We start from the raw sequence: 72089 nt of genomic DNA, 5'->3' as shown, positions 1-72089 counted from the left end.
TTCTGGATTTGTATTTTTCTTGGGACACTCTTTGAATTTTCCAGTTATCCATGGCAATTCTAACAACACACATGGCTGGCCATGTTCTACTGTGGCAGAAGTCGTTCCAGTTGCAAATCTGTGTTGAGCCTCTTACATACAGCAGGAAGGTCATGGATTGAAATCCACTTGCACGAAAGACTTGAAACTGAACACCAAGAAAGAAAACTGAAGCCCTTGCCTAATACCCATTTCATTTTCTCCAGCTACTTAGATCAGCCATGTCGGGAAACCATCAATAGGATTAAACTCTACAGCGAGTCTTTGGCAAGGTACGGCAAAAGCCCATACCTGTACCCACTCTACGGTCTTGGAGAACTGCCACAAGGATTTGCAAGGTAAGAGCCCGCGCCCAGCCTCCCAGTTGGAGGTAAGCCAGCGCCTCCCAGTCCTGAGCCTCCTCCAACACAGACTGTGTCTGAGGCAGAGTGTGGACAATGAGAGATGGCTGTCAGGAACGAGATGCTTTTTGTTTTCATTGAAGTAAAATTTGCCTGCAATGATATGCAGGTGTCTTCAGTTAAAAAATTCCGTCTGATAAATGTATAGACCTGTGAAACTAAAAACCCCAATCAAGACATAAAACATTTCCTCAGCCCAGTACGTTCCCTTGTATTGCCTCGTCATCAACGCTGCCCCCCATCTGTTATTTTGGGGTGAGGGGGCTGGGAATCTCACTCTGTTGTCCAGACTGGAATGCAGTGGCATGATCACGGCTCACCACAGCCTTGGCCTCTGGGCTTGGGTGATCCTTCTGCCTCAACCTCTGAGTGGCTGGGACTGCAGGCACACGACACCCCACCTGGCTAATTTTTTTGGAGAGATGAGGTAACGCTTATGTTGCCCAGGCTGGTCTCAAACTGCTGGGCTCCAGCAATGCTCCTGCCTTTGTCTCCCAAAGTACTGGGATTACGGGCATGAGCCACAACGCCTGGTCTACATCTGGGATGTCTATCACCATTCATTACTTTTGCTTGTTTATGAAGTTCATATAAAGGAATAATACAATGTGCTCATTTGTGCCTGGCTTTGTGTAAATATTTTTTACTAAGGCATATTGATGCGTATGCTGGTAGTTTAGTTGTAAGTCATGGAGTGGGACTGCATTATATGAGTTATATGAGTATCCCACATTCTCCTGTTGGTGGACAGCTAGACTGTTTTCCATTTTGGCCATTATGAGTGAAGCTACCATGAGATTGTCTATGTGTTTACTTAAAATTTACTATGAAATTACAAATCTTGCTGTGAAATCTTCGGGGTAAATATCAAAAGTGAAATTGCTGACCAGTATGGCAAGTATATGTTTAAATTCATAAGAAACTGCCACACAGTTTTCAGAATTGGTTGTCATTGTGCATGTTCGCAGCATTTATGGGAGTTCTAGTTATGCCATATTCCTGGTAACATTTATTATTGTCAGTCTTAAATTTCACCACCAAGTAAATCTCATTCTGGTTGTAATTTGCATTTCCTGAGGAGGAATGTTGATCACCTTTTCTTTTTTTTTTTTTTTTTTTTTGAGTCAAAGTCTTACTCTGTCACCCAAACTGGAGTGCAGTGGCCGCTCCCGGCCACCGTAACCTCGACCCGCTGGGCTCTGGCGATCCTTCCGCCTCAGCCTTCCAGTAGCTGGAACTACAAGCACGCGCTACCACGCCTGGCTGATTTTTGATTTATTGTAGAGATGAGGTCTCACCAAGTTGCCCAGGCGGGTCTCGAACCCACGGGCTCAGGCAATTCACTCACCTCAGCCTCCCAAAGCGCGGGATTACAGGCTGAGCCACCGAGCCCGGCGTTGATCACCTTTTCATGCGCTTATTGCCATTTGTATAGTTTTGTGCTGTGATTGTTCAAGTCTTTTGCACATTTTTTAAAGATTGGACTTTTCTTTTTGCTTCTGTCTTACAGGAGATCTTGGTGTATTCTGGCAGCAAGTTTTGTCAGATAACGTGTATTATGAATGTCTTCTTGAGTTTATGGCTTGTCATTTGATAAGCAGAAGTTTTACAATTTTGATGAAGTCCACATATCAAAAACTTAAAAAAATTTGGGACCTTTTGGGTCTTATTTAAGAAATCTTTACTTGCCCCTGTGGCACCAAGAGACTCTCCTCTGACTTTTTCTAGAAGCTTTGTAGTTTCACCTTTGCATTTGACTCTGACTCACCTTGAAATCGTGCTGATGTGTGGGATGAAGCAGGGCCAAGGTTCACTTGGGGCTCACAGTTTTCCACCCCAAGGTCTGGTTGTTGCAGTTCCATTTGTTGAAGAGACTTCCTTTTCAGGGGCTTGTGTGGGAAGTCAGCTGGCCATGTGGATGAGTCTGTGGATTTAGTTTGCTTCCATGACTTCTTTGTATCTCTCCATTGTCGATTGCTACGTTTTATAGTGCATCTTGAAGTCAGGTGATAGGAATCCAGCCACTTTGTTCTTCAGGGTTTGTCAGGGCCTTTAATTTCCATATACATTTAAAAATGAGCTTGTCTCTTTCCTGGAAAAAAAGCCTTGTTGGGATTGCATTAAATCTGTAGATCTGTTTGGAGAAAAGATTATCTTAATAATACTGAGTCTTCCAATCCATGAATGTGATGATATGCTCTCCATGTATTTAGGACGTCTCAGCTACGTTTTGTAGCTTTCATTGTTGAGATCTAGCACTTTTTTGTTCAAATCTTTTCATACTTTCATAGTATTTTACATTATTTTGATCCTGCTGATAATGAAACTTTTAATTTTATTTTAAAGATATTTGCTGCCAATACACAGAAAGAGAATAGTTTTTGTGTGCTGACCTTGTATCCTGTGATCTTGCACTTACTAGTTGGACTGTTTTTATAGATTTCTTAGACATTTCCTTCTACACAGACATGTCATCTGTGAACAGTGGTTAGACTCCTCCCTTATGACCTCTGTGTGTTTTTTCCCCTTACCTTTAATGCATAGGTGAGGACTTCCAAAAGGATGGAGAAGTGGTGAGAATGGGCTTCCTTGCCTCTTTCCCGGTTCTTGGGGGCGTGTAGTAAAATCCTGTCCTATTAAATGTCTTTGGTAGCTTTTCTGTAGATGGTTGTGTTGGATCATCTTCCACTCTAGCCGTAGTTTGATTTGAGAGTTTTTATTATGAATGGGAGATGACATTGAGTTGATCATACGGATTTTCTTCGTTATGCTATCAGTACAGAATTGCAGAGGCTGATCTTCCAATATTAAAGTAACCCTGCATTCCCAGGGTAAATGCTACTTATTCATAATGTATGTTCTTTTTATTCATTGTTGGGTTTAAGTTGCATGTGTGTGTATGTATGTATGTGTTTGTGTGTGTATATACAATGAACACAAATACACATATGGATGGATTTTTTTTCTTTGTGTTTATGATAGATACGGGTTTTACAGCTCCTGTAATGTCCTTGACTGGTTTTTGTATTAGGGTTTGGTAGACTCACATAGTTAGTTGGAAGAGTTTCTTCCTCCTCTGTTTTCTGAAAGATTTTTGTGAAGATTGGATTTCAGTTGACCAGTGAAGCCATCTGAGCATGGAGCTTTTTTGGGAGGGAAGGCTTTTTACTAGAAATAAGGCTTTTCAAATATACAACCATGCATAACTTAATATCAGGGACACATTCTGAGAGATGCGTCGTTGGGGGATCTCGTTGCTGAGTGAACATCACAGAATGCACTTACACAAGGCTAGGTGGCATAGGCTACTGCACACCAAGGCTGTGGCTCTCGGCCACCAACCTGTACAGCATGTTACTGTGTCACACAGTGGTGTTTGTGTATCTCAACATGCCTACGCATGGAAAACTGCAGTAAAAATTGGCCATTATAATCTTATACGTGGTCTGTCATTGGCTGAAATGTACTTGTGTGTTGCATGACTGTACTGTTTCTTCCCGTTGCAGTTTTCAGTTGTGTTTTGCAAGGAATTTGACTGTTTCAAACAAGTTCTTGAGTTTATTGACATAAAGTGCTTCATCTTCCTTTGTTATCCTTTTGGTGTGTACAGGGCATGTTAGTGATGGCCCTGTCTTCATTCCTGTATTTGGTAATTTATATTTTCTGTTTCCTTGCAAGGATTTTAAACATTTTGTTTTTTCAAGCATCCAACATTTTGCTTTGTTAGTTTCCTTTGTAGCTTGATGTTCTTTCTTTCTTGATTTCTTGCTTCCCCTTGGGTTCATTTGCTTTTCTCTTTGCTTAGCCTTTTACATCTCCATACTTCATAAGCTCCATAACTTATTTTCTAGACTCTGCAGTACAGTGTTACGATTCTCTGCATTAAGCAATCTGTTTAAAAAGAGAAGGGAAGGGTGGCCGTTTCTGCTTCTCCACACGGTGACCACCCGTGCTGCTCATTCTTGTGTGTAGAGATTGCTTCTACTGGTGTCGCTTTCTTCAGCTTTGCCCTGTTCCCGTATGGGTGTGCTGCTTTAGTTTATCTGAAATGCGGTTTCCCCTTCCTCTTCATAGGACTTTCCGCTGGCTCGCACTGTTCAAAGTGTTCAGCACTTTGAAGCAGCTGTTCCCTCAGTCCTCAGTTCCCTCAGTCCTGCGGCCTCCGCTTGGACTGAGAAGTTACTGGTTGGTCTCAGTCATTCATGTGTGGGATGTGTTTTCTCCCCTGGCTGCTTTCAGGCTGTTGAGAGTCTGGTCTTTGTCAGTCTGAGTAGGATTTTCGTGGGTGGGTTTGCTTTGAGGTTTGCTGAAGCGCTTGGATGTTTAACTTTCGACATCAAATTGGACTTCTTGAAATCATTATTTCTTCAGATGTTCTGTCCCATGACCGCTCTCCTCCTCTTCGGGGACACCAACTACTTGTATGTCAAATGCTGATACTATTCCTCGAGTCCCTGAGGCTCTGCTTGTTTGTTTTCTTTTTGTCTTTTTTTCTCTCTGTGCTTCATGTGGGATGATGCCTATTCATATGTCTTAACTTCACTCATTTTTTTCTGCTGTTTTCAACAGGCCGTTAATCCCATTACTTTATTTCTATTTTATTTTGTAGCATGGGGTCTTGCTATATTGCCCAGGTGGGTCTTGAACTCCTGGGCTCAAGTGACCATATTGCCTTGATCTGCCAAGTGCTGGGACTACAGGTGTGAGCCACTGTGCCTGCTGCATTGTTTATGGTGTACTTCCTACATCTAGAATGTTTTTAGGATAGTTTTTATTTTTGTGAGATTCTCTGTTTACTCGTTTGCCTCTCCGGAATGTGCAACAGCACATTCATCTTTGAACAAGTATCTTTTACTAGGAACATGTGCTTGAACAAGGGTGATGATGTTCTTGACCGTAATTGTGATGGTCGCCTTTGAACTCCTGCATGTTTTAACATCTGGGTAATCTGGGCATCTGTTTCTGTTGACTGCCTATGCTTACTTTGGATCGTGTTTTTCTGTTTCTCCATGTGTCTCATATTCTTGGATCGTATACTAGACATAGGGATTGATATTGTGTGGAGACCTTTTCTCTGAAGTGCTGGTTTTTGTTGGGGCAGACAGTGCGGTTATTGGCTGTGTTCCTCTAGAACTTGTGGAGGCTGGAATTTACATTTGGTCAGGGTGGGTCTCAGCTTCGCCTTTTGCTTTTGGAGGAATTCCTAGACACCAAGACGTGGTCCTCTGGGGTAGCCAAGCTCCTCCAGTGTGGCCATCTTCGACGTCAGACTCTTCTTTCCTTCTGCCCGGCAGCTGTGATCTCCGTGGCGCCTTTGGCCTTCCAGCTGCTGCTTTTTGATGGGTTCCTAAGGATTTGAAGAGACCTTATCGCAGTGTTCAAGGAGCCACATCTGTTGGTTTCTTCGTGGCTCCTTCTGTCGTGGGACTTCCCGCCCCTTTCTTCCTCCTTCGGCAGCCGCCAGCCTGTGGGCGTGCTGCTTCTGTTCTGCCTGCCTCCTGTTGCCAGGACTGGGAGGCGGATGCCTCGGGGGGAAAGCCTCCTACACCGCCAGCAGACACCATCCACATGGCGCCGTGCGGGAGTCCCTGGGTTCTGCCTGCCTTCGGCATCCTCCAGGGGCTTCTGGTGGTATTTCTCAAATTCACAATTTCGTTTACATGCGGGAGGAGTAGGCTTGAGTAACTCTCCCCCATTACTGGCTGGTGGTTTTTTTGACTTGATGTTCATGTCTGGCTGAAACGCGAATTCATGTTTCTGACTCTTATAATTCCTGCTTTCACAGATTTTAAGTTAACATCTTTCTAGAGGGAAATCCAGCAAATATATATTGCCTGTAACTCACTAAGATCTAAGGAAGGAGACTTTAGCAGTTGAAACAATTAACGTCATTAATTGAGATTTTAAACATTTTCTAGGCTAAGTGCTATTTATGGAGGTACCTACATGTTGAATAAACCAATTGAAGAAATCATTGTGCAGAATGGAAAAGTGGTTGGTGTAAAATCTGAAGGAGAGGTGAGTAGCTTCTACAGTTTAAAAAATAATCGTGTTGTGAAGAAATGAGGTCATCTAAAGTGCTTTTTTTGCCGTGGAGGTGGACGTGGGGTTCTCGGCTGCACGTGACTTATTTCCGCGAGGCGGAGTCCTTCATGAGCACAGACCCGCGCAAACAGACAGACCCTAGTGTTTCCTTGTGTCAGCTTGCTTTTCTCCAGACTGAGCTGTGCCTCCCAGCTGAGCTCTCGTGGCAGGTGTTCTCTGCCACGGAGTGTGGGTGGGTGCCCGTCTCCCACGTTTCCGCTCACATCCAGCTTTATTTGCCGCCATCCACGCAGGTGGAATTCCGAGCCACGTTTCTCAGGTGCGAATAGAGAAGTCACTGCTGGTCTGCTACAGGCGAGTTCTGAGTTAGGAGGTCTGGGCCGGTGCTGCATTTTCTCGAAAGCTCGCAAGTGAAGAGAGTGCTGCTGATCTGTGGGTCCACACGTCACAGAGAAAACTTGTCTTTCCTGTCACTGCACTGTTGGGTTTTCCTGCCACGTGACCCACGCTCAGCAGTTCCTGGAGCGGTGGGCTGGCTTGAATTCTGCCTTATCAGTCCCTGCGTTCCCAACGTGCAAGCCTTATGTTTCTAACGCTGAGCACGTGGCAGTGTGGAAACCCTCCGGAAGGGGTGTTTTCAGTTGCTTAGACCTCCCTGGAAGTGAAAACTGGAGATCAGACTTTGGTAGCCAGTGTAAGGGAGTGACGAGGAAGGGGGAAATGGAAATGCAGGCTGGCCTGGGGCAGAAGGACCTGGTGTGACACTGGAGCATGGCGGTCCCAAGAGGCCGTGTGGCACCTGCACTCACGGAAGGCGACGTCTGCAGGGCGCGCAGCGGGCCGAGTGGCCAGTGTGGTGCCGGAACCGAGCCCTCGGTTAGGCGCCGCAGCTGGCATCCCTGTGCCCGGGGACGTGAGAGCAGTGTGCTTTACTTTGACAGCGTCGCTCAGTTGGGTGTTCACACCTGATCAGAAACATCAGTGCCTTCTCTGTGAGCCCCTTCGTCGCGTCTACCCTAAATGAAATCACAGACGACTAAAGAATGAGGTTTTCATTCTCAGGTTTGTCACCCAAAGTGGTCAGTACCGTTTTCCCACTTGGGCCCAGAGGACTTCACCTCAGCCACCTTTTTAGTGCGTTCATATGTCGCTTCATGCCTGGGGTACCTTCTGAGAGATGTGTCGCTAGATGATCCTGTTGTCGTGTGAGTGTCAAAGAGTGCACTCACACAAGCCTAGATGGTCTAGCCTGCTCCACACCTAGACTGGAGGGCATAGCCTGTGACTCCTGGGCTACAGATTGGTATCACATGCTACTCTACCGAATCCTATAGGCAGCTGTAGCACAATGGCAAGTAATAATGTTTCTGAACATAGAAAAACTACAGCAAAATACAGTACATGGCGTGGTAGCTCATGCCTGCAATCCTAGCACTTTGGGAGGCAGAGGTCGGGCCTGGCAGAGCGTTTGAAGCCATGAATTTGAGACCAGGGCAACGTAGCAAGACCCGTGTCTCTGCAGAAGATACATTAGCTGTGATGGTATGTGCCTGTAGTCCTGCGACCTAGGAGGCTGAGGTAGAAGGATCACTGGAACCCAGGAGCTGTGTTGGTGCCACTGCACTTCAGCCTGGTGACCGAGTGAGGTCCCGTCTCAAAAATGACCATGCTGTAATAAGGTGAAAAGCAGTCCACCTATCTAGGGCACTTCCGTGAATGGAGCTTGCAGGCTGGAGCTTCCTTGGCTGAGTCAGTGAGTGAGTGGCGAGCAAGATGAAGGCCTGGGATGTCACCACTGCGTCCTACAACAGACTTTGGGACACACACACCTGCAGCCAAGTTTTCTTCAGTAATAAGCCTTGGCTTCCTGCGACTCACTGTGTTGCCCAGGCTGGTCTGGGCTCACGTGATCCTCCCGTCTCAGCCTCCTGAGCAGCTGAGACTACAGGGGTGCGCCACTGTGCCTGGCTATGTGCAAGTTTAATTTTGTGGAGTCCCGTTTGTTCACTTCTCTTGTTGCCTGTGTCTTGGGTGTTATGTCCGAGGGATCACCGCCAAATCCAGTGTCCTGAAGCTTGTTGCTTCTGAGAGTTTTATATTCCGGTCTGGGGCCCATTTTGAGTTCGTTTTTGTGTGTGGTGTGAGGTCTGGAAAGGTCCAGCTTCCTTCTTTTGCACGTGGATCTGATTTTCCTGGAACCAAATGTTGGAAGACTTTTCTTCCCCCCCGAATGGTGTTGGCCCTTGGTCAGAAATCACTCGACCGTGGAGGCGTGGGCTTCTAACTCTTGCCCTTTTCCGTTCCACTGGGGCGGGGGGTGTCTGCTTGAGCCAGCGCCACAAGGCCGTGCTTACTGCCGCTCCATAGCGAGTCCTCCAGCTTCCCTGTTCTTTTTCAAGGTTGTTCTGGCCATTCCTGACTTGTCACTTGAGATTCCCTGTGAGTTTTAGGATGGTTTCTGACCTCCTAACGACATCCGTGAACGTGGGCTGCGTTTGTGTCTGTCAGTTCTGGACGTCTTTCCGTGTACCTGTTGCAGATTGCTCGCTGCAAGCAGCTCATCTGTGACCCCAGCTACGTGCAGGACCGGGTGGAGAAGGTGGGCCAGGTGATCAGAGTCATCTGCATCCTCAGCCACCCCATCAAGAACACCAGCGATGCCAATTCCTGCCAGATCATCATTCCGCAGAACCAAGTCAGCCGGAAGTCCGGTGAGTGGAGAAGAGCACAGGCCGGGTGGAATTCTGTGAGATGGCATTTGCTGGGCAGCCCCTGGGGTCCCCTCCCACTGGGAGCTTTTCTGTCCTCTCAATAAGTCCTGCTTTCTAAAAACAGAAAAAGATAGCATTTGCTTTGTGCTTTAGCCCAGATTCCTGATAGTAGGTGCTGCGTTATCGCGAAGAGACTTCTGTTTGCCTGTGAGAAACAAAAAAGTGTCCCTTGAGATGGCCAGGTCAGACGAGGAGCCCTGCCCTTGTGTCCGTCACTTGGGGCTGCACCCTCTGTCTGTGGAGCGGATGGACTGGACTGGTGAGCTTGGAGTCTCCCAGCTCCAGTCCCAGCAGGGGCCTGGGGTCTGGCTCCGGGGCAGACTGACTCCGCTGCCTTTTTGGGCTGATGGTGCTTTGTAAACTTAGTATTTCGGTCCGAGTCCAGCATTGTGCTAGAAAACAACCTGCGTTTCTAGGCTTGAGATCAGGGCATGGCTCTATGCCTCAGTTCTTAGTTTCTCTGCCTTAGCCAACTGTTTTCAACCATTAGACTTCCCTGCCTTCCTTCCAGCTAGGCTGGAAGCCCTAGGCCTTACTCATCGAAAATTAAACTTCAAAGGTGTTTTAAAGGACTAGGTACAGCCTATCTGTATTATGGTTTTAAAGAAACCCCACCCATGTCTAAAAAAAAGCCGCGTCTGATGGCATGTACTTGTAGGCCAGCTTTAGGAGACTGAAGCCAGGAAGGCTGGAGCCCAGAAGTTGAAGGCTGCAGTGAGCTACGATCGCACACTGCACTCCACCCTAGGCAAGAGCAGGAAAAAAACCAAAAAACAGCACACAAGGTTATACTGTAATAAAGGGACTCGGACTTAAACTTCAAGAGTTCTTGAGCAGATCCTGGGTCCATGAAAAGTGTAAGACGCGTGGAGTCCCATAATGGCTTTCTGCTCTGGAGCCTACAGTTATCAGACAGAGGTGTAATACACCGCCCACATTGCATCTCGAGAATTCTGTCAGTTTATCGTGCCAACTTCGAAATTGTTTATGTGGATTCTGCAGTTCATTTATTTATTTGAATAAACACATAAGGAAATCACTACCGAACACATCCTTTGTTGGCTCTTCCAAACCTCTAAGTGCAAGGCCAAGTGGAAGACGGTCCCAGAGTCGGTTAATATGGTTGCCTGGCTGTGACAGCTGCTGGACGGAGATCCCATTCCCAAATTCAGGCGTCCACTGTCACAAGATCCAACATCTCTGGTGGGTGAAGAGGATCCCTCGTGTTACTTGTGCCTTTTACATACGACTCCGTGCTTCCAAATCATTGTAATTTCTGCCCGATGGCACAGGGGAAGCCCGAGGGCGCCATGTCCAGGTGGACGCACTCCATGAAGCGGCTGGTGTCATTTGTTCCTAGATATCTACGTCTGCATGATCTCCTCCGCACACAACGTGGCAGCCCAAGGGAAGTATATCGCCATAGTCAGTACCACTGTGGAAACCAAGGAGCCCGAGAAAGAAATCAGACCGGCCTTGGAGCTCTTGGAACCAATCGAGCAGAAGTGAGTGTCGCGCTCATCTGTGCCAGCAAAGATCCAGTGGGATGGCTGGAGGGCGCCGTGTGGCCGGGGCGGGCGAGAGCAAGGTCAGCCGACCCAGTGATCGGATTCTCTCTCCCCCTCCAGGTTTGTTAGCATCAGCGACCTCCTTGTACCAAAAGACTTGGGAACCGAAAGCCAGGTGAGTGTGGCGACGATGGCAAGGACGCGAGACGTCCCCATGTCAGCCTAAGTCTGTGTCATTTGTCCTTCCAGATCTTTATTTCCCGCACGTATGACGCAACAACTCACTTCGAGACGACCTGTGATGACATTAAAGACATCTATAAGCGGATGACGGGGTCGGAGTTTGACTTCGAGGAGATGAAGCGCAAGAAGAACGACATCTACGGGGAGGACTAACGGCGGCGCGTCCTTCCGAGTCGGACACGCCTGGAGAGCGGCAGGTGGCGCATATCGTACGCGGTCGCTATTGCCAGGCCTGCTTTTGAGATCCAGACGGAGAGATGGGGGCGCTGTGCCAGTCAATACCCCCTTCCTCTTTCTAATATCATGTCTTAACGTGTTTCCATGGAGTGGCTCTTCGGAATTGGCGGGTTACCACATTCTGTCCAATGTAACCAAACTGGCTTCTTTTCCCTAGTTGAAGGATTGGTTTTAAGCAAGTATTGCCAGACTGATCAGAGAGCTTGAGACAGGGGCACGTGGGGTGGGATTCGCACCTTCTGGTCACTGTAGCCTTGGCAGTTGCGTGCTGCTGCTGCTGACGGCTGGAGCTAGACCATCGGCGTGCCGCCGTCCTCCTGACGGTGAGGTTCCCAGTGGAATACCCTGTGGCCCGGGATGGCATCGTGTTTTCCGATGCCTCGATGCATTGCATTGTCAAGTATGATGGCATGGCCCACACCGCATAACCGCAAGTTTGGCTTACGTGGGCGTTAAATTCTACCCACGCTCCTGACGTGGGGAGTCACTGGAGGAAGCTGCGATGTGGCATCTTAACCTAATACAACGGATGAGAGAAAAGGGGAGAGGAACCGATCTCAAGCAGGTAAAATGTGGAAGCATCTTTGTGTCTCAGGCTGGCTTCTTCACTGGACCAAGCTGCAATGCAGTATTGATTTGACAGAGCCTCTGCTGTCTCAACATGGCTCCAAATGATTTCTGTACTGCAAAATAAAGCCAAACTCTGGAAACCAGTACCCTGTTTGGTCTGTGTGGATTGTCACGCTGGCTGCACACCTGCTTTGGGAGAGCTGGTGTCCATGCCAGGCACAGGCGTCAGGCAGAAGGTGCTCGGGGGCCGGGCGAGGGTCTGCGCTGAGCCAGGGCAGCTCCAGCAGCTCTGGCGTCCGGCTTCCTGTGAGTAGCCCTCCGGCTCTATGCTTGGCACAGTCTGACAGCTCGTCTTTGCTGATCTCAGTAGTGGCCTGGAACAAGTACTCGATGCAAATAACGAGTTCCTGCCTTTAATAACTTTGCTTACAGGAGCAGTTACCAGGTACTCTAGTGGCTTGGGTGTAATTAAGTTATTGCAAGTGAGGCCTTTTCCCTGGACAGTGACAGGCCTTGCTGTGCATGCTGTTGTGACTGCTAGATTAAAGGTGAGGTGACCTGTTTAAGAAACGAGGGCGGTGATTTAGATGATCGGATTCTCGTTCTGCGACACTTCAAATTGTGACCTTTCAGTGCAGGCGAAAGCACAAGCTGGTTGGTGCAAGCGGAACCTAAGCACAGCTCCGTAGCCTCCATCCAGCATGTTCACTGAACCCCTCACGTGCCGGGCCAGTGGAGACAGACAATGGCGGGCTCTGGGACTATCCCCTCTGGGGACACACATTATTCTGTGGCTTGGTCGGGTGTTAGAACAGTTACAGAAAAGGCAGCTTAGACATGGAGGATGTCCTTGTGAGCTTTTCACAAGGGCGTGCGGACTGTGATGGGGCACAGCCTGGAGGGTGAGGCTATCGGGCCAACAGTGCCTGGCAGGTTGCAGGCACTCAATAAGTGCGACGTGCCTCTTCGCAGCGTGAAAGTAGTTCACTGTGCCAGATGCAGTTCTGGTTCCTTGCTAGATTCTTGTCCGTGGGGCAGAAAAGTTAAAAACTCGAGTTCTTTCTTCTCCTGGGAAACTGCTTTTGTCTAAGTGGGAATGTGATACCTACCTGCCATCAAAAGTTGGATGACTTTTTTTTTTTGAGTTGGAGTATCACCCCATCACCCATGCTGGAGTGCAGGGGCATGCTCACGGCCACTGCAGCCTCGACCTGCTGGGTTCAGGCGATCCTTCCGTCCGTCTCAGCCTTCCAAGTAGCTGGAACTACAGGCATGTGCCAGCCACCACTCCCAGGCTAATTTTTTTTGGCTTATTGTAGAGATGAAGTCTTGCCAAGTTGCCCAGACTGGTCTTGAACCCACAGGCTCAGGCAATCCTCTCGCCTCGCCTCAGCCTTCCAAAGTGCTGGGATGACAGGCATGAGCCACCGCGCCCATCCAAAAGTTTGATGACTTTTGACAGAAGATTCTCTGTAAAGGCCATGGGAAACGTCCTCTTGAGTACCTGACTTTGGGAAGAGAGGAACACCAGAAGCTCCAGCCAGGGCAACAGGAGCGAGGAGGGAGGAGCCTCTGGAAGCTGATTATTCCTGCCTACAAATGCTATAACATAACACCCCACACACGTCCAGCTTTTACTATAAATTCATTGGCAGAAACATGATTTTCAGCTGTCTTTATTGAAAAAAATGAAACAAATTAGTTACAAAAACCTTTGCCTCAAATAGATACTATGTATCTCACAAATGTTTTTTGCTTGGTTTTGAGTTTTCAAGATCACTGTAAAAATTATTTCTAATATCATAAATAAAGGATTATTTCTTCCTCAGAAAGTTGACTTTGTAGTGCAGTATTTACAAAAACCAAGTAAGTGAAAAACGAGTTTATAAATCTGTACCATTTAGGAAAAAAATTCCAACTTTATGTAGTGTTGCTTGTATAACAGCAAATAAAGCCATTAAAAATGATAGTTGTTACAAGGGTGGTAAAGTCCTTAACACAGACCATAATGTGCGTCATACGTTTTTCTGATGTTAACATGCAAAAACGATGCTATTAAAATAGACTTGTTTTTGCTCCAAATAAGTAGACACATACAATTCTTGTCTTTAACATTAAGCTCTACAACTTTGAAGGAAGGCATCCTGTCTAAAGTGAAAATAACTTAAAAACAATATGTAACACTGCAACCCAAAGCTCTACTGTGCCTCCATGAAGCTAGACATCTCAGCAACATACAAGAAATGAAAGAAGGAAAACTTTACAAGTTGCGAAACGCTGACTTTAAAATAGGAGATGTTCGTGGCTACCAAAGTTTTCCACAGAGAAGGAACGTTATAGTCGGTTGCTGACATCCATGTCTGGGCAGGCTGCAGTTGGGTCACCTGGAGAAACACAAGAAACGTGTGCTAAGTGGGCTGCTCTGTCTCAGAGAGACACCTGTCCTCAGGGCGCATGTGAAAATGCACAGCGTGTAGGTGCAGTTTTCATGGAGTGAGCATTCCAAAGGAACAGCCGACATGGAACCTGAAGAACCGTTTTCCTTCTGTTCCCCTCAGACTTAGGTGTCAGTATCTGTTGCCAACAACTGCAGGGCATTGGAGGATGTGCTCTTACCAGTAGCTACTCCTGAACGGAGCTGCTACTTCTTGTATGTTTTCTATAAAGCCGTTGACATCTGTAACAAGGATTCCACTGTTTTCAAAGATTTCTCTGGAGACAGTAGGCTTGTCTGTAACAAGAAGAAGAAACACTTGGTGAAAAATACCATCAATGTACTTTTTTTTTTGAAGGGGCAGAAGTCCTTTAATGAAAAAAACCCCCAAACCAAAAAACAGACCTTTGTGGAACTCCATCATAGTCTGAGGAGAGGCAGGAGAAAGTGTCTGGTTCGGGCTGCCCTGTGGGGTGGGGGTGGGGGAGGAGGACAAGCGCCACCGTGGCTCTGGACTCCCATGTCACAAGATCCCGGGTAGGATGAACAGAAGCATGGGGACGGGACCCGCAGGAGTTGATGAGGCTCTGTTGGGACCCCCTCCGAGGCCAGCCCAGCAGTGCCCTGCCCCCAGCATGCTGAAGTCAACTGGCCTCGGCATCCGCGGTTCCCAGTGCTTGGCAAAGTGCTCAACCAGTATCGGGGGAAAGAAAACCAATAACACAGAAAGTAACACTAATGTCAAAACAGTATACGGTGACAACTATCTACATTGTGTTAGGTATTGGCACATATCTGGGAGATGATTTACCTATGTGGGAAGGTGTGTATGGGTTGTTTGCAAATAGGCCATTTCGGCTTAAGCATCTGTGGATTTGGGTGATTTTGGTGTCCAAGGGACAACTAACTACACTGAATTTGATGACGCCTCTTGGAAGGACATCCCCAGGTCTGACCCATTTTGGCTGTAACCGAGGCTGTACTTACCTGTTAGGAAGACAGCAAACCTGGCATCAATATGCTGAATTTGCAGGTTTATCAAACACTTCAAAATTTCCGTTTTTGTTGATGACCGAGAATCGCACTGATGGTAATGAAGCAATTCAATAATATTTGCACCCTGATATGATTTCAGTATCATGTTCTTTTTATGTGCAGTCGAATCCACTCTGAAAAATACACAGGAATGGTAATAATCAAATTTAAACTCAGTATATATTTGTGACAGCTCAATTATGTGTGTGTGCGTGCACACTTTACACTACAGTTTTGTTTTTCAGTTTTATTCTTAGCACTTTTCTTGCCTTCAGTTTAAATATGTCATAATATTCAAACTCATATGAGATCCTCTTTTTTTCTTGATGTTCTTTTTCTCTGCTTATTCTTTTCATTTTATTATTTTAAGACACAGGGTCTCACTGTCTCCCTGGTTGGGCTGCAGTGCACAATCACAGCTCACTACAGTCTCATCTCCTGAGTAGCTGGGACTAGAGGTGAAAGCCTGCCTCATTATAAAAAAATCCTACCTTACAATGAAATTGAGTTCAGAGGGCTTACGTAAATCTTCAATCTGCACAGTGTAATGAGGTGAAATCTAAATTGCAACTAATGGGATGGTGGATGCAGGAGAAGCAGAACTTGGTCGCGAGAAAGAAAGCCACAGAGGCACGACTCCTATCGGGTGTCCTGACATCTGTGCCAGGTCATCATTTTGAGTCAGGGAAAGAGCCAGGGCCCCACGCGTGCCTTTGCCTCCCCTTGGTGTCCACTTCCGGGCTGAAGTTAGAAGGCAAAAGTGATCAATGCCTGGCACGCAGCAGGCATTCTGTAAACGAGACTTATTTTTCCCTTAAGCTCCAGGAGAAAACCTGCTCCTTCAAGAAAGGTGACATAGTCCACATAGTGAGTGTCTAAGTTTCAGTCATTTCAAACAACTGCAGATGAGAAAACTGAAGATTCGGTGGACAAGAAATCTAAGCCACCTGCCCAAGGCAGAAGAGCCAGCTCATTTTCTGACGCCTCCTGGATTCGACTGTCCTGCCGGGGAGTTGCCTCAAAACACGACAAATGTACTCACTCCTTTGGTAAATACAGACGCTAACAAGGGCCTCGCCCCAAGCTACAGGACATCACGTGTTTACCAGCACGGCCAACCTTGGCAAGCCTGGCTGAGGCTGGGCAACCCTGGCAGGAATTCCCAGCGGACCTCACTGAGGTCTGCTTCACAGCCATGGCTCTAACAGCCCTGGCCTCCACGCTTATCACACCTTGTGGGCAACTTCATTACAATTAGGCAGAACCAAAACTTTAACTTCTCGCCTCCAACGCCTATGACTACGTCTCCCTTCTGTTCTCTTTCCTGTTTCACTTGCGCACCCCTCCTCTGCTCTTGACTCGCTCCAGCCTTCGCCACTGACGTCCTCTTCCTGCTTGTTGGGGAAAACCCAAATCACGCACATCCCCATCACCCTAGTGATGATCAAACGTGGTTTATGACTCCAACTTTTACGCCACACCTCCTTCCTTCTGCAAATAGAAAGTTGCATGTGCTTCTACTTACTGGGTAAGTGCTGTGTGCCATTACTTTCTATAAAGTTTAACAATACACAGCTACATAGTCTGTATTTCTTTCTAATATTTGCCTAGAGATGGAACTGATGTTGATTTTGCAATTACTGATAAGCACCAAGAGCTGTAAACATCTTTGTGGAAATAGTGGTTTTTAAAAGCTAGGTTCTTCTCCAGGCTGGGCAACAGAAAAGACCCTGTCTTCAAAAAAAAGCTAGCTAGTGGCTGGGTGTGGTGGCTCAAGCCTGTCATTCCCGTACTTCGGGAGGCCGAGGTGAGGGGACTACCTGAGCCCAGGGGTTCGAAACCAGCCTGGGCAACTTGGCGAGACCTCGTCTCTACAACAAAAAATTGGCTGGGCGTGGTAGTGCACGCCTGTAATTCCAGCTACTTGGAAGACTGAGCCCAAAGGATCGCGTGAGCCCAGCAGGTCAATGCTGGGGTGACCGTGAGTGTGCCGCTGTACTCCAGCCTGAGCAAGAAAGTAAGACTCCAACTCAAAATATAAAACCCCCCAAAAGGCCAAAAGGATGTATGTGTTCTCATCATGCACCTGAGCCAGAGGAAAACGAGCACAGCCACGCACCACACAAGATTCCCTCCATGATGGGCCACATATACAAAGGGGATCCCGTAAGATGGCAATACTGTATTTTTGCCGTACATTTCTGTATTTGGATACACAAATACTTGGCATTGGCTACAAGTGTCTACAGTGTTCAGCACAGTCACATCCTGTCCAGGTGTGTCGCCCCAGAGTGGCAGGCTAGACTGCCCAGGTGTGTGAACGACACTCAGTGATGGTCACACACGGACAGACTCGCCTAACGATGCCTCTCTCAGACCATATCCCTGCTCTTTCTTCCCCCAAGACGAAGTACCGCTCCATCTGTCACCCAGCTGGAGTGCGGCGGCACAACCTTCACACTGCAGCCTTGACCTGGGCTCCAGCAATCTTCCTGCCTCGGCATCCAAAGTAGCTGTGACTCTAGGTACAGGCGACCACACCCGGCTAACTGAAAACTTTTTTGGTGAAGATGGGGTCTCGCTATGTTGCCCAGGCTGGTCTTGAACTCCTGGGCTCGAGTGATCTTCCTGCCTTGGCCTCCCAAACTGCTGGGATCACAGGTGTGAGCCACCTGGCCTTTATTTTCTTATTTTGCTAAAACTGTGCCAACATTTCAAGTCTCCAAAACATCAATGGAGCAAATTCAATAGATTTTTTTACAGTTCATGGTGGTAGGACCAGAGCCTGGCTATACGGGCATTTCTTGACTGCCACATTTGACTCCCTCACTCCCGGTTAGTCTAGAGAAGCGTGTGCCTCAACTGCTGATTGTGTCACAACAGTGTGCTTCGATGAAAGCCCTGCCACAGAAACGACCCAGTACTCAGCGGGCAGCCCTCCCACGGTGTTTGGCGTGAGGGCGATTTCCACTCCAGCAGCGCTGGCGTGCGCAGCAGGAGGGCACCCCCGCCCCAAAGCGGAAGCGAGTGGTCACATAGCAAGTCCTGACCTTCTGTCGTCTCTCAGCTTTCTGTTTTCCCTGTAGTGAAGCAGCCACTTCCACCTTCCATTTCCATTCAGCTCTTCCAGGATCTTGACAATTTCCTTCAGCTGAACTACAGAAGAAATGTGGCAAAACAAGAAGTGTTGGTTCAGGGTGCTGGGCTCATGCGAAGTCCAGTAATGACTCCTTGTAAAGAGCCCCGAGAGCCCAGACCCGTGGCTGAGAGCACCCCGATGCTGTCGCTTCCGTGGTTGGTCAGCATCCCGCTGCCCAGTGCATGACCCGTGCCCCTCAGCCAGGCCCATCCGCTCCCACTTCGGTGGGCAAAAGCTGCGCAGGCCAGCACACGGTGGTCCCCAGCCATGACAGCTCTGAGTGTGTGCAGGTGTGTGACAGAGAGCAGCAGGTGGTCCAAGTTTCTAAATGCCGAATCTACAGATATTTTAAATCCCAGGTTCATGCAGATTTCACACTAGTTATTAAGGTCCAGAAGTGGCATCCCTTCAGTGTGACAGAGCTGGGGTCGGTTTGGGTTACACGTAAAGTGTCCTAGTAGAAGGACACCTATAGGCGTTTCCAAGCAGATAATTAAACAGGACAACTTTTATCTGATATCAGCAAGATGGCAGGGGTGATACTATCAGAAGTGTTCGAGAAGGCTGATTCCCAGCAAGGCATTTCATATGGAGCTAGCCTGACCAGGCAAGGGAAGGAGGTAAACGTCACAAAAAAGTCCTGGATTTGCATGAATCCTGGGTTTGCATGCTGCACTACCGAGAGGGAGGGATGTGGAAGCCAGCGTGCTGGTGGAGGGACCCCAGATAGCGCGTAAAACAAAACAGGCAAAAGCCTGCTAGGAGAACTGCCGCACGAAGAGAGCGCAGCAGAGCAGATGCGGAGGTTAAGCCCGCACTCGGGGTCAACTGGCAGTCTCTCGAGCTGCTCCTGTCTTCTTGTTGAACTAGTGTTTGGGTCGCTGGGTGAGAAGTGGGTTGACTAGCCTTCCAAGAAAGAAACAAAAGAAAACAGAACCAACCTAACGTTAAGGCTTCCAATATCTTGTCATCTGAGACCACGAAGCCCCCTGCACAAAACAGCTCTTGGTAGGTGTGATCAAGAACATCCCCAGGGCTGTCAATTCCAGCAAAGATGACGCCGGGCAAACGTTTCAGCTTCAGCAGAGAAGGGATCTACAACATAAGCAGACCCCGTGAAGTCAGGCATGCTGGGCATACTTTCTCAATCGCCCCCTCGCTTTCCACCCAAGGGTCTCAAGGCTCAGGACCGCCAGGATGGCTGACTGGGGCGCGGCCCTGCATAAGCAACAGCAGTGGCTCACCGCCAGCGGCTGCACGCTCATCAGCGCTCGCCAACGGGGAGGTTTCCAGCTCCCCGAGGTGGGAATGATAGGCTGAGGCACGGCCACGTCTGAGGCCAGCAGCCACGACGGCCGCCCCCTCCCGCCCGCTCCGCCTCCAGCTCGCAGTCAGTGCCGGCACGCTGGGCTCGGGGTGCTGCCCACTCAGCAGCAGGACTGCACAACTCGTCAATGCGTGTCTATGGACGGGGGTCTCCTGGGGACAAGCACTTCCTGCTATTCAGCTAGTGGGTGACTATAACAGTTTTACAATTTTCCAGAAGTTATTTTGCTTTCTGAGTCGCCCAGGCAGGAGCACAGTGGTGTGATCACAGCTCACCGCGGCCTCAACTCTCTGGGTTCAGGTGATCCTCCTGCCTCAGACTCCGGAGTAGCTGAGACCACAGGTGCCACCACGTCCAGCTAGTTTTTCTGACTTTTTGTAGAAACAAGGTCTTGCTACATTGCCCAGGCAGGCCGCAAATGCCTGGGCTCAAGCAGTCCTCTCGCCATGGCCTCCTAAAGCACTGGGATTATAGGCGTGAGCCACTGCACCCAGCTAAGTTTTTAAAAGCAAGATTTCTTATTGTTGGACAAGTCATGCAGACGTATATCTCAGGTGACAAATTTAGCAACCTTCTCTCTCTCTCACTGTAGTTCTTCGTTCATATGACCATCTCCTTAACTCTGAAGCATCATCTGCCCTACAGACACCTTGAGATCCCAGCCCCCCAGGTGCCTTCTCTTGATCTCGGTGCCTCCCGCTTCGAGGTGCAATGGTGATGCGTGTGTGTTAGCTTTCCCCGTAAGAAGGGCGGTGAGGAGCCCGACTCTTACAGAACGACCGAGTGTCTGGGGAGCACCTCTTCGTACAAAAGGCCTTCCCGACCCACCTGATGCAGACGTGATGCTATGTCTTCGTTTCGGATGATGATGACCAGCGTGTGGCTCTCTCTGTGGAGAGCTTGACAGAAACGCTGGGGTTCGACTTCGGTGTGGCCTCCTTTCCTCAGAAGGTTCTGAAATATCGACCAACAGCCATTGCTTCAAACAACGTGGCACAAAACTACTTTTCTGACCACCACGTAGTAAAAGAGTATTTTCAAACACCCGTCTACTTTACATTGAGATTCACCTGCTTCAAGGGATGAGCTGCCTGGGAAAGCTGGACATTTATCTTTTCTTTTTTTTTGAGTTGGAGTCTCACTCTGTCGCCCAGACTGGAGTGCAGTGGCCGCTCCCGGCCACCGCAGCCTCGACCTGCTGGGCTCCGGCAATCCTTCCACCTCAGCCTTCCAAGTAGCTGTAACTACAGGCGCGCGCTATCACGCCCGGCTGATTTTTGATTTGTTGTAGAGATGAAGTCTCGCCAAGTTGCCCAGGCGGGTCTCAAACCCGCGGGTTCAGGCAATCCACTCACCTCAGCCTCCTAAGGCACGGGATTACAGGCTGAGCCACCGAGCCCGGCTGGACATTTATCTTAATGCTTGGCACTCGAATGTCCCCTCTGAGGGGACTTCGTCACTCTAGCAAACCACTCAGATGGACCCTCAGAAATCTGTCAAGCTTCAGACCCATCAGTTGAGAAGTGATTTTCAGGAATCACAATAAGTGCATCCTTCCACATCTTGGAACAACAGACTGGACAATAAATTACATATTAACGTGGGAGGAAGGAAATGAGACTGCACTGTCTGCTCAAATAGAAAAACACCAGGTGGAAGACATCCAACAAGTTAATACTGTACAACATAGATCAATGAACCGATAATGTATGTAACTGTTTCACATGCTACCACACTTTAGAAAGAGATATAAAATTTTGATTTGTCATAAATAAGTTCCTCAATGACCCAAATTCCATTATAAGCAAAATATCGCTACAATATAATAACGCCAGTGGTTCTCATGCTCTGCTATTTAACATGACATGATTTTTCACTATTTCGTAAGAAGGTGTGGTCGAGCTGCTGGAGGGTGATCCGCAAGCTGTGTCCGAGTGCAAAGGGCCAAGACACCCAGTAAATCACCAGGCGTCTCCTGATGTGACACTGAGAAGAGCAGGACACAGCATGGTATCCGGGCATTCTTGCCTAAAACACACTAATTAGGAGGAAACGACGTATGAACACAAATTAAAGAAGATTCTAACAAACAGCTGGCCTGTGGTCTTCAAAACCGCCAGGGTCGTAGATAAGGAATGGCAGAGGAAGTACTCCAGGAAGACGTGACACCGGGGTGCCAAAACAACAGACACACATTTTCAGAGACACTCGCCATCATCAGAAGTGGCTGGACGCTGACAGCAACTACTTTCAACACCTCTTGTAACTGCAGAAGTCTAAAGTGACTTGTATTCATTTGTCTTATTGAGTATTGCTATTTCAATACAGTTTTTCTTTTCTTAAAGTGTGCACCCTCTGTACTTGTATGCGAAAAGGCTGGTGGAGATGGTCATAGTGGACGAACATTAACTTCCTGATTGCAGAGATGAGTCTCCTCATACTCAATTAATGCACATCTAAGTATCGAGAGGCAATGGCGCATCACTGCGTATGCAACACAGTGGCCAATGGGTCAGAAATGTTGATAACGGGGTATCTGGGTAGAGGGTACTGCTTCTCTAACATTTCTGTACATTTTAAAATGTTACATTTAAAACTATTAAAGAAAAAACATTTGGGCAACCCCTTCGTGTTCCCTCCCACTGTGAGAGCTTTTCTGTCCTCTCAATAAATCCTGCTTTAAAAAAAAAAGTTTTAATGACATCCATACCCAATATAGAAGAGAAATAAACTGAGAGGATAAAACGAGGGAGCTAATGGTGAATCAAGACAGATTCTGGCTCTGCCCAAGCCAGAATCTCACTATGGTTCCAACATTTAAATCTGAAGTACATTTAATTCTATGCACTCAACAGAATGTAAGTTATCCTCATATTCAAGTTTTTAAAAATACACGCAAAACCCAAAGAGGTTCCTCTCAACTATCCACACTAATGGAGAAACACAGTTAATAATGTTTTAGAAATCTGTATTTTAACACTAGAATGTATTTGAATGTGGGCATGTCTGCTATGGTAACTCTGGTGAAAATGAATCACTGCCCTAATTCTGGAACACCACACAAATCCTGAAATATAGTACAGATGGGCAGATCCTTGGAGGAAGACATCAGTCTGCAGATAAGACTGAGCTGTGACACTAAACTTATCATCTCTAAACTGAGAAAGCAATTGCACAAAGTACAAGAAGACGCGGGCACTTTACCTTTGTTCTTACAAAGAACGATCTGTCTTCTGTTTCGACAAGGTAGAACAGGAAGGTGCTTTTACAAGCCTCTTTCATGACACTTTTCAGCTTGACGTGCAGACTGGAACACAAGTCTGTGATCATGTCTTCATAGGAGGCCGACTGTCGCGGGAACGGTGGACACACCGCCTGAGGCGTGGCTTCTCCAGAGGCGTCACTTAGCGCCTTGTCTTGGAGCACCACCTGGTCACTGTTCATCACCGCCTGGCCGAGCTCAGCATATTCACTGAGAATAAGTGAGATATCACTCCGGCATTCTTTCAAAGTACTGTTGTACTTCAGTTTGTGAAGGTGGCAGGAAGCAGTCTGATTTCTGTGAGGGTCTGTAAGGTCTCGACTGTGGCCACAGCTCTCCTTCCTAAAGGAGCAGGAACCGTCCAGGCTGCCGGATGTGTGGCCTCTTGGGGGCTGATTCTGCTGTCTGGGGTCTGAGTGTACAACGGTGACCCTAAGGGGGCTTCTGCTCCTGGACGAGGGGTGCAGAAATGGAGCCTCAGACATTTTTGTCAAAGGGAAAGCTTCAGTGGCAACTTGGATAGGGGACTCCCTTGGAAAGACACTGGCGGAGGAGGTAGAATGCTGACAATCCCCATTCTTCAGGGTTTGCTTTAGCTTATATACGAAACGCAGGTACTCAAGGTCTAGAGTGTTCTGGGTGAGGTCATCTGCCACCCGCTGAGTGCCTGTCCAGGAGTTGAGCAGGCTGCGGTTTGCAGTAAAACTCAAGTGTCTCCTGGGGCTGTGTACACTTCTCGGGGTGTCTTTAAGCTCTTTTGTTACAGTGAAGTTGGCATACGTCCTGGACACCCCGTGGAGATCCCGGATTTGGACATAACACGGCACACGGGCGTCTTCTTTCTTGACCCCACCTGTACAGTGTCTGGGAAGGAGGCCCGTGTCCACACCCGGAACCCAGCTGGAGCAGCCCCAGTCCTCACGGGCACTGCTGTGCAAGCTCATCATTAAGCCATACCCATCTGGGGCAGCAGTTTTTTTCCTCCTGGTATGACTGCCTCTCAGAGTGTAAGAATCCTCTGAGTCTAACTTCAGGTTGCTACAATCACCAAGAAGGTCTAGGTCAGAGTCTCCAGAAAGCGGTTCATAGTGCATGTCAGAGTTCATGCCGACCCCTGGCCCCGAGTCTCTGCCCCGGGTTTCAGAGCCAGCCTTGGTCATGAGCTCTGGCCTGGTATCCTCCCTGTCCACCTGGTCTGTGGAGAATCCAGAGACAGAAGTGTCAAAGGGCTCTGGGGCAAAGGCAGCAGAAGGCTCTTCTTTACTGAGATTCTCCCTGGAGGCTGCTGCATTCGGGTGAAGACCAGCATAGGCCGAGAAAGCCCCAACATCCCACAGGTCTGTTTCATATGTAGATATACCTGGCAGTGTGTGGGTGGCTTTTTGTTCACCTTTTGGAGGAAACGCTGTGTTGGACTGCGGGCCAGTGGTGCTGAGACCAGCGGCTTCTTCATGCGACTCAACTTTAGTTTCACTGTTCTTGAGCAAACTGGCCATTCTGACTGCTGGTATTTCCTGGGTCTGAAACTCCGGCTTGACGCTGATTGGTCTCATGTAATGGGTTAATGCAGCGCTCCCTGAGGAAGAGCCAAGCGCAGGGACCTCTGAGTGCCCGCGGGCCTGTGCGGCACAAGCCGCACCAACTGAGCCAGTGCTCGTTGACTTCGCTGGTAGACGGCCGCCTTCGTGTGCTGTCACATCACCGCGGCAGAGGTTTATCTGAATGTCCCTAGGGCTCAGCTGCTGTTTCAATGACGCAGTCACTAGGCCACTCGGAGCACTTGCAGAAACCAGCGTGTCAGTCCGAGATTCATTTTCGATTATCTTTCTGGGACTAAATGGAGGTTCGCTGGACTCCAAGATGAGATGTTTTAAGTCCAAATTTCTGTTCTCTACACTCATTGGCTGTAAGGGATTTCCTGATGCGACCAGTTTTTCCAGAGAAGGCGCAGAGGCTCCTTTGTACCCCGCTGTGGAACCAGATCGGTTTTCTTCCGCACTACAGTGCTGCACCTTTTCTGAGAAAGACAAGTCTTTATCACGCTCACCTGGGACACGTTCCTCATTTATTTGACCAGGAAGAGTTAGTCCGCCCTCTCTTCCTGGACGATGAGGTACAGGAAGAGGCACTTCAGCGGAGCGCCGCGTTTGTTGTACCTGAGTTAAGTGATCCTGTCCCACCGGACAGGCAGGCCCCACAAAAGAAAGTTCTGCTTCTGCTGTGCCTACGTCTCCTGACTCAAGCTGGGAGAGTCTGTTACTCTTCTCACACGGTGCACCATGAAGCTTTGAGCCACATGGAGACACAGCCTGGGAGGACTGTGTCTCTTCAGCTGGTACTGAGGTGTCAGGACTAGAAGCTGGTGACACTTCCTCAATTAGAGAATCAAAGGGAAAGTCAGAGGTCACATTAATTTCCTCTGTAATCTCCAGGGTGCAACTCTCTTTAGAAAGTATTAAAGTGACTGGCTGTAAATTATCTCCCTCTCTCTCCTTATTTTCTACTGGTTCTTCTGACATTGCAGGAGACACAGACACAGAATCAGCAGAAGTCAATTCTCCGCTTTCTGCGAGGGTTGCCTTTTCTGGCTCGCCTATTTCCTCAGCTACATCCTGAAGTTCTGACCTTGGTACCAGGGCCTCCTGAAGCGGCTCTATTTTACCAGCTGGCATTTCTTCTTTGGGACTTGGAGGTGGTGACACTGTTATTAAGTCAATGTCAGAATCCTCCTCGGATACCTCTAGGCTGACCTCCTCTCTATTCGCAGACAGGCTCACTGGTTCGATGAATACTGAGTTACACGATTCAAAATTTGTATTTTCACTCTTTAGACCACTCTTGTCATTCTTCCTTAGTTCTAAAGAGCCGTCTGATATGCTGTGTCTGGATGCAGTACAAGGAAGTGAACGCTTTCTTCCCAAGGCGGCAGAGGGTGGTGAAGAGCCCGCTTCACCCTGTGTCGGCTCTCTCCTCTCTTCTGAAGATACGCTAACAAGACTCTGAGTCTGCAGAGGGACATCTTGAGTGTGTCTCACTTCTTCACTGGGTAGCGAATAACTGGAACTTCTAACTAATGATAATGCTGCCATGACGGCTGCCTTATCCGGTGGTGATGAGACTGGAGGCGGCATCTCATTTTGTAATGAACACCCTTCATTCTCAAGTCTCTCTCTACTTACTGAAGATGAACAAAGGCAATTAGTGCCTTTCTGCCCTGCCACTGTCAGAGGGGGACTGTCTTTAAGGCCCTGTGACGGGACCTTCTCCAATGTGGATATAGGATGTCTAGGACTTGTGGCAGGCGATTCTTGTTTAATCAACTCCTGATTAAAAGTTTTAGGTTTATCAGCTCCATTTACAGCTTCAGTCTGTACTGCTACATCTGCATTTGTTTCAGGCATGGGAGTCACTGGTTCTAGATTCATCATCAAACACCCCCTATTATCATCTTTCCTGTCCAAGGAAGGCTGACATTCGTTGTCTGAGGGGCTGCTATGCTGCAGAGGGTCCTGTAAAGCCCCTGTTTTTGTTTGCATCGTTGCATGAGGAACACTGACCTTGTTTTCAAGGGTGCTGTACACAGACTTCTGACCCGTCACCGGCTGACTACTGGTTTTACCACAGGTCTCGGTGAACGTGGCTTGAGTGATAACATCAACATAAGACGTCACTATTGTGCTATCCAGTGGCTGAAGAGTTCCCTCTTCACCAAGAATAGGTCCGTTTGTATGAGGACTTCTCATCCCAGAAAGCACACGATGAGAAGTCTTTAGCTTATCTGATGATTCTTGTTTAGTTGTTTCCCCAATTACCTGAAATGGCAAAAGTAAAAAAAATCAGAGTCAAATAAACGTTTTTAAAACAATTACATGTGTAAAGGACAAAAAGGAAAAAAATTAACCTTGGCTTGTGTCTCTTCTTTTGAATCTACTAATCTATAAGAATATGACAGGGTTGAGATCAAGCAAATCTCTCTCTCTTTTTTTTTTTTTGACTTGGGAATCTCGCTCTGTCGCCCAGATTGGAGTGCAGTAACTGCTCCCGGCCACCGCAGCCTCAACCTGCTGGGCTCTGGCGATCCTTCTGCCTCAGCCTTCCAAGTAGCTGGAACTACATGCGCGCGCTACCATGCCCAGCTAATTTTTTGATTTATTGTAGAGATGAGGCTGAGCCACTGAGCCCGGCTGCAAATCTCTTTTAAGATAGGCTTAAAATATCCCCAAATGGGATTTCTTTGAAACTACACAAATGAAAGCTCCCAAATTTCTTTTCTCTTAATAGAGATGGGGGTCTTGCTGTATGTAACATACAATTATGGTGGGCTCCCAGATCACCTGATCTCTGTGACTGTTTTTCTTTTCTTTTTTTTTTGAGTTGGAGTCTCACGCTGTTACCCAGACTGGAGTGCAGTGGTTGCTCCCGGCCACCGCAGCCTTGACCTGCTGGGCTCCGGCGATCCTTCCGCCTCAGCCTTCTAAGAAGCTGGAACTACAGGCGCACGCTACCACACCCGGCTAATTTTTTAAAATTTATTGTAGAGATGAAGTCTCGCCAAGTTTCCCAGGTGGGTCTCGAACCCGCGGGCTCAGGCAATCCACTCACCTCAGCCTCCCAAAGCGCGGGATTACAGGCTCAGCCACCAAGCCTGGCTACTCCTTTTTTTCAATCAGGACGGCAGGTAAGCTCTACCTGCAGACAACTCAAGGACCTTTCATGAGAACTAAGTTTTTGGTGTAACAATCCTTTACAGACCTGGAGAATCTACTTTCCTAAAATAAAGTGATACCTTGTTTTGGATGTGACTTTACAGATGAAAAATGAAAATTCCTTAAAAAACAATGCCAACATGTACAGTATTCAGTCTTACTTACCCCATTACCACAATTATAGATGAAATGTTGGCTTTCTGGGCTATCTTGACGACGCTTGTCTGTAAAACGTTCTTCCTGTGCATTCTGTACACAGAGTTCCAAGCCTCGGACAGGTGGTGGTGCGGTGAAAGGAAGCAGGCAGTCAGGGTCAGGGAAGGACACATCGGTGGCGGGACCCCTGGAAACGTCACTAGTCTCCAGGAGAGGGTCTGTAGACTGTGATTCCATGCTGGGGGACTCCTCAATTTCACTGAGCTCATAAGATTCTAACGTGCTATTAATAGACACGTATTTTGCTGGGTTGCTGTGTTCCACCACTTTTCGAGATGATCGTATGACTTTGTTCTGCCTGCTGTAAAACAGAGCTACCCACATATGAAGTAAAAGCTTCACTTCTTCCACATTTTCAGGCAAACCGGTGTTCCAAGGCCTGAGATTTTACGGAAAGAACACAAAAATAAAATCAGTGAAGAGTTATTGTAGTTGATTAGCTCATCATAAGCAAGTGCCTCCATTATTAAGCTGAGTTTTGTATTTACTTTTACTTTAAACATTGACAGATAAGAAACGAATAAATATGGAGTTGATTTAGCAAGTTGTTATGACTCCCACCCGCTCACTTTACAGAGAAGGACACTGAGAATCAGAACATTTATGTGACTTGAATCACAAAACATCGAACAGTGACCTGAAAAGGGGTCTCCTGAGACCTAGTCTACCACTTGTCTTCCACACCACACAGACACTCTCTGGACACAAGACACCAGGTCTGTGATTAATGGCTTCAGCTATACCCAAATCCTCATCGCCTTGCTTGTGCCAAGTCTAGCTGATTTCACATCTTCTCCATCTTTGTGTCTCTCTTCTAAAAGTCGAGAAAGTCTGAGGACTAAGTCTCTCTCCAGGCAACAGAACTATACCGTTTTCAGGTTATAGTTCTGGAAAATATCTTGAAACCACGCAGGGAGATACAAAAAACTTCTGACAGTCTGGCAGGCAAAAGGAGAACAGAAAGCTGGAGAGGGATGAGGGAGGGAGGCTGTCGAGTTATGCAGTGGTTAAACAGGTTAGTGCCAAGGAAACTATCTGTATTAGTATACGTGAACAGAAGCGTACATAAACACGCATAAGGAGAGGAGTCTGACAGCCAAAGAGTCCACATAGTCACATTTGATGGAGTTCAACAACAGGGAGCTGAATGTCATTTCACACAGCCCACAAATGCTTCCTGCTAGCTGTGATGGTTACTATTTATTGCTAAGGGCCAGCCACCATGCAAAACCCTCATATCTGTAACTACCTCAAGACACTGCCATTACTTATCTCATACTTAAAAGTGTTGGCCACAGACTGCTGTCCTCCACTGACGTCACCTGGAAATGTTAGACACGTAGACTCTCAGGCCTCACCCCAACCTGCACTGGAACCAAACCTGCATTCAGTGAGCTCCCTAGACGAGCAGCAGGCTATCGAGGTTGGGAAGCATGGTCTGGACATGCTAACTTGCCCAGGATCACAGGAGGCAATCAACGGGAAGACTCTAGGTTCCAACGCAGGTTAGTCTCATCTCCAGAGCCCGTGCTCGAACCACTCTGCTACCACGGGCTCGATCCCTTCTTACCAAGGAAGATCTCCCGAACAACCCTGTGGAAGACTGCTCACGCCTATTCATCTGATCGATCTGCCAAGCTAGAAGTTAGTGAAAAATGTTTCTTCTGGAATTCAGTCTGTAAAGCAGTACTTCTGAATCTCACACTATTTTACATTAATATTCCATCGAAAAATTTTAATTCAAAGACCACAAGGGCTTAGGAAAGGGCATTGCAAAATGGAAAGTCACCCACAAAGCTAATGTTATCTTTAAAAAGTTCTTCATGTGATCACAGTGGCAAAATCAGCCAGCGACTCTTAACTGTGAGTAAACACGCTTGCTTGATATTCTTACCAAATTACTGGTTTTACACACTTTTCCTTTCTCAGAGTTTGGCAGAAGGGTCCCCATGTCACCACACTGATCTCAACAGAAAAGTCTCATCCATTTCCAACAAGTTTCGCTCGAACTTACCCGTGTAGTGCTCTTACTACGGTTTTCTCCAGGGGGTTATTGGTATATCTGCTATCTAGGTCGAATGCGTATTCGTTTTCACATTTGAAAGTGACCTTAAAGGAGCCATCACAGCTCAACACAGTGTGGGAGCGGCTGAAACCTTTCAGGCGGGAAGACATCCACCGGGTCTTGCGCCTCAACAGCTCCTCAGAAAGTTTCTGCAGAGGAGAGGTTTTCTGATGCCGAAAGGGCATGACTTTGCCCACCGGGGTTATTGCTTCAGGGCCTCTTGTCCCATTCTTGGCAAATGCAGGGCCTAGTACTGCTTTCTGCTGTATATGTTTCTTTGAATGTTCTGCAAGGAGCAGGGCATATGAATGTTCCACAGAAACAGAGGAGCTCTGGCTTGCATCGGAAGGCTCTAGTGTTTCCTCAATAAGTGCTGGCTGGGCTTTAGCAGGGGCTTGACCACAAGAGGCCAGGCCCTCTTCATCTTGGCTAGGTGTGAAGTCTGAGCCAGAGTCACCCTTCTTATTAGAGCATGGTTTAGGTAACAACCCACCTTTTTGGCTTTTAATTCCCCTATGATATTCGTGGTCAGATGTACTTCGCAAAGAATTTTCTTTAGGAGAGAGCAAAACTTCATTTTGTGGCAATTCAGAAGAGCTGGGAGGGTTTCTAGACTCAGGAGCTGGTGTGGAAGAGGTAGCGGAGCTTAATGCGAGATCAGCTAACATATTTAGAGCCTGGGAGTCATAGTTGACAATGGAGTCTCCAGGAAGGTCTTTGTGAGCCACTGTGGTATTTTCTGGCTCAACTGTATTTATGCTAACAGCATCTTCTTGTCCAACTGATATAATCTCTGATTCAAGCTGTGAAGCAGTTTCTCCTCTGGCTTTAGTATAGCAGGAGAAAAGAAAAGACATAATGTTTGCTGTTCACAGAATTCATACTCTGACACATGATGCCTTAGTGAAAACTAATGGTTAAGTCAACATATTCAACAAAAGCTTATTATGCTACACGGATTGCATATAAAAAGTGTATCATCAGACCAAGCTTTCTTCTAACCCTCAGATCTACTATATGCTACTGACTGGAGGAGTAAGTCTTAAGGAGTGTACACATTAGTTTAAAAATAAATCACCCTTCAAAAATGCATGTATTGAACTACACACAAGGTCTACAACTCAGTTCAAGAAAAATACAAAGAGGAAAAAAAAAAAAGAAAACGAGAGTCCTACCCCTGAGGAGCTTATATTCCAATGAGGTAAGAATGTAGAAATGTCAAGTGTGTGCTAAGAGTCTGCTAACCAACTTCTTCAGAATCCATTTCCCGTAAGAAGTGATTTATCTGAAAATCACCTAAGTTCAAATGCTTTAATTATCTGATCTTTAATGAATAAAAAAGTTTAAAAAGTCATAAAAGTATTCAGACTCACCAATTTTATCACCTTTTTTAAAACTTACTTTTCATTATTGAAAACATTACCTTCTTATACTACCTGAGAAGGAACAAATCTACTGATAATTTTCCTTTCTGTAAATAATCAAACTTATCCAGTTGTCCTTAATCAGAAAATGTACATTCTTCAGTGGTTTGCTTAGGTATTCTCAGGACATTAATTCATGCTTCCTAAATGCTGTTACTATGAAAGATCAAGTTCGACCCTACATGAGGCAATGATTCCATTGCTGATGGATGGACAGAAAAGCCAACTGTAGGCCACATGCAGTGGCTCATGTCTGTCATGCCAGCACTTTAGGAGGCCAAGGCCAGAAGGTTCCTTGAGACCAGGGACTTCAAGATTAGCCTGGTCTTTACAAAAACATTTAAAAATTAGCCAAGCATGGTCATGCATTCCTGCAGTCCCCATTACTCAAGAGGCTGAGGTGAAAGGACTGCCTGAGCTCAGGAGGTCAAGGCTGTGGTGAGCAGTGATCATGCCACTGCACTCCAGCCTGGGCAGTAGAGTGAGACTCCAACTCAAAAAAAAAAAGAAAGAAAGAAAGAAAGAAAAAAAGAAAAATAGAAAAGAAAAAACACCTAACTATGCTCTTCTTTATAATTAATAGCAGTAGTCTGCGCTGGACTCAGTGGCTCATCCTATAATCCCAGCACTTTGGGAGGCCAAGGTGAGTAGATTATCTGAGCTCATGGATTTGAGACCAGCCCGGGCAACTTGGCGAGACCTCGTCTCTAAAATAAAATTAAAAATAGCTGGACGGGGTAGCGCACCTCTGTAGTTTCGGCTACTTGAAAGGCTGAGGTGGAAGGATCACTGGAACCCAGGAGGTTGATGGAGGGGTGGCCGTGAGTGTGTGTGCCACTGCACTCCAGCCTGGGCAATGGAGTGAGACTGCAACTCAAAAAAGAAAAAAATTAGTTTGAAATGAGTCAACAACCTGCCAGCAAAGGTCAGTGACTAATATATTTGAAGAAAATAAAACCCTGATCTTTGAATAAGAACAGTGTGTGTGTTTATAGGAGAAAGAGTAAAATTTATCACCACTACCCAGTTTTTATTTAAAATAGCAAAACTCAGCTGGGGCAACCCAGTGAGACCTTGTCGCTAAAAAAATAAAAATTAAAAAGCAAATTAATTAGCAGGGTATGGTGGCATGCGCCTGTAGTCCCAGCTACTGGGAAGACTGAGGCTAGAGAGTTGCTTGAGCCCAGTAGTTAGGGGGTGCAGTGAGTCGTGATCATGCCACTGCATTCTGGCCTGGGCGACAGAGTTAGCCCAGAGTCAATACAAAAGTAAATAAACAAACACAAATAAAATATAAAAACCCAAGGAGGCCAGGTGGGTGACAGGAACCCCAAACAGAGGAATGTCTTGTGAGCCTCTCAGGTGTACTGGAAACATGAATTTATTTTATCATGAGTTTATGGACACTAACTTCGTCCTGTCTTTGTTAACATCTGGGCCTTCATATACGTTATCTGTTTCTTACACAAAGTATCACTTACAAGTAAAGCCTAATATGAAAAATACTGTATTAAAGTCAAGAGAAATGGTACAGTTTAATAAATATGTATAGTCTCACGTAAATCATTTATTGACTTGTTACAGGTTCTCAATCAGAAACACAACACCAATAATCTATCTCTATTTAAGACATATATAGATAATGCCAAAGAAACTGTATTAAGAAATATAAAAACTTCAGTGAATAAAAAGCTGAACTTTAAAAAGAACAGAAAATCATTAGTTTTTGCAACAAAATGGTTGTTTGACTTGAAAAGTATCATCCGATTCTGATAAAACTCAAAATAACTTAAATAATTAATTTTCTTTCTCTCTCTCTCGTCGAAGTCTCACTCTGTCACCCAGGCTGAATTGGAGTGGCACACTCATGGCTACCACAGCCTCAACCTGCTGGGCTTAGGCGATCCTTTAACCTCAGCCTTCCAAGTAGCTGGAACTACAAGTGTACGTCACCACGTGCAGCTAACTTGCTCAGGCAATCCTCTCACCTCCACCACCCAAAGTGTTGGGATTATAGTTTGAGGCGCCGCACCCGGCCTAAATCAGTAATTGTCAAACCGAGGTCAACATGGCTATGTTCCATCTGTCTTCTTAAACTCTGATATTTCGTGTATAAAAAATAAAAGATTAATAACATAAGTGATTAAGAAAAAGAAAAATTAAGAGATAGCTTAAATGTAGTAATCCTAGCCATGGTGCCCCAGTTGGGCATGAAAGAAATGTGTCATCTTAGGATTTAACTTAGAATATGGCTGCACAGTCCATACAGCTATTTGCAATGCAAACCACTCTATTTTTTGAACACCAATTTTGAAAACTTTTCACTTTCTGGGCTCACTTTTCTGCCAAAATCCAACTGTGTCCTCCTCCCTTAATCGATCTGTCAATAAATATCTGAGAGCCAAATCAGTACAAAGAATTCAAATGACACTGGCAGGAATACAAGATATCTATTATCATAATGTTTACAAACAAATTGGAAAGACAGGACCAAGACACACCAAATGATTTGAAAAATCATGGTACCGATTCTATAATGTTCTAAAAAACCCAGCAGGAAGTGAGAGAGATGAGTGAGGGTAAGAGCATGGGAAGAGGCCTCTTTGTGGGGACAGACGTCAGCTGCCTGAACCTGGACGGGCAAGGGGATGCACGTGGGAGGAAGCCAGAGAAGGGCTGTGTCAGGAAACGGCATTTGATACAGGTGGGGCGGGGGGCATGACCATGCTATGAACTCTTGGAGGGATAAGCAGAAGAGTTCACCTTTGGTATGGAAGCCAAAATTGAGAACATGAGTTTCAGAAAGACATGATAAGCTTATAAAAATTTTCCAGTCGTAAAACAATATTAATAATGAAACTTAAGAAAAAACTCACAACTCAACCATCCCATGAAAAACAGTTTCTTTCTCTGAATTCCCCACTACCTATGAGATATCTTAAAACCTAGTAACAGATGAGGGAGAAAGTAGAATCAGGAAAATCTGACAAAACTGATAGAAATATAAAGATATGAGGGAATGAAGTCTCTTTGTTAAACAATAACATACAAGCACAGCAGGATTCAATAAGAAAGACTAAGTGTCATTTATAGACTTTCCAGTCAGGAAGAAGAATCACACCATACACAGTAAAGGAAAAGTTAAGAAGGAAAACAGATTCAGGAGAGCTGGTACTTTCTAGTAAAGAGGTAATGTCTAGCAGTTGAAACTACAGAACTAAAGCAGTTGTTTGTTCATGTAACTAAACTTTACTATTCACTTAAGCAAAGTTAGAAAAATGAAACTACTTTTTAAATTAATTGAGAGTCTTTTAAAATCAAATACAGGATTCTGGATAACTAACAGTTTTGAACAATTCTGCTTTAATTCCTTTAGACAAACTTATCTTTTACTTTTTATAATTGATTTTGGTCCAGAAAAATACTGCCAGATACAACTTGCTTGTTCATTTAGTCATAAATAAAGTCATTTATACTTTAACACTTGTAGACAATTCGATTTATACTCAGGCTTTAAGCAAATTAAAAAGTAGGCTCCACTGAAGGTTTGAATCTTTGCACCTTCCTGATTCATTTACAATAGAAAGCCAAACTACTTACTCTTGTTAGTGTCTGAACTAAGAACATCGAAAAAAATTGGCAAATTTCAACTGTTTTCATGTTATCTCAATTTATGATCTTGCAATCTCCATGAGATCTGTACTGTGGTGTCTAAATTCACTGGAAAAGAGTCTTACCAGGCTGTGGCTGCTTTCTGATTCTGGAATTCTGATTGCCTTTCACTGTATTCATCCTCTGTTGCTGTGGCAGTTTCTTCACAGGTGGCTTAGCTCTTGGGATAGTTTTGACTAGAGGTTTCTCTTGTTTCCTTGTTCTTTTAGGACTCGTTGCTACTGGAACATCTTTAGAAATAGGAGCTTCTTGGTTTTTCCTATCCCATTTGGTTTTCTGTACAAACTGTGCAGTCAGCACTTCCGCACCTTATATAGAAAAGACATCATTTTTAAGGGCTAGGGGCCCAGATACTTATCAGCATAGCTTTCCTCTTTATTTCTTGTGTTTTCTTTTTTTTTTGGGGGGGGTAACTTTAGTAGTGGGAAATAACCTATAAAGCTTCAGGTATTTCATTAAATGATTTTAACAGAGCAAGAGTTAAGAGTGCTCACATAAATATATTATTAACTTACAAAGTATATGTGTCCCTATCAGGTGAAGAAGAACAATATCAAACTAATAACTTTATAACAATTTAATTTTTAAAAAAATCCTCATAACCTTTCTTGACCAATGTGGCAGGTGAGACTGAACAGCTAGTTCATATAGCTCTGGGAAATAGAGAATTCTGTTTAAACAAAAAGCAACACAGCTCTCTTAAGGTGGTGTAGTTAAAACTATAATCACACTGCAGAGAAGAGGTTGTAATTCATAAAGAGCCAAATTATATCTCTTACTTTAGTACTTATAAGTATCTGAGTTTTAATATCATCTGAAAAATAATCTTTTAAAACATAAGAGAAGAGTGAGGAAAGTGTACGCCTGGTTTTATTTTCAACAAATCTACTACCTGTTTTTTGGAGTTGGTGTCTCACTCTGTTGCCCAGATTGGAGAGCAGTAGCACACTCAAGGTTCACAGTAGCCTTGACCTGCTGGGCTCAGGCAATCCTTACACCTCAGTCTTTCAAGTAGCTGGAACCACAGGCGTGCACCACCCCATGCCTAGCTAATTTTATTTTATTTTATTTTTTATTTTTTTGAGCTGGAGTCTCACTCTGTCACCCAGGCTGGAGTGCAGTGGCCGCTTCCAGCCACCGCAGCCTCGCCTGCTGGGCTCCGGCGATCCTTCCGCCTCAGCCTTCCAAGTAGCCAGAATTATAGGCATGCGCTACCACACCCAGCTGATTTTTTGATTTATTGTAGAGATGAGGTCTCGCTGCCCAGGCGGGTCTCGAACCCGTGGGTTCAGGCAATCCACTCACCTCAGACTCCCAAAGGCGCGGGATTACAGGCTAAGCCACCGAGCCCGGCTAATTTTATTTATTGTAGTGATATGTCTCACCAAGTTATCCGCACTGGTCTTGAACCCTTGGGTTCAGGCAATTCTCTCGCCTCTGCCTCCCCAAGTGTTGGGATTACAGATGTGAGCCACCACACCCAGCTAAAATTCACTATCTTGAACAAAATCATCTCTTAGAAAATGCTCTGCTTTCCTCCCACACTCAAGTATGAAAATAAAAGGTGGAGGTAGGTGGGGAAATAAAGAAAATACTATTTGCTTATAAAGCACAATAGGAAGTGTTTCAATCTTTTAAAAGTAAAAAAAATATATATTATAAATGCTCCCACTAAAAACTTTAATCCCACTGATTCTTCATAATTTTAGTTGTTCTCACCAAAAAATGTAGCTCAAAGATGATACAGAAAATAATCACATCTAAGTGTTGGCAAATACTTTAAAATTACATTATACAGAAAATACTACTTCTCACTGATAACATAACACACACTATTAGCCAACTTAAAAACTGTGACTAGTGAAACACAGGAAAAAGAAAAGTGACCCATTTCATTCTTTTGGGGTTAGAGAAAGGAATGGTTTTAAAAAATGCTTTCAGAATATCTTAATGCTGCACATTTCCCTGGGTGTGATTAATAATCCATTGGTGGGCTGTGAAATAAATTCTGTGTTCCACAACCAGCCTTCATTCTTAAATAAAACAGAATAGAAACTGTCAGGTTGAATTACACATCATTTTTTAAAAATTTTATTTCAGTCACGTATGGATTTGAGTATACCAGAATATCTTCTCAAACACTTCCCATAGTGGATATAATCAAAAACACTTGAGAACCAGTAACAATGTCTGCTAAATTAGACGGAATTTAACACCTACAAGTAAAATTGTTTGCAAAGAACAGAAACTCCGTATGGCTGGTCTAGAACACACTTCCCAACAGCTGCATGGCCTGGCTCACTGCTTTATACTTCCCAGTTTTCCACTCCCCTCCTACATACATATCCCACACCATCTCTCAAGCCACAGAGAGTCAGAAATCACCACCTGTTAAACCGTGGGAAGGCCTGAACTGTTCCCAGTCCTGGGGATTGCCACAGCCTAGCTGCCTCTTCCTCAGGCACCAACATTTTCAGGTTCAAGTACTCACTGCTGCCAATGTAGCAAGATGGCAGCCAGGGATGACACAGGCACAACTGAGAAGCCGCTGGGCCAGTGTGCTGACCCTTCTCTAAGGTCCACACAGCATTCAGCTAGCTCCCTGCCATTTTAGAGAAGATGCACGTACACCCACAAAACACTAAATGGCTTGAGACTCTGATTCTCTCTGTTTTAGGGGAGCATCAAAACCACATACAGAACGAACATGTTCTATGTTCCCAGGCCACTTCATGTTCCATTTCAGCAGGTCAGTTGCAGAATCTAGGTGATTACTTCTTAGAAAACTCTGCTGGACACACAGGCTTAGAAATTCCACCCAACTGCGCTTTAGTCTGGAGGTCTCAGGTCTCTCTCCCCTCTTTACAGGTGTCCAGGCTACCTGCTCTCACCTTTTGCTGCTATTGCTGTGCCCACTTTAGAAGGTCCTCTTATCCCATCTCCTTTTGTCAGAAGAAGGCACAGAAACGGACAACCATCTTTTTTAGAATAGAACATGATACATGAGCAGTTTACAAGGGAACACATGCTTTTGGTGGGCAGACTTCCTGTTTTGTGGCTTTCAGTTGTTACCTAGATCAGTGCTTGTGGGGCTTCAGCAGGCACACAAGTTGCCTGGAAAGAAATGCTGGCAGTTCCCATCATCCCACTGATGCTGCCAAGCTGCAGTCCACATGGACCGAGGCAGGACAGCGTGTGGGCACAACAGTTATCACTACGATCGCCCAAACTCATTGTGCTTACCTCTTTTTCTTTTCTGAGGAAACAGTCCTTTAACTAACTTAAGAGTTGTTGGGGAGTCTGAGCCGTTGTCTGCCCTGGGAGTCGTTCTCTTAGGAAAGGGGCGGCCCAAGTTCATCTTTTTACTCTGCATCATGGGGGGCATGCTGGCTTTTCTCTTGGGCTGCACTCTCAGATTTGACACTGGACTCGATGGAACCACAACACCCTTCTTTGCTTTCAACTTTTCTTCAGAATTATTTTTCTTTTCAGTTTCTTTTCTTACTTCTGCCTCAGAGTCAAAAAGTTCAGGATCTGGAGTCATGACTAAAGAAAACCCGACATCACAAATTCCGTCTGAAACACAAGGAGACTGAGGACGCTCTGCTAATAAATCCAAAGCAGTAGACACTTCCAAAATGTAGCCGCTAGGATCTGAGAAATAAGACTTCAACTGAGCTAAACACTCTAAAGGGCACTTTTCACTTGGAGGAACCAAGTCAAAGCCACAGGGCAGCTTCCCAAGGAATGCAGTCTCTTTTGTTCCATCCTGAGGAGAAGCAGTCAAGGCAGGGCTTCTGTCTACCTTGGACAGTTCTTGGAAATGATGCTTCACTAATGTGCTTGGATGAGTTCCTTCTTCATGAAGGGATTGCTTTGCTTCTACCAGGGCACAATTAAGGGCAGGTAAAACAGGTATCACTTTCATCGAGATGTCATCTTCAACATTCAAATCTTTCACCCCTAAAATATATATACACGTGTTAAATGACTAAAGTTGTACATAAAAAAAAGAAAAAAATGCCTTAGGTTTCAAAGTTATGATGGTTAAACATGCTACAGTGTTTCAAATGACAACCTCAATAGCAATTGCCAGCAGACTTAAAGGTACATTTAATGAATGCATCACCATGTATTTGAAATTACAAACACACACACACAAAGACAGAGATAGACAGAGAGACAGAGAGAGAGAGAGAGAGAGAGAGAGAGAGAGAGAGAGAGAGAGAGAACTGAAAAAAAGTATCCTCTGGCACGCAATCACTAGGCTGGGCTGAATAAGCGAAACTCTGCCTCCAGCTCTGTCTCACCTGACAAGGAGCTCAGGGAGCTCGAAGGCCCATCATAGTAGCACCAGTTTTTGGAGCTGGCAAATCTGTTTTCTTACTCTTTAATGTTATAATGCAAATCAACTGACCCAAACTGAAAACAGGAGAAACCCTAAATAATGCCCAAGTTTCATTAGAACAATTGCTGCCAATTTCATCACCTTTTCTATCAAATGAAATAAGTTCTTTTTTTTTTTGAGTTGGAGTCTCACTCTGTCGCCCAGACTGGAGTGCAGCCTCGACCTGCTAGGCTCCGGCGATCCTTCCGCCTCAGCCTTCCAAGTAGCCGGAATTACAGGCGTGTGCTATCACGCCCGGCTGATTTTTTGATTTATTGTAGAGATGAGGTCTCGCCAAGTTGCCCAGGCGGGTCTCAAACCCGCGGGCTCAGGCAATCCACTTGCCTCAGCCTCCCAAAGGCACGAGATTACAGGTTGAGCCACCGAGCTGGCTTGAAATAAGTTCTTAAGAAAAAAATGAGTAACTAAACTGACTAGTGTGTGTTTTACCTCCTCTCCTTGACTCATGCTGTGACTGAAGTGCTAATTTTTTGTTTTGAAGCAAACAAATAATGTAAAGAAGACAGTGAAAAGGAGAAAAAGAAAAGGTCTGGTCCCTGTGAATGAGGTAATAAAATCCTAGAACATTTCAGAGCTATTAATATTATAAAGCCACAAATAACAAAGGCTTTCAGGGCCTATTAAGTAGAAACAGACACCGTATCATTCTTTTTAAAGAAAACTGCAGAATTCAAAAATATCAAATTGGTCTATTTAAAATAAATTTGCACTATAAAAATTAGGAAAAGGAAAAGAAAGACAGGTAAGAATAAAAAGGAAAATGTAGGCAGCTATTAAATAAAAATCTCTTTCTTTACAGTTCATCATTTAAAGTAACAAGGAAAAATAAAATGTTAAAAATCTAAATGTATATTAAGGATGTAGTTCACAATGAAGTAGTATTTTCTAGGCAAAGTCAAAGGAACATGGCAAGGTGGAACCCAGTGTAATATTTCTAGTGAACCATTATAAAATCTATAAAAAATAACTTTTTCAGTTGGCAAAGTCAAGTATCACCCAATTTAAAACAAATAACCAGCCAGACATGGTGGCTCAAACCTGTAACCCAGCACTTTGGGAGGCAAAGGAGAGAGGACTGCCTTAGCTCAGGGGTTCGAGATCAGCCTGAACAACATGGCGAGATCTCATCTCTATAATAAATCAAAAAATTAGCTGGGCGTGGTGGTGGCACATGACTGTGGTTCCAGCTATTTGGAAGGCTGATATGGAAGGATTGCCTGAGCCCAGCAGGCCATGGCTGTGGAGGCCATGAATGTGCCACTGCATTCCAGTTTGGGTGATGGAGTGAGACTCTAACTCAAAGAAAGAAAAAAAAGAAAAAGAAAAAGAAAAACCCACAAATAACCAAAGCTCTGAACCTCACCTCTAAATGACCCTAGTTTAAAAAATATCTTACTAAGCCTGAAGAGAATATGAAATGTGTAACATAACACTCCAATGAGTATTCAAACAGAAATTCTGTACTATTCAACACGAACGGATATAGGTAATAATAGTTCTTACCCGAGTGTTAGTTTATAATTAAAAAATCAGAATGAACTAAAAAATCTTCCCAAAGGAGGTAGAATGATACAACAGTTGGAAGCCACCTCTGGAGGCAGCTGTGTGACCTTGGACAAATTTAAGTCTCGGTTTCCTCATCTTTGAAATGGTGATAGTAAGAGTACTTATTTTATGCATTGCTAAATCAATTACACCTACCACAATAGCTGACATAATAAATGCTTGAAAAATGCAAACAGCCATTGCCATTATGTTATTATAACTGATACATTTTGCTTGTTCCAAAGAAGTAGTGCTCAAGAAAGCACAATCCTCTGCTACAAATAAGTAAATATAATTTTTAAAAATCAATTTTAAAAACAAATTTGTATTGGTTATAGTTTTAGAAATACTATTTACAGCTTTATGTGTAATTGTGATTATAAAGAGAATTTCCTCATGTGGAAAAAAGATTCATTTTTTCATCTATTCATTTGCTTAGCAAATACTTTTTTTTTTTTTTAGGTGCTTGGCATTGGTAGGCATTAGGGATATAGAATACAAGGAAAGGTGCCAAATAAGTGTTTACACTGTATTGATGATAAATAAACTAGGGGTCCTAGCTGAGGGAGAAGTAGTGACGGGAATCATGAAAGTGATACTGAAACCAAAACTTGACAGATGCAAGTAAGCATAAGCTAGAACAGTGTCTTCCACCTTTTTATTTGTTTGTTCTCCTGACCCTTTTAGACCCATTCATGTCCCCCCCACTGCCCTCTGAAATTTTAATACCACAGATATATTGGATATGTTTATACACTGTATGAAAAATACATTGTTACCCTAAGAATCAAATTTCAGCCCTTTCAAGGGGGTCTACGACACCACGAGAACGTATGAGCTTGGTAAGAAAAAGATTAACAGTCCAGCTAAAGGGCACGACATCCACGCAGGACACCCGTCACATTTACTGGAAAGATGGCAGCAAAGGCATCTCCTTGCCTTTCGACTACACGTGAACCCAGTTTGAGGAACTTGAGGCACCTTGGGAGACTTTCAGTGGCAATGTCAGGAGACAGCTGGAAATATGGGTCTGAAGCTCAGAGGAAAGGCTAAATCTGTGAAGGAGGTCAAGAAAGGTCAACCAGGGAGGTTAATAGAAGAGAGCTACTTAAGAGGAAAAATACAGCTACAGCACCACATGCTATCACGAGGTCAAGCCCAATGAAGACCGAGTCGCATTCAACAGACTGAGAACAGAAGTCATATATACTCACTTGCTGACGAGGGTGAACGGAATAAATGCAGCCCATGCAGACCCACCTGCTCTTCTCCAGCATCTGTGCAGGATGAGAATCAGAGCAAGAAAAGTCAGGCTGTTTATCTCACAAGAACACGGTAGTGAACAGACTGAAAATACTTTCTCCAAAAGCCATCCATACCTGGTTCTGATACTAAGGCTGATGATGTGAGTAAAATGAAAAAACCCCGATCTTCTAAGCATCTGATGATGGCCTTAAACACAAAAGAAAAATACACATGAGAGAAGATGCTGCAGTCCCTCTCTCTTGCCTCTATCACACCTGTTGGTGAATTTTAAGCTCAAAGAAAAAAAATTCTGGAAATGTCAGTCAGGGTAATTTTGTCCCCAGCATCAGAAAATGCGAGTTCCTTAGGTCAAATAGTCTTGACCCTGTTTGGGCTAATATAATAACTAGGACATAAAGGGTTAGTTTTAGAAATGTTCAACTGCTTAACAAACCAGCGAAAAAGGCCTTCTTTCTTTTTTTTTGAGTTGGATTCTCACTTTGTCACCCAGGCTAGAGAGCAGTGGCATGCTCACGGCTACCGCAGCCTTAATCTGCTGGGCTCAGGGGATCCTTCCGCCTCAGTCTTCCAAGTAGCTGGAACTACAGGGTTGTGCCACCACGCCTGGCTAATTTTTTGACTTATTGTAGAGGTGAAGTCTCGCCATTTTGCCCAGGCTGGTCTCGAACCCCTGGGCTCAGGCAATCCTCTCACCTCCACCTCCTAAAGTGTTGGGATTACAGGCATGAGCCCGGAAGAAAAGCCTTATTTCATTTTTTCACTGAGACAGTTGACATTTCATACTATTGCCTAGATAGTCAATATGTTACCATGAAGCCAATTCGAATTCAAGATAAATCAGTACTATAAGTAGCATCTTAAGCTCATGTTTACATGAAAATTATTACAAAATCCTGGAACTAGAAGGATGGAAGATAAGTTTAATAAATGAATCCTTTCTACAGCATCCTAATAAATAGAAGCAGAAAACAATCAGGGCCCATGCCAACAAGAAATGCACATGAAAATAAATTTTTCATCTTTTTATTCCCCTCTACCAGAGTTTTCAGTGGAATCTTGAGCTCAAGAAAAAAGTCTTGAAATTTTAATGTTTTCAGTAACTAGGGCAATCCTGTCCCCAGGTAGCAGGGAAAATTATCTAAAAGCTGTCATTCATAATCATAAACTCAACAGTTCTTCTTCTCCCCATTTCAAAAATCTATATATCCATAAAAGAGAAAATGCAATATTCATACAATTACTTTTCAAAGAATATACCATTTTATAGAATAAAGCAATTATTTCCAGAATGACAGGACATAAGCCTAGACATATGGTAAATCAATAAATCAGTAAAGCAATGGAAATATGAAATATGTGGGGACCAAAGGGAGACAAACTTTACCTGGATGATGACAACTTGTATACCTAATCCTGAATTGTATCCCACATTTTTAAAATAAAATAAAGACAGTATAAAGACTTCTTTTCTAGTTACGCTACGCCCTGATGCTGGTATCCCACTCACACAGAGAATCACTGTTCTGATCGGAGCCACATGTTTCCATTGGCACTGCCTGTGCTTCATGGCACACGACGGTTTCCATGCTTGGCTCCTCCACAGTCCCTCCACTTTTGGGAGTTAGGGCTTCGCGACTATTCTGTATCCTTGCTTCTACCACACAGTAGGCATCCCAGGAATTACTGAGTGAACATACTGATGATTATATACGCTCACAACTTTGGTATCTATTAATTACGAACAGTACAATCTGATTTGTTTTCCACTGATATAAGAAGTGAAACTGACAATAATGAGCTTTTACATTGTTTCTGAATTTTAGTTTTGTAATAAAAATGAAAAAGAACAGCCTTCTATTAAAATCACACATTTCTGTCTTCCAAAATATGTAAAAATAAAACATCAAGTCTTATTAGTATCTCACATTATATATTGAAAGGGCTTGTAGGGCCGGGCGCGGTGGCTCAGTTTGTAATCCCAGCACTTTGGGAGGCCGAGGCGAGAGAACTGTCTAAGTCCAGGGGTTCGAGACCAGCCTGGACAGCTTGGTGAGACCTCGTCTCCACAATAAATCACACACACACACACACACACACACAAAACTAGCTGTGCGTGGTGGCGTGTGTGTGTAGTTCTAGCATTGGAAGGCTGAGGTGGAAGATCGCCTGAGCCCAGCAGGTCGGGGCTGCGGTGGCCGTGAGCATGCCCCTGCACTCCAGCCTGGGCAACAAAGAGTGAGACTCCAACTCAACAACAACAAAAAAGGGCTGTTTAAGCCTCTTATTTTAATCTTTGTTGGGGAGGATTCATAGATTCTTGTAAATGGAATATCTCCTCTTAGCCTCTTCCCTACACACACAGAAGAACACAGCCATGTATGTTCCCCACACCTTTTTAAACAGACCTTGTTCTGTACTGTTCTTAAGTTCAATGTTCCAGGCATAACCCTACATGAAATTTCTTCAAGGGACATGTACTGCTTGTCTACTAGACACCAAGCACTAAGGTACCAGGCACTTAAGACAAGAAATCTGCCCTCAAAGAATTCAAGTCTAGCTAGGGCAACAGGATATATATATGTAAAAAAAAAAAAAAGGTTTTTTTTGAGTTGGAGTTTCACTCTGTTGCCCAGACTAAAACGCAGCGGCACACTCACAGCCACCCCAGCGTCAGCCTGCTGGACTCCAGCGATCCTTCTGCCTCAGCCTTCCAAGTAGCCGGAACTACAGGTGCATGCTACCATGCTCAGCTAATTTTTGATTTATTGTTGAGACAAGGTCTTGCCAAGTTGCCCAGGCTGGTCTCAAACAACAGGCTCAGGCAATCCACTCACCTCGGCCCCCCAAAGTGCTGGGATTACAGGCTGAGCCACCCAGCCCAGCCTAAAATTCTTAATAATATGAGGCAAGAAAAAAAATACAGTGCGCTGGAGAAGAACCATGTGCAGTATGTGATTTCCACGAGTAATTGTTATTAATAAACAGGTTTCAAAGCAAACCAGCACCAAATCTTTACTACTCTTTATAACATAATCACTCAGGAGCAGTCCTTTCACCAACGCATTTTTAGAAAATATCTTCAGACTTTCTTCCTTTTGATTTTTAAATGTAAAATTTTTTATGCTACTTCAAAAGAAAAGAGCTGCCACCCTACAGTAGACATTCCACGGTTATCCACTCGGCACTGACTTCCCCCATTCTCTTGGGGAACTGTAGAAGGTTATCATCTTTGGGAGCACTGCTGCAGACTGGGTGGGCTTGACCTTCCGTCGACCGCTGGAGGTGGGCTCAGCAAGGTCTCAGGCAGCCAGGGGAGTCCATGCCCTTTTTCGGGTACTGGCTGGTGAGTGTGCAGATGACACAAGCCAGGCTGAGATGGAAGTGATGGTTTGGAGAAGGGATTCTACCCGGCCTTTTGCATGTCAGAAGGAAGCATGGAGGCCTGACTGCCAGCCTGAGGATAAAACTATCACAGAGGAGGGCAAAGCTGAGGAAGAAAGAATCCTGAACAAACAGCACTTGAACCTGGCTTGGGATGAAAAAGGAAGCCTATCAAACCTCTTCATGTTTAAGTTTGGGTTTCTCTTATGCACAACTCAAAACATCTTAACTGACACTATCACTAAGACAGGCTACCTTGACAGCTTAAGTGTATGCTATATTTTACCTTACTGAAGTTTTAATATCTGCTAGTGGGATACACAGTCATATTATCAAAGGGCTCAGACCTGTGTGGTCACTGCCCAACATGTGCAACCCTTCTCTTGTGATCTTTAGAAATCATCCATTGTAAAGCCAGGAAGAGACTCTGGTTCAAGGTTCTATTCCTGTCCTCACATTGAGGAACCCTGTTTAATACAATGGAAAGTAGTCTTTGGACTAGCACGTTTCTTAGAGTCCTACTTTCTACACTATGGAAACAGTAGAAGCAACTTTTATCAAGTGATGGATTAGGATACAGGTGGCTTTTGTCTCACAAGTGGTCCTTTGGTTAATGCAGAAGCACTACAGAGCTACTCAATTCTTCTGTCAAAAAACAAAAGCAATAAAGACACTGAGAAAAATCTGCCCTCTTTTTCTTATAGTCAGGAGTATAAGTTGGCTAGTGAGACACAAAGTAAACTGAGATACAAAGAGGATGAAAATGTGTTCGTCAATAAACAGATACAGCAGTCCCCCTTTGTCTGTGGTTTGATCGTGCTGTCAGTTATCCATGGTTCACCGAAGTCTAAAAATATTAACTGGAAAATTCCAGAAATACCTTCTAAGTTTTAAACTGCACACTGTTCTTCTGAACAGTGTGATGGAATCTTGCCCGCCAGCAGGCTGCAACCCACTCTGCACACGCCATCATGCCTCGTCTAGCCTACTGGCACGCTGCCTATGCTACTGACCTGCTAGGCCAACACAGCACCCACCTCGCTGGGCTTCAAGAGGAGGCATGGCATCACTTCACACCACCCAGAGGAGGCTGAGTGAGCACGGCACGATATTGTGCCAGACAGATCACATAACCTTTACTACAGTCTATGGCTCTAACTGTTCAATTTTATTACGAGTTTTATTGTTACTCTCTTGTTGTGCCTAATTTACAAATCAAACTTTAGCACAGGTATGCATGCATAGGAAAAAACAGAGTAAACAAAGGGCTTGGTACTATATCCAGTCTCAGTTATCCAGTGGTGGTTTTAGACCTATCCCCCTCAGATAAGGGAGGGGGTGCTGTATTATGTCAATAATATGTACATAAACACTAAATAATAAAAATCCTTTAAGCAAGCTAAAATAATTCAATCTAGGGACAGGCAACTAATACTTAAATACCAATGTCTCAATTTAAGAAAACTAAAAGTTGTTATATTTTAAATTGATTCTTACCAATTGCTCCTTTTTAATGTATTCAGTTAATTTATCTATTTTTTCCCCTTGTCTGTTGGACAGTTCCACCTCATACAAATTGAAGCACAAATCTTCGCAGCAGACTGTAGAGAAAAATCAGAAAATGTCTTATTTTTAATAAGCTGTGATTTTTTTTTTTTTTGTGAGTTGGAATTTTACTCTGTTGCCCAGACTGGAGTGCAGTGGCTGCTGCCGGCTACCGCAGCCTCGACCTACTGGGCTCCGGCGATCCCTCCGCCTCAGTCTTCCAAGTAGCTGGAATTACAGGTGAGCGCTACCATGCCCGGCTAATTTTTTTTGATATATTGTAGAGATGAGGTTTCGCCAAGTTGCCCAGGCGGGTCGCGAACCCGCAGGCTCAGGCAATTCACTCACCTCAGCCTCCCAAAGGCGCGGGATTACAGGTTCAGCCACCAAGCCTGGCTTGTGATGTTTTTATAATCAATTTGTTCATTTTAACATTACAAAAATTGAAGAACAGGAATACTACTCAAAAAACCTTTATCACTGTGTTCTTTGTTATAAAACTCCTTAGTAAAAAGTTACTAAGATTGTTATTTTAAAACAAGCTCTCATTTATACTGACAGTGTTATGGGATTAATAAGACAAAGAAATACTATAGAAACAAGCATCAATGTTCCATGAATTCACCTAAATGACCAAAAATTTTCTTCTCATTGCTTTTCTTTCATTCAAGTTTAAAAGTACATAAATAAATAAAAGTAACAACAAAAACTGTTCTCCTTGAGAGAAACGGTTATGAGTTTCCCAAGACCTTTAATATCTGCTTGCTTAATTCCTTCAGTATTTCTATATTAAAACTAGTCTATGTCATCATTAGATGAAACTATCTTTGTTTCTAGCTAGCCTCCAAGGAACTAGAGAGCATAACAGTAACTCTAAAGGTTTCTCACAGAAGATGCTTTTTTTTTTTTTTTTTGAGTTGGAGTCTCACTCTGTCATCCAGACTGGAGTGCAGTGGCCGCTCCTGGCCACTGCAGCCTTGACCCACTGGGCTCCAGTGATCCTTCCACCTCAGCCTTCCAAGTAGCTGGAATTATAGGCACACACTACCATGCCCGGCTGATTTTTTGATTTATTGTAGAGATGAGGTCTCGCCAAGTTGCCCAGGCGGGTCTCGAAACAGTGGGCTCAAGCAATCCACTCAGCCTCCCAAAGCGTGGGATTACAGGCTGAGCCACCAAGCCCGGCTACAGAAGATGCTTTTAAGAATTGCTTAACTGGGCAACCCCTCAGGTCCCCTCCCATTATGGAGGTTTTTCAGTTTTCTCAATAAGTCCTGTTTTCTTTTTATTTTTTATTATTATTTTATTTTATTTTATTTTGAGTTGGAGTCTCACTCTGTCGCCCAGACTGGAGTGCAGTGGCCGCTCCCGGCCACCGCAGCCTCGACCTGCTGGGCTCCGGCGATCCTTCCTCCTCAGCCTTCCAAGTAGCTGGAATTACAGGCATGCGCTACGATGCCCAGTTGATTTTTTGATTTATTGTAGAGATGAGGTCTCACTGCCCAGGCGGGTCTCGAACCCATGGGCTCAGGCAATCCCCTCACCTCAGCCTCCCAAAGGCGCGGGATTACAGGCTGAGCCACTGAGCCCGGCTTAAATCCTGTTTTCTAAAAAAAAAAAAAAAAAAAGGAAATAAAAGAATTACTTAATCCTCTGCACTTGGATGTCTCCTCTGAGGGGACATCGTCAATCTAGCAAACAGCACTGGTGTTCCCTCTCAGGAGACATAAAGAGATTGCTAGTGATTACACAGGACAAACTTATGCCAGGACAAATTTTTCAAAAATGTATGTTTCCTTGAAGTTTTCCATTCAAACTGCATAAAAAAACAAAGAGATGGAATATACACTGAGATGTATGTAAAAAAATATCAGCTGGCATTAATTAGAAACAGAATGTGTGAAGTGCTTTTTCATGTAGTACACAGACTGGACAATAACTTACGTATTATTAATGTGGGAGGAAAAAAGGAAACTGCATCATCTGCTCGAATAGAAAAACACCAGGGAGGAGATGTCAAACAAATTACTACTGCACAACATGTATCAATGAACTTGCAATGCATGCCAGTAACTGTTTTACAAGTTACCACAAGTTAGAAAAATATAAAATAAAAAAATTTTTATTTTTTGTCATAAATAAGTTCTTCAATGTCCAAAATTCCAAAATAAAAAAAGCATGTGTGACCTGTGAGATTCTCTGAGTACAAAGGGTTAAATATGATAAAACAGAAGTGTGTGTGTGTCTAGAAGAGAGAAGAGATTAACTGGAACAGAGCCTAGGATACGCAATGTGTCATTACACTTCAACTGACCTTTCTGCTCCAGGTAATTCTGTTTTCTAAAGGCAGCTTCTGGTATTCTTTTTTTCAAAGAAGACACTTTTATTACATACTTAAAATCCAGGTCGTGTGGTCTAAAAAATCAAAACAATATCAAGCGTGTAATAAATACTGGAACTATCTGTAACTTCGTAATTTTTGGTTTTCTAATATAAATGCAAACAAAAATGCCACAATGCAAAAAGGCCTTAAATTAATAAATTCTGGTTAAATAATAACGTATATCTATAAAAAGTATAGACTTCCAAACATATGAGTCATGGAGGTCTGCAAATATGTTCACATCTTCCAAATATGTAGTTTTGGTATAATCAAAATATGCAGATGTGTCAAAGAATTATGTATATTGAGAACGTTTTAAAAACTGCTATGTAAGAGTTGAAAACTCCTGGCAATGCTGGATTGTACACCATGCAGGACCACAGAATGAACCACACACAGATCTTCTGTACCATTTCCTGATAACTTTTTCCATTTTTAAAACTTATTTTGAAATGTTTTTATACTTTTATAGAAAAGTTGTGGTAATAGTACAAAGAATTCTTTTACACCCCTCATCCAGATACCCCAGATGTTAACAGTATTATCATGTTTGTTTTGTTATTCTCTCTCTCTATACAAACACATTACTTTTTTCTGAATCTTTTGGGAGTAAGATGCAAACCCGATGCTCTTTTACTCCAGCAACTTCTCTGTGTATTTCCTTTAAGTAGGAACATTTCTTATACAAACACAAAGCAAAATCAACAAATTCACAAGGATATAGTACTACGACTTAACCCACATCTTCCCCAAATTTCACCAACCACCTCACTAAGGTCCTTCATAGTAAAAGAAAATAGTTTATCATCCAGGATGCCAGGATGAAATAAGTTATCATGTTTCTTTAGTCTCCTTTAATCTAGAATGGCTTCTCAGTCTTTCTTTACCTTCAGTGACTTTGATATTTTGAAGAATATAGACCAGTTTTCAGAATGCTTCTCACTCTGGAAAGGTTTAACGTTTCCTCCTGACTGCAATGGCAGGAACACCACAGACAGCAGTGACATTATGTCAGTCCCTATCATATCAGGAAACACATAACATCTATTCCATTCATGGCAGCATTGACTTAACCACACAGGGAAGATGGTATCTTCCAGTTTTCTCCACTGGGCAGTCTGCATTTTTTCCTTTGTGATTAATAGTAAGTTGTGGGGAAATGTGAGCTATGCAATTATCAAGCATCAACCTACTATTTTTAGCATCCGCTGATTATATGGCATTGCCAAATGGTGATTTTATTCATCACTCTTTTTACATGCATTAGTTATACCCAACAGTGAGAAAGAACTTTCCTGTCTCTCCCACGTATTTATTAACAGAATTCTTATTTTATTTTCTGGGTTACAATACTCCTGCTTCTTCTTTAAAAAGGCCAATAGAAAATGAATTCTGACAGCACACCAGTTTTTTTCTTGGATGTCAATTAAACTGTGATTATCCTTCAGTGGTTTGGAGTACCAACTGACACAACAGGATGAACAACAAGATTTTCTAAGATGTTCGCCACAGTTCACCAGGAGGAAATTCATAACAGTTCATATTAATATAAATGCACACAACAGCTACTCTAACAGTTTTCGAAGAGAATCACGTGAAAACTAAAAACTAGATGCTGCAAATCCTAATAAAAGTTGAGTAACAAGACTAAATGGCTATGATCTGCTATATTTGCTGTCCAAGTAAGTCTGATGTTTCTTGGGAAATTACAACTTCTAGTATAAAATAATTTAATTCTTCTCAAGAGGTCATTTTCCCATTAGTGAACTGGAATTTAGGTCTCCTGTATCATGGTCCTATATATCTACGCAAATATACCCTAATCTAAAACAAAGCACAACTGTAGCATTTCACACCAATGCCACCCCTCAAGACCTTGAAATGAATTTTTAAAAAGCAGAAAGCTTTTAATACAAGCATTAGTAAAGGATAAAACATTTACTACTTACAGCTGTACTGGAATCACTGTACCATAAATGGACCAAAGAGTTATATCACACAGCATACAGCCTTGAATGATTAACTTCCCTTTCCATGGAGAGATGAGAACTTTAAGAAATGAAGGTAAGACATAAACTGATTATTTATGAATGAAACACTTACTTTTAAAAATATCCTTAAAAAAATGCATGTAATTTTTCTTACCATTTTTACTGGGTTCAAGCCTAGAAAAGAAAAGAGAGCACTGTTAGAAGAACAAAAGAAACAAACCCAGTAAAATGAAGTATGCACGATTACTCACATGCTTTGATGAACTGGTGTTGCCATCTTTTTAGGTTCCCTGTACTGAAAAGCTACAATGACATAAGGGCAGATCTGTCTGGGTCGCTCAGTAACAGTGTTGCCTGAAAGTTCATAAAGGTAATACTGAAAGAAGAAAAGTATGTATTAACAGGGTAGCATTATGGAATTGCACATGTACCAAGTTTATCTCAAACCCACCCAGCCCTGAAATTTAACATACTAGATTCAAAAATCTATCTTGGGTATCATTTATTCACAAGTGACCGTACCTGACTCAGTTCAAAGGCACGAAAATGACTTGTCTCGTGAGAAACCTTGTTGGAATTTGCAGCCACGTGGCAATCATAGCCAGAAGATGGCCTAGTATAGTTAGTTGTATAATTCTCAGACACACACTTGACTTTTCCCTAGGATGAAAATATTAAAACTAATCAGATGTCTACAAATAGCAATAACCTTTACACTAGGATTCATAACCTACACTAGGATTCATTTAAAAGTAGCCCAACAAGGATATTTCCACTAAAAGTACTGCATTAAGAACTATGCTTCTTAGAAAAAGCAAAATCTTAAGGCCAACTATAGTTTTAATTCTCTAAGAGCCCTCAAAATTCTATTTTAAAAATCTTGGGCGCCTGGGCAAATATTTATCGTTTTTAGTCACAATATCAAAGAAATATATGAATCACCCCGGATTTGAGATAACTTTCCTTTCTTTCTTTTCTTTTTTTTTTTTTTTTTTGAGTTGGAGTCTCACTCTGTTGCCCAAACTGGAGTGCAATGGCCACTCTCGGCCACCGCAGCCTCAACCTGCTAGGCTCCGGTGATCCTTCTGCCTCAGCCTTCCAAGTAGCTGTAACTATAGGTGCGCGCTACCACGCCCGGCTAATTTTTTGATTTATTGTAGAGATGAGGTCTCGCCTGCCCAGGCGGGTCTCGAACCCACGGACTCAGGCAATCCACTCATCTCAGCCTCCCTAAGGCGCGGGATTACAGGCTGAGCCACCGAGCCCGGCTGGGAACTTTCTTAATAAGAAAAACTACACAGCCTACCATCTTTTATGTTATAGTTAATGAATGAGTGAATGACTATTCAATGACTGTAATATAAACAATGACAAATTAAAGTGACAAAAGTGAGTTTCCAAACTGAAGTATTATCAATTGTAAAAATAGTTCTATTTTCTCTGGAATTGGATAGCTGTCTTTAGCAAGGACTACTTTCAGTTAATAATTTACCAAGAATGTCATAGCCAGATAATTCTCAATTTTTAAAAAGAAAATTACATAAAAGCACATCTGGGTTTTACCTTAATTAGGTTAAAAATTACAATATAACCAGATTTCCCATGATACCACGGTCTTGGATGAAGGCAGTCTGAGTATTTAGAAATGTATACACCTATAAAAGTATAAAATATAGATTAATTTACACTTTAAAAAAGACTGTTTACACTCACACAATTCATATGTAGGGCACCCTTAAACCGAATAAGGCTACAGAAGGAGTAACTACAAGTCTATTTAAAATATCTATTTTGATACTGCTTACCTTTTAAAGAATCACTATCTGTCATATTCTAAAGGCATGGAGAAACATTAGAGTTAAAAATATATCTACTGGACAACCAATCTTCTAGTTGGTACAATAACTGAGAAGTGATAAAAGAATGTATCTGTTTTTTTCTCCAGGCAATCATTCAACTAAAAGGCCTATGACAGGGCAGGGCACAGTGGCTCAAGTCTGTAATCCCAACACTTTGGGAGGCCGAGGCGAGAGGACTTGCTGAGTCCAGGGGTTTGAGAGCAGCCTGAGCAAATTGACGAGACCTCGTTTCTACAATAAATCAAAAAACAAAAGAAGAAAAGAAGAGAGAGAGAGAAAGAAAGAAATTAAAAAAAAAAAAAAAAAAAAAAACGGCTTGGTGGAGTGTGCCTGTAGTTCTGGCTACTCAGAAGGCTGAGGCGGAAGGATCGCCTGAGTTCAGTAGGTTGAGGTTGCTGTGGTAGCCGTGAATGTACCACTGCACTCCAGCTTGTGCGACAGAGTGAGACTCTGACAAAAAAAAAAAAAGAAGGCCTATGATAATCTGAATCTCAAGCTGCTGTTTGTGAAAAATATCAATAAATACCCTTAAAGTTATGTATGACTACATGGCAGGTTCTGAGCTAGATAGCAGTGCCATACGTACATGTATGCGTATATACATACATACATACAAACCAGGCCCTTGCCTTCAAGTTTATTCTGCTAGACTGTAAATTCCATTAAGGCAAGGGTTCTATCTGTTCTGTTTGTCACCGTAGCCACACTATGTCCAACATATAATAGCTACTTACATATTTATGAAACATGCTACATTTGAGGACACACAGAAATGGACACAAAGACCATTAAGTGCTATAGAGTAGCATGTATAAAGAACTATAAGAACACTCAGTGGCTCAGCCTATAATCCCGCGCTCTGGGAGGCTGAGGTGAGTGGACTGCCTGAGCCCGCAGGTTCAAGACCCGCCCCGGGGCAACTTGGCGAGACCGCATCTCTACAATAAATAAAAAATTAGCTGGCTGTGGTAGCGCACGCCTGTAGTTCCAGCTACTTGGAAGGCTGAGGCGGAAGGATCCCCGGAGCCCAGCAGGTTGAGGCTGCGGTGGCCGGGAGTGTGCCTCCCGCCTGGGCGACAGTGAGACTCCAACTCAAAGAAAAAAAAAAAGAACATTTAAATAATGTCAGTTTGTATGGACAAGAACAAGTTCTTTAGACAGAGAAAGGAATGAACCCTAAATAGAGGAGAGAATGACCACATGTATGGAAGCCTAAAAGATCACAGCCTAGAGTTGGGAATAGGGAAGAAAGTGGTGGAAGCCAAGGGTGAACAGAAAGGCTGGCACTGGACAGTAAGGACCTCTGTATGACTTGACAATCAGCTTAGACTGTTTTCTGTAGGCAGCAGGGAACCATCAAAGGTTTTAAGCAGTGGACTGCCCATCAGAGAGGAAGTAAGACCAACTGGAAAGCTACTGTGCCAGCTGAGATAGGCGAGGAGGCACCCGGCAAGACAGCGACAGTGACAACAAGGAGGAGAGGACACACTGCTATTCCTCACAGAGGCAGTTCTTGTGAAATATAAAAGACAACGGGTGAGAAAACAGTGATCAAGTGGAAAGCAGTGAATCTGTGGGCAGATGTGTGGGTTCCAGTTAGGAATAAAGCACTCAAGTGGGGAGGGTGGGCCTGGGGCACAGACACATAAACCACAGGTTTCTCAGGGTAGACATACACAGACCTATACGCTTTTAAACTATAAAACACAATATTGATAGAAAGCATTGTCAGGCCATGGTTGCCAGAAAAAAGAAAGTATCAATATTACACACAGAACTAGGTAGTTTTGTGTATAACCTTTTCAAGCCAAAAACTATAAAATACACACAGGCAGTAGTGCTATTTTACTAATCAGCCCCAGCATATGTGGCTTTGAGGAATGGATGCATGTCAGGAACAACCTAGCTTCCACTTCTACCACCCTACTGAAGTCAGCCTCTCTCACATCAGCAACAAAATGAGACTGTAGGAATGCAGGATAAGGTCCTTTTTCTTTGAAACGTAAGTGGAGATTATTTGTAACTTGCTTTCAAATTCTTCAGAAAAAAATTAAACAAAAGAAGCAATGCAAAATATTATCTGTTAAAGTCGGGAGGCGGGTATATTATACTACGCTCTCCATTTTTTCTATGTTTATATTTTTCAGAATGAAAAAAAGCTGGGGCAGCTTTACGTAGTATTATAAATGTTATCACCTTTAGTGTTCTTTTTTTTTTTTGAGTTGGAGTCTCCCTCTGTCGCCCAGACTAGAGGGCAGTGGCTGCTCCCGGACACCGCAGCCTCGACCTGCGCAGCGATCCTTCTGCCTCAGCCTTCCAAGTAGCTGGCACTACAGGTGCACGCTACCACGCCCAGCTAATTTTTGATTTTTTTGTAGAGATGAGGTCTCACCAAGTTGCCCAGGTGGGTCTCGAACCCATGGGCTCAGGCAATCCACTCACCTCAGCCTCCCAAAGTGCTGGGATTACAGGCTGAGCCACCGAGCCCGGCTACCTTCAGTGTTCTTTAGAGATGAGTTGAATGTGCATTTAAAATTTTTGTTTTACATAGCTACCACATAACCCAGTGATTTGACTCTTACATACATGCCCAAGAGAAATGAAAATATGTCCCAGCAAAAACCTGTACACACATGCTCATAGCAGCATGATTCTTAACAGCCAAAAAGGAGAAACAGCCCAAATGTCCATGAGTTGATGAATGGATAATGTAGATGTGGCATAAGCATGTAACAAAACACAGTCATGCACCACATAACATTTCAAAGGTCAACGAAAGACCCAGTGTGAAATGGCCATCCCCTAAGAGTATAATGCCATTTTTACCACACCTTATCTATGTTTAGATACACAAATACCACTGTGTTACAACTGCCTGTAGTATTCACTACAGTAACATGCTGTATAGGTTTGCAGCCTAAGACCAACAGGCTGTACCATACAGCCTAAGGTAGTAGGTTAGGTCGTCTTAGTTTGTATAAGCACACTCTACGATGTTCACACGACCACAAAAACGCCTACAATGCATTTCTTAGAATGTGCCTCCACTGTTAAGTGCTGCACGACTTGTCTTGCTCTACCATAAAAAGGAATGTAGTACCACTGATAACATGCTACATGTAAGAGTCTCAAAAAGATGGTGCTAAGTAAAAAGTTACTCATAAAAGGCCACAAATTGTATGATTCCCTGTCTATGCAAGAAGAGAACAGGCACATCTACAGAGGCAGAAAGTAGACTAGTGGCTGTCCCAGGCTAGTGATGGCAGGGAATGGGGAGTCCCTACCAGTAACCACTGGATTCCTTTTTGGGTGATAAAAATGGTCTAAAATTGTGCTGTTGAACGACTCTGTGAATACACATAAAAAAACCCACTGAATTGTATACTTTGGATGGGTGAATTCTATGGTATGTGAACTGTGCCTCATGAAGCACTTACTTAACAACAATCCAACAAAAAGTTCAGCAGAAACCCAGTCATGAAGCCTAAGACTCCTTCCCAGCCCTGACTTCCACATCCGATGGCACCGGTGTTGCCAGCCACCTCTTCCTGAGATTCTTCTTTCTGTGAAACCCAATTTCCTGAGTCTCCACCTGGTGAACTGCCCTTGACACTACCTTATGCTAGCCTCCCCCATATCCTGACACATTGGTCCCATGAATGATCCAAAAGTTGTTCCCTGTCGTCTTCTCCTTCTGTACCATCCCCCAACGACATCTTGGCTTCAACTAACACCCCAGCCCCAAACCCAGCCTGATCCCGTTCCCAACTATTTTTAACCTGTAGATTATCTTTCAGAAACATTTATGAAAATCTCATTATTTCTCAGATTTTACTCCTAAAAGTAGTACTGTCCATTTACTTACTAGTTGCAAGCTTCTGGGCTAGGCATTTTACATGGTCTCATTTAATCCTCACAACTCTATAAAGCAGTTTAATCTATTTTACAGATAAGGAAACCGAAGCTTAAAAAACCTAACGCTAATTCACGTTCTTAACCATTAGATTACTTTGTTCTTTTAACTCACACACTTCCCTTTCCAATGTGCTTCTTTCCTTCTGTGTCTCTTCCGTTAACAATGATCACTACAGCATAAGTTAAAAACCTTGTATTTGATTATTTCTTCTCTGTTCCCTGACATTCCACAGTTGCCAAGTTTGGTCAGCTCTATGTAGTCTATATTCCTACTGCCATTATGATCAGAAGATTCTCATGATAATACTAATTTGGTACTGAAAATTACCTTAAGCTTTAGACTCAAAGTTTGGATGTTAAGGTTCTGACTAAGAATTATGAACTGTTAGACATTAATGAAACTACTTTTAATACAGGTGCCCTATGAAATTAGCTAAACCTCACTTCATCTTGTCAAAGAAGAGATTCCTTTTTCTTCAGACTTACCTTTGGCCGGATCACCCAGAGTGGTAAGAACACTGCTGCCAACATGGAGTCCACACTGACATGCCAACTTTGCCTATAAAAAAAAGATATTACTTTGCTTACATGACCAGTCTTTTGGGAGGTAATGAAATAATTCTGTAACCCATAAGCTTGAAAATGAATAAAGAATCTGCTCACTGAATGTATGCGTGGCACAAAGCAAGCTTATGTAAAGCAACCATGTTTTTAACTCATAACTCAAAGCTTTCATAAAATGTTTACCGTTTCTATCAACAAAAGTGTTGCCAGTAAAATCAAATCAAATAAGGTCACAGATAAGTCCCCTCTTGAAGATCTATCTTCTAATTATAGCTTTAGAATCGCTAAATTTCAAAACGTCTTATCTCCAAATGTCATCTTATGTGTGAACACATAGCATATTTTATTTGGTTCTAGATGATTAGTTAAAAAGGGATGAACTCTTCTAGTGCTACTATCTAATCCTTTCATGTCATGTTATCTGCCTTTGTTCTTTATAACCCTTAACTCATCCAAAGCATTACCTTTGAATTATTTTGAAGACAGACCTCCAGTACTGTTTAAACTCTACCTAGAAAGCCATGCATATCTTTGGAGACATATCTGGATCTGGTACACGGTGTTTTCCTTCTCCCACAACTTAGGTCCAGACAACAATCTGGATGCTCTATCTTCAACAGTTGAATGAAACAATTCCAATGCACTACAAAGCTGAAGGTATTCATCGTACCCCCAAACCATGTAACTTAACCCTAAAAAATCTTTGCAGGACACAGAAAATGTTGATGCAAACAATGATCCAGGATGGAGAGCTCTCTGTTCACGACATCACAGGGCATCACCACACGGAAGAAGCCTGTACTAATCCAAATCTTGCCCCAGGCTTACAAACTTATTTAAGATAAAGCTAAAGAGAAGCCATGAAAGGGTGTAGAAATAAAATCGCTTTAATGACCGGCTTTTACCACTGTCATTTACACTATCACCAAATTAAGTAACAAAAAAACCTGATGAACTGGTCATCTCACAACACTTTCAGAACTGAATGAAGTACCAGGGCTGGGTTCGGTGGCTCGGCCTGTCATCCCAGCACTTTGGGAGGCCAAGGCGAGTGAACTGCCTGAGCTGGCAGGCTCAAGACCTGCCCGGGCAACTTGGCGAGACCTCATCTCTACAATACAACAAACGAAAAACATTTAGCCGGGCATGGTAGCATAAAATTCCGGCACTTGGAAGGCTGAGGCGGAAGCATTGCAGGAGCCTAGCAGGTCGATGCTGGGGTGGCCGTGAGCGTGTCACTGCACTCCAGTCTGGGCAACAGAGTGAGACCCCAACTCAAAAAATAATAAAATAAAATGCCCTTTAAAAAATTTAGAAAAGAAAGAACTGAAGTACCAACATTTAAGACTAATGATACCACCAATTTTGTACATTATTTCCACAAAATCAGTTTTCTACAACCTAATTCCCTTACCTGATATTCAGTTTCAAAAAGAAGAAACCCATAAGTTTCTTGAAGTTCTTCCTGAGTATAGTTACTTGCTTTTTTTTGTTGGTAAAAAGTGTGGTACTGTATAAAGAGAGAATAACCAACTGCCATAAGCATGGTACTTTGTCTTGCAAATTAACTTTTAAAACATATCATTTTAATTCTTTCTACTATAAGACTAATTAAATGTGTCATTTTTCTCTTCACAAAATATATTATCTTCTAAGAACTTTTCCAAGAATCTTTTGTCTCATCTGGAAAGTAATAGCTAAAAAGCTCTAGGCTTATATACCAAAAATGATGGGTCTATTTCTTTTGAAACTAAAATAGAACTATCACACAGACACAGTGTGTACCAAGTACCTCACCTCATTTAAGAAAATGTCATTTTTCACCAAAGTCACTTGACTGTACTGAAAACCATGCTCAGATGCAGAGTCCAAGTAGGAAGTATGGAGGAGGGAAACTGCCTTCTGGAAGAGAAAGTCTGAGCTCAAGGGCACTGTCTCAAAAACTGTAAAACACAAACAGAAATAACGCGGCTATTGAAGATTCAAAGGACAGGATTAAGAGAGAGACACTGAACATCTCTCAAAATGCCACCTAGTCCCTTAATGGATAACTAAGAAACTCAAGACGTGTTGCGGACACCATATCTGCATTGTCTTAAAACAAAATTTAAAAGGTAAATCACGTGAAGAAAATAACCTCAATAAATTGCAACTGGGGGTGTGTTCACTTTTAATACGGGAGCTAAATTATGTCCTGCCAGACCCCTCCTGCCTTCTGGTCGAAAGCTGGCACTGTAATTGCACTTGGTCCAGAGCACTGCAGTGTCAAGGTAAGCAGCTGAAAAGAGAAACCATTTCCAGCCTTCGGGTTTTCTCATCCTTTAGTGTTCCTATCCCTTAGTTTTCGCTTTTGTTTTTAATGTATGCCTCATTCTGATAAACTTGCCCTTCCCATCTTGTCAACAAATCCCCAAGTAAGTTTGTTAAATTCCTTTTAAAGGACCTACTACTGCTCAGTCACCAAACAACAGAAATCGTTGCATCTCAGGGTTTTTTCACCATCCAAGAGTCTATTGAGTTTTACTCTCTGTAAGTTATATGACAAAATTACTTGTTTCCATTTTACAAAATAAAACTATATTATGTATTTTTGAAAGTGCCTTTTATCTTTTTTTTTTAGTTGGGGGTTTTACTCTGTCACCCAGGCTGGAGTGTAAGTGACATGATCACTGCTCACTGCAGCCTTGACCACCTTGGCTCAGCTCCCTGAGTAGCTGGGACTACAGATGCACACCACCACACTTGGATAATGTGCTTTGGTTTTTCGTAGAGACGAGATCTCACCATGTTGCCCAGGCTGGTCTCAAGTAATCCTCTCGCCCTGGCCTCCTCCCCAAGTGTTGGGATTACAGGCACAAGCCACAGAGCTCTGCCCAAAGTGCTTTTTCCAAACCATACCCACATGCTACCCCAAAGTGTGACATGCCCCTCCCATGAGAGGCATATTTGCTAACAGAGATTTACTGCCTGTATCCACTAATTCTGTTAGCTGACTCTTTGTGCCTTTGATTTCACAAGTCTTTATTTGCAATAACCAAACCTAATGACCTAGTGAGTGTTCATAACATTGAACCATTTGAACTGTTAACTCTCTTTTCTTTGTATTCCTTCTATTTGCTTTATCAAGGTGGGAAGGGCCGTTTACAAACCTATTATTTGCAAATAAGGAGAATGGAGTGATTTATACAGCACTGGGTTTTGGTCATATAGTAAAAGTAAGAACATTACTGTGGCTTCCTATTTTTACCAAAATTCTGCCAAATGCACTAAAGTTCAAAAGCTAAAGAGGAAAAGGAAATTTAATTAAAATTAACACATGAATAACAGACATAAAGAAAACCATACTATTACAGAAATGAAAGTAAACATTTCAGTAAGCTTATTTATTTATTTTTGAGTTGGAGTCTCACTCTGTCGCCCAGATTGGAGTGCAGTGGCCGCTCCCGGCCACCGCAGCCTCAACCTGCTGGGCTCCGGCGATCCTTCCACCTCTGCCTTCCGAGTAGCTGGAACTACAGGCGCACGCTACCACGCCCGGCTAATTTTTTGATTTATTGTAGAGATGAGGTCTCGCCAAGTTGCCCAGGCGGGTCTCAAACCTGTGGACTCAGGCAATCCACTCACCTTGGCCTCCCAAAGTGTGGGATTACAGGCTGAGCCACCGAGCCTGGCCAAGCTTATTTTTTAAGGACTAAGCTGTACTGATATTTCCATTATCAAGGTATTTGTAAAATCCTTTAGTAAACACCCTAGTTTCAAAACGAAAGGCTGTAAATAGAAAAGAGAATGTTTTAAGAATATTCTGAAGTTGTTCCACATGATCTATACATTCATTCTAAGTTTTACTTTTGCTCAGTTTCACCTTCTCCATCAATATCAATGTGCTAGTGCTGTTTTTTGAAAAAAAAAAGAAATTCTGGATAGATTCAAAAAGTAAAACACCAGCGATAAACAGTTTAAACTATAGCTTTATTACATTTTACAAATAATCTGTACTAGTAGCCCAAACACAAAAGAAGAATCCTTTAGAAACTATACTTTTGGAAATTTTAATATTTTAAAAAAGATAATATTCAAAAACGTAACTATGTATATACCCCGAGGCCCAATATTTGAGAAACATGTTTATAGTAAAAGAAATAAAAGTTTTTAAAAAGTAACTTCGGAAATGATGACTATGACTGCCAACTTCTCTAAATTCTACAAGATTTTTTTTTTTTTTTTTTGAGTTAGAGTCTCACTCTATCACCCAGGCTGGAGTGCAGTGGCATGCTTACAGCCACCACAGCCTTGACCTGCTAGGCTTAGGTGATCCTTCCAGCTCAGCCTTTCAAGTAGCTGGAACGACGCATGCCACCATGCCCGGCTATTTTTTGTGATTCACTGTAGAGACGAGATATCACCAAGTTGCCCAGATTGGTTTCAAATCTCCTGGCTCAGGCAATCCTCTTACCTTGGCTTCCCAAAGTGCTGGGATTATAGGCTGAGCCACTGCACATGGCCAATTCTACAACACATTAACAGGTGGGCACAGGTTTTAAACTGAAAAGTACTAAATACTACATACAATCTCCAAAATGTTCTAGTATAAGACTGCACGATAATGAAATGCCAACTGTGAGAGACAGCGCAATTAAAAACACTATTTAATATTTAACAGTGTTTTCCAAATGCATATGGTAAAGAATTTTATTAACACCAACAATTAGTTAACACCTATGTTGGTGTTAATAAAATTCTTTACCATATGCATTTGGAAAACACTGTGTTAAACATTAAATGAATAAAGCTAATGACTGAACACAAACAAGGAGGAACAAATAGCAAATGAATTAACTATTTTGTGCTTATATACTTATTTCCAGAACTATTTACTTATGGTTAAAATTGATTCGCCTTTAGTTCCATTTTCCAAACAGCAGTATATTTATAAAAGTAATTATCTTATGGTTAGCAGAAAGAATGTAATGAGCAACGTTGTTGCAAAACCAAACCTAATCCTTAATCTTTCATGACTTTATAATAATAACCTGAATTAGACTCTGAAGGAAGCACAAGTTTCCTGCTCTGTAAATGAGGAAAGGGATGAGCATTTTACCTAGAAAACTGTTTCATGCGTTCTCTTCTTTACACAATATACTCTCACTTAAGAGTCTAATTAGTGAACTAAACAATATGAACATGTCATGAATGAATGAATGGCCTCCTTTCTGCCAAGAAATTCTCATGCTTGATTTTATTTATTTTTTGAGTTGGAGTCTCACTCTGTTGCCCAGACTGGAGTGCAGTGGCTGCTCCCGGCCACCACAACCTCAACCTGCTGGGCTCCGGCGATCCTTCCGTCTCAGCCTTCAGAGTAGCTGGAACTACAGGCGCACGCTACCACACCCGGCTGATTTTTTGATTTACTGCAGAGATGAGGTCTCGCTGCCCAGGCGGGTCTCGAACCCACGGGCTCAGGCAATCCACTCACCTCAGCCTCCCAAAGGCGCGGGATTACAGGCTGAGCCACCGAGCCCGGCTATGCTTGATTTTAAAATTCAAGGCTATCAATGCACTCCAATGAAGAGGGGGCTATTCCACAAAAAAACTCATGACAGCATCTATAAAGGTATCTGGAGAAGTGTCTGTCTGAAAGTATTAAGAGCATCCCTCAGGGCTAAGTGAAAAAAGAAAGAGCACGTGGAGAAAGGCCCAAGTTCAATCACAATGGCTCGAAAACTGAGTTTTCCCATAACAACCGGATTTGGCACATTTCTCTACTTGTATGTTCAGTCTTAAATAGTGGTTAAAGTGCATGCAATAACCTCATACCCTTTTCAAAATCCATCACAGAGATACAGAGTGAGACTTGTTTTAGACATTTATAATAGAGAAGAAAAAGTTATAAACCGACTTCCAACGCTATATTACGGAAACCTGTTTTCTGTTCTATAAACTGTGGTCTGAAAACAGATGATGCGATAAACTAATGTCAACATCTTAGGTGTCAGAATAATTCTAACAAGACTAGCCACTTGTACACATCTTCCCCATGACTTTCATGGTCACATCTCCATAAAGAATTGTAACTGACATCAATTAATACTAACCCTGCTTATACATTTTTTATAGTCTAAGTAAGCCATTTGATAGTTCTGAAGGAACAAATACTTAATCACTTAATCCTAAAATGTATTACCTTTACTTTTAAGATAATAGATAACTGGTTTAAAATAAAATATAACTCTTTAAAGCACAATTTGGCAGGACCTAAGAAAATGTCTTAAATGTACACATCTAATAAACATCCCATTTCTAGTAATCTATACCCAAGAAACAGTAAAATAAGTATACAGGATACACATGCACAGTGTTCCATGTATCAGCATCTATAATAGCAAAAACAACAAAACAAAAAACCTGGCAACAACCTAAACTGCCATCAACAAGGAACACCTTACAACTATTAAAAATCTATATATACTGACATATTGAGATTGGAAAGTGGATAAAAGGGGAACACAAATTTTTTTTTTACACAAATATGTATTACTTCTATCATTTAAAATATTTCAACTCAAAAACAAAAAAAGGACCAATTTCAAAGAAATACAAATAGAGGAATACACCCTTTATGAAGCAATTTGAAAACAACCACCTATCAATTTTAAACTAATGACTATAAAAGAATCATAGTTACTGGAAATTATAATTTTAAAAAAGTCTTATTGTATTACAGAGTCTAAGTTAAAACTAAAAAAATCATAATTCTACTTTGGATGCATTAGTTATAACTTATAGGCACCTGGTTTAATACCCACTCTTTTCTGATATGAACCCTGTCTTGATCTTCGCTAAGAGAGTGTGTAGCTGGGAGGATGGTCTTAATTCATCTTCACCAAGTATACCCCCAGCATTCTTGATACAGTCCTGTTCTGTGTTAATGTCATAAATGCTAAAATGAAAAAAAAAAAATCATAAAGTGAATAATTCTATTTGCAGCATTTCTACTACATAACAAATGCTTACTGAGTATCTAATTAGGAATAATCTGTTTCTTTACCTCCTTTGACAAGTCTTCACAGCTAAGGACTAAACTTTTTCTATAAGCATTAAGAGTGTGAAATACTTTTCCTCCAAATCTTTAACTTCTAAAGAAAATTTTGTACACAGAAATAAATTATGCTGATACGAATCACTTTTGCATCATTAAAAAAAAGTCTCTCTCAGATTGAAAAGTAGAGATCATAGAACTACATTTTTATTCCACTGGTAGAAAATAACAAAATCAAGTAGAACACACTCTGAAAGTCTCTCCCCAGTACATCAACACATTAAACAAAACTGTTAGTGGTGTCATGTATCCAATACTATGCTACACGTTGGATTTATCAAGACAAATGAAAAACAAGTTCCACAATGAAAGAGCTCAGACTAGGAAAAGACAAAGCTGCCAAAAAAATCAGTTATTAATAAATGTGTAGGAGTATCTGGAACATGATATAGTGATTGTATAGTGATACACCTTCATGGAGTGGGCGACATGCCAAGAAAGGTATCATAGAGGAATTGACATGAATCTGATACTCAAGTGAGAAAGCCAAAAAAGGGAACTAGTGTGTATGCTTTTAGATACTGTAGTACAAATAGTATGAGGAAATGAATGGAGGTATAAACATGATGGAAATGCAAATAGTTTAATATGACTTATTAAGGTAAGAAGAAGGAAGAAGAATAAGAGCAAAGAAGGAGATAAAAAGTTTTCAGTTTTTATTATAAGACAGATTAACAAAAATTTCAATATGCCTCGCAAAAAATAGTCCATATAGTTTTACAGCACACTTTTTTTTCAAAAAAGAATTTGAGGTAGAATTGTATGGATATATAGTCAAAATTATTTGGAACACATAGCTGTATTAACTCATGAAGCAAATAAATTACTTACGTCAAGAGCATAAAATTGAACTGGGAAGACCAGGACTGTAGTGCAGGCTCTACCACTAACTTGTTTTGAGACCTCAGTGTGACATATCACGGACCGCCTTCTCAACCACTGTTCCTGTGCCCTCTTTTCTTCCCTTCCACAAACCCACTATTTTGTTCAGTTAGTAGGTAATCCCAGACTTGGGAGCATAAGTGGGTGGACAGAGGAGAATCTTAATTACTCTAGGCTCACTATGGTAATTCCACTCTATCAAGCTGGTGACTGGTTTTGGAATAAACATGTGGCCCAATTCTGACCAATGAGATGTACATCAAGTCTACAGTAGAGGGAATTCGGGGACCCTTTCTAACAAAAGAACAATAGGAAAGGATGCAGCCTCCCCGCCTCCATCTTTCAGCCCCAGGGCCTTGTCTGCAGGTGGGCTGCCGGGAGCGCCTTGCAACCAAGATGGGACTGAGCAGTCAGCCTCTGCCAGGAACAGACAGAACAGACAGAACAAGACAACTCCTGATGGAAGCCTTCAACTGTGGAATTAATGAATCCAGAGCTGCCCTAACTCTGGACTTTTTGATATATAACAAATGTTTATTATTTGAATTTTTACTGGCAGGTGAAAGCACACTAACTGGTGGATTTTGTTAAAATCATATATTCTCTAGGACTTAATTACCCAACTTAATTTCTAAGACTCCTTTTCAATTCTAACACTATGACTCTATAGACTGCTTTACTGAATGCCTGTTATGCATAAGGCACTGTGTACTTCTCAAATTCCTCTTTATTTGCTGCCATACACAGAGCCATTTGTCCTAGTAAATATTTATTAACAAGAAAGGTATTGCTATTAATGATAACTGGCTAACATTTGCTGGGGTTCATTATGTACCAGGCATCATTTACAGACAACCTTCAACCTTAACTGCATCTTCTGGTATAATACCACATTTCTCAATAAAATACTTGTATGAATTCTAGACATTCCTTTAATGAAAAGACACCTACCATGCCCCCACAAAACCCCAAATTTCTCCATCCCATTCTCTCATAGTATAATTACTACTGTTAAAAACAGCAGCATTCAAGATTTCACTACTTCGTTGTATTAATCATGGCTGAGCCATACGAGGTAGTCACATTCCTTTCTCACACCATGTTTTGTTTTTCTGAATTCAAATAGCCTCTGCTTAAATTTCAGTTACCAATCCTTATTTCGACTTGAAATTCGTCTAGAGAACTAACAATGTCCTCTGGAGAGAGACAGATCAAAGGTTTCGTGTTGAATGGTTTCTTTTCTTTCTTTCTTTTTTTTTTTTTGGAAAGCATCTTTCATAGAGCACTATGTCCACCAGCTTCAACCTGGATTGTGCTGTGATACTACTGCTTAGTTTTGTAACCCTGCTAGGGGTTCTTAAGATACAAAATTGATCTGGAGATTCACACAATCCTAGTTGCCAGTCACTGACCACCTGATTCTAAAACTTATATGAGAATTCAAAATAGTCAAAACAACTTAGAGAAAGAACAAAGTTAAGGACTCACTACCTGATTTCAAGAATTACTACAAAGCTAAAGCCAAGTCAAGTACTGATGTAAAGATAATGCACACAAACCGATGGAGCAGGGTCCAGACACTGACTTTCAGCAACACCCTCAAGACAATTCAATAGGAAAGGAAGAGCTTTACAACAAATGATGACAGAACAACTAAGATGGAGAGCAATCATGAATCTCAAACCTCTACCTCGAACCGTAAGATTTAACTGGAAAGAAATCATAGACCTAAACCTAAACACCAATATACAAAGCTTATACCAAAAAAAAAAAAAAGGGAAAAAAATCTTGACTCTCGGATACATAACATTTTCATAGGGCACAGTAATTAATAACCATACAAGAAAAACGGAAACACATGATTTCATGAAAATTAAAACATTCTAATCTGCCAAAAGTATTATGAAGAAATTAAAAATATTTCCAAAGGATTTGTGTCTACACTACACAAAGAACTCTTACACACACACTTCACAAAAGAAAGCATACTAGTAAAAGAAATACATGAGAAAAGGGTCAACATTATTAGTTACCAGGAATATACTAGTTAAAACCACAATAAAATACTACTTGCCCAGTGGAATGGCTAAAAAGACTGATACCACCAAAAGATGACAAAGATGAAGAGCAACTGAAACTATCACACATTCCTGGTAGAAAGACAAAGTTATATTACTAAGTGGGAAACTAATCTGTCAGTTTCTTATAAACATACACTTAACAAATGACCCAGCCATTCTAGCCCAAGAGAAATGAGACATATCCACAAAAAGACTTGTACATGAATGTTCAGAGCAGCATTATTCACAGTACCCTGAAACTGGAAACTCCAATGTTCATCAATGGTGAATAGATAAACTTGTCTATTTGTACACAGTGCCACTCAGCAATAAAAGAAAAACTGTTGATACATGCATGCATCTCAAAAACATTAAACCAGGCAAAAGTTGTCAAAAGAGTACACATTGCAGAGTTCCATATATATGAAGTTCAAGCAAAATTAACCTATAGTTATAAAAATCCTAATCAGTGGTTGTCTAGGGTAGGGGATAGGAATAAGAAATTTAATTTCAAGTGGGATAAGAACAAGGGACCTTTCTGGGGTGATAAAAATGTCCTACATTTTTATTAATGTGGTGGCGACATGGTACATACATTTACACAAAATTCACTGGACTATATACTTAAAATGTGTTCATTTTATTGTATCAAAATTAGACTTCAATAATGTTGAGCAAAAAAACCTTCAAAACTAAAACAAAACAAAACTTACTGCTTATGTATTTGGTCATAAAGGAAATCCCAACAGTACTGAAAAAAAAAAACAAACAAACTGATCTCTAACTAAAATTAAGTAAAATAACAATGCAATGATAAAAATTTAATCTTGGCCAAGTGTGGGGGCTCACGCCTGTAACCCCAGCACTTTGGGAGGTGGAGGCAAGAGGATTGCCTGAGTCTAGGAGTTTGAGACCAGCCTGGGTAACTTGGTGAGACCTTGTCTCTATACAATAAATCACAAAAATTAGCCAGGCATGGTGGCATGCACCTGTAGTTCCAGCTACTTGGAAGACTGAGGCAGAAGGATCGCTTAAACCCAGCAAGTTGAGGCTGTGGTGGCTGTGAGTGTGACACTGCACTCCAGCCTAGGTGACAGAGTGAGACTCTGACTCAAAAAAAAAAAAAAAGTTAATCTCAAAAGCCTCATGTTTGGAAATTTAAATTTTAAAAAACCATCATAGAAATAAACAAAAAAAACCCCACCATACTTATAAATGATCCATAAGTAAAAGGATAACGCCATCTGTTCAAACTTAAGACACAACTAAAATATCTACAAGGATGGGGGTAGGGGACACACACACACACACACACAACATCTCAAGCCAGGTAAAGTGGGGACCAAAGGGAGGGGTCCAAACTGTACCTGTACAATGTCCATGTGTATACCTAATCCTGAATTGTACCCACATCTTTAAAATAAAATATATTTCTACAAGGAATGATTAATTTTTAATGTATAGATTAGAAAAGAAACACACTTGAAAATCAACAATAGGAGAAGTCAATCCACAAACTTAAAAGGGGCCGGGCACAGCAGGCCACACCTACAATCCCAACACTTTGAGAGGCAGAGGTGAGGCGACCGCTTGAGCCCCGGAGTTCAAGGCAGCCTAGGCAACACAGTGAGACCCATTACAACCAAAACCAGAAATAACAGCCAGGCGTGGTGGAGCACACCTGTGGTCTCAGCTACTTGGGTAGCTTGGTCTCAGCACCTTGGTCTCAGCCAAGACAGAAGGACCACCCGTGCCCAGGAGATGGAGGCTGCAGCAAGCCATGATTGTGCCACTGCATTCCAGCCTGGCAACAGAAACAAAACAAACAAACAAAAAGAACAGAACATGGCAAATTTAAAAAACAGAAGAAAAATAATAAAGACTAGATATGAATTAATTAAGTAGAAGGAAAAAAAGCAGGAAAAAAACCGAGCCTTTGAAAAAAAATCTGACATATCTTCAGTCAAATTAACCAAGAACAAAACAAGGAATGGAAAACCACTAAGAATAAAAGGGGTGTGATTAATAGACACTCTAAATCATAAACACAATAGAAACAATTTTATGACAGAAACTAAAATTATAGATGAAATAGGAGAATTTCCTAGAAATAACTGAATGTATGAAAACCTATTTAAGAAAAACAGAAGCTGGGCTCAGTGGCTCAGCCTGTAATCTCGCGCCTTTAGGAGGCTGAGGTGAGTGGATTGCCTGAGCCCAAGGGTTCAAGACCCGCCTGGGCAACTTGGTGAGACCTCAGCTCTACAATAAATCAAAAAATTAGTCAGGTGTGGTAGCGTGCGCCTGGAGTTCCAGCTACTCGGAAGGCTGAGGCGGAAGGATTACCGGAGCCCAGCAGGTTGAGGCTGTGGTGGCCGGGAGCGACCACTGCACTCCAGTCTGGGCGACTGAGTGAGACTCCAACTCAAAAAAGAAAAACAGAAAACCAAAACAAACCTGTAACTATTAAGTGATTAAGTGATTTAACTAATTGTTGATTAACTGTTATAGGCATATAAATGTCAAGCCCAGAAGTTTTCCCACATAAAAAATTTTTCTCAAGAACAAAAACAGGAAAAATCTCAAATTATTTTGTAAGGTTAATGCAATCTTGATTTAAAAAAAAATCAGAAAGGGCCTGTTAGAAAGGTAAATTTTAAGACTGTATCACCAATGAAAACACATGCAAATCTTAAATTAAAACATTACAAAACCTAAACTAGTAATATATGTAAAATACAAAACAATACAACTGAGTGCGGTTTATGCCAGGGGTTCAAGGAAGGCTTAACATTAGACAATTATTCATGAAATGCACCACACTAAGTGATTACAGAAAAACCAACGACCTCATAGATATAAAAAAAAAAGCACTTCCTGTAATCCCAGTACTTTAGGAGGCTGAGGCAGGAGGGCCCCTTGAGGCCACTTTGGGCAACATGACAAGACTCCATCTCTACCAAAAAAAAAAGGAAAAAAGAAAGTCAGAGGTTCCAGTAAAAGTACTTCAGAAAATTCAATAGCCACCTGTAATTACTAGACAAGCATCTAGAAAACCGCCAACATATACAGTGGCGGGACATTAAAGTCTCCCTTTGAAATAAGAAAGACCCTGAAGTCCCTAATAATACCTTCCGGTTAATTCTTAAGGTTTACTGGTTAATTCCTGTGCTGAGGTTTCCATTCTCATTTGCTGATTAGCTGGCAGTTGTCTTCTAGCTGTCCTCAAGAAAAGCTCATGGAAAAAGATCTGAAACCCCGAATGTTCAAAACTACCAGCCAGTGACTGTCTTTGTACCCAAAGGGCAGCCCTTAAGGACGAAAAAATCTTTGCTCACGTTTCCTTAATCAACTATTTCTCCAGTCACTATGTTCTAATTGAAACCCGTCAACAGCCTCGCACTGTCCTCAGCACAGAACAGCCCTCTAGCCACGGCCCAGCGCGCTGGCCCCGGCTGCGCACCTGCACTCATGGCCGCGGCATCCCGACCCGCTGCTCGGAGCGCCCGCCACAGGGCCTGGGCCTGTCGCTCGCAGCTTTGCTCCGCGGGGCCTGGAGCGGGCTGTTCTCCGACTAGAATGCTCCCTTTTCTCATTCCGCTCGTGGTGGAGCGCCCCGCTCTCCCTTCAGTGAAACCTGGAAGTTAGCGAAGCCCCAGATAAAAACTCTGACTACCCCACCAAAAGCAGGGTTTTTTTTAAGTGTCCATTACAACATGCAGCTAATTTGGGCACTTGCTTTTTGGGGGTGGGGAGAGGTCCAACTTCTCCACTAAAATGTAAAGTTTATGAAGTTAGGTACTGTTTGCCTTGTCACCAAAGTCCCCCAATACCCAGCAGAGATCCTAGCACCACAGCAAGTAATAAAATGATGGTATCTTTGGGTGGGCAAGTACAGGCAACTTCGCTTTATCTTTTCACAACTTTATATACTATCTGAGATGGTAAAGAAGCACAAACAGAAGCTGGTGGAAACAAAGCTGTTTGCATTTTGGAAAAATGATCTCCTATAGCCCTAAGTAGCAGCAAATTATCATCTTTTAACTTTCTAAAAGTCTTTTTAGAGAACCCTGGGGTTTCGCTGTGTTGCCCAGACTGGT

At 43.0% G+C, this 72089-nt stretch overlaps 2 protein-coding genes across 3 annotated transcripts in view; one reads left to right on the top strand and one right to left on the bottom strand.

Annotated features, from left to right (window-relative positions):
• The window catches only part of GDI2 (GDP dissociation inhibitor 2), a 25893-nt gene extending 13933 nt beyond the window's left edge, over window positions 1–11960 (top strand). Inside the window, exons 4-9 of one of the 2 annotated variants that reach the window (XM_021709682.1) lie at window positions 246–377; window positions 6359–6458; window positions 9025–9196; window positions 10617–10761; window positions 10885–10939; window positions 11014–11960. In XM_021709682.1, coding sequence (XP_021565357.1) covers window positions 246–377; window positions 6359–6458; window positions 9025–9196; window positions 10617–10761; window positions 10885–10939; window positions 11014–11160 — 751 coding nt within the window. In that variant the 3' untranslated portion in view covers window positions 11161–11960. The remainder of the gene's footprint in view (window positions 1–245; window positions 378–6358; window positions 6459–9024; window positions 9197–10616; window positions 10762–10884; window positions 10940–11013) is intronic. The other variant, XM_021709681.1, reaches the window with a different exon arrangement.
• A 2466-nt stretch (window positions 11961–14426) lies between these two features.
• Window positions 14427–52214, bottom strand: FAM208B (family with sequence similarity 208 member B). Its single transcript, XM_008052344.1, has 18 exons — window positions 52136–52214; window positions 51865–51989; window positions 51768–51787; window positions 51572–51671; window positions 49554–49654; window positions 47192–47295; window positions 42427–42499; window positions 42262–42324; window positions 38338–39057; window positions 35160–35402; window positions 29948–30824; window positions 27883–28312; window positions 22954–26823; window positions 20578–20703; window positions 19364–19517; window positions 18334–18439; window positions 15236–15417; window positions 14427–14545 (listed from the first exon to the last, which is right to left on the bottom strand). Exons 2-18 carry the CDS (start codon window positions 51888–51890, stop codon window positions 14427–14429), a joined length of 7314 nt encoding a protein of 2437 aa, XP_008050535.1. The 5' UTR covers window positions 51891–51989; window positions 52136–52214.
• Window positions 52215–72089: the final 19875 nt, after the last annotated feature.

This window comes from Carlito syrichta, unplaced genomic scaffold, assembly GCF_000164805.1.
Source record: "Carlito syrichta isolate Samal-C Ts95f unplaced genomic scaffold, Tarsius_syrichta-2.0.1 Scaffold273379, whole genome shotgun sequence".
NCBI lineage: Eukaryota > Metazoa > Chordata > Mammalia > Primates > Tarsiidae > Carlito > Carlito syrichta.
Note: the sequence above shows the minus strand (reverse complement) of the source record. Positions and strands in the feature narration are given on the sequence as shown.

Bases quoted from the DNA above. Each gene is read 5' to 3' on its own strand.
- FAM208B (XM_008052344.1), bottom strand. From the start codon at position 51,890: ATGGCAACACCAGTTCATCAAAGCAT. The intron at 47,296-49,553 runs GTCAGTTGAAGT...TTTTCTCTACAG, and splicing joins GAATTACCTGGAGCAGAAAG to TCTGCTGCGAAGATTTGTGC. The intron at 28,313-29,947 runs GTAAGTTCGAGC...GTAAAATCTCAG, and splicing joins GTAGTAAGAGCACTACACGG to GCCTTGGAACACCGGTTTGC.